The sequence below is a fragment of the Nomascus leucogenys genome, chromosome 8 (genome assembly GCF_006542625.1).
Source record: "Nomascus leucogenys isolate Asia chromosome 8, Asia_NLE_v1, whole genome shotgun sequence".
NCBI classification, from domain to species: domain Eukaryota; kingdom Metazoa; phylum Chordata; class Mammalia; order Primates; family Hylobatidae; genus Nomascus; species Nomascus leucogenys.
The window spans coordinates 75,107,507-75,179,595 of record NC_044388.1 but is presented as its reverse complement, the minus strand read 5'-3'; the positions used below and the strand labels follow the sequence as shown (position 1 = coordinate 75,179,595).

General features: G+C 41.3%; 8 non-coding genes across 8 annotated transcripts; 4 read left to right on the top strand and 4 right to left on the bottom strand.

Moving 5' to 3' along the window:
* Nucleotides 1-14,424: 14,424 nt before the first annotated feature.
* On the bottom strand, nt 14,425-14,498 carry TRNAI-AAU. The gene has a single exon. It is a non-coding gene; the product is annotated as a tRNA-Ile (tRNA).
* Nucleotides 14,499-21,423: 6,925 nt separating this feature from the next.
* TRNAA-AGC lies at nt 21,424-21,496 on the top strand. Its single transcript has one exon. It is a non-coding gene; the product is annotated as a tRNA-Ala (tRNA).
* Nucleotides 21,497-22,143: 647 nt separating this feature from the next.
* TRNAA-AGC lies at nt 22,144-22,216 on the top strand. Its single transcript has one exon. It is a non-coding gene; the product is annotated as a tRNA-Ala (tRNA).
* Nucleotides 22,217-28,049: 5,833 nt separating this feature from the next.
* On the bottom strand, nt 28,050-28,122 carry TRNAM-CAU. The gene has a single exon. It is a non-coding gene; the product is annotated as a tRNA-Met (tRNA).
* A 7,607-nt stretch (nt 28,123-35,729) lies between these two features.
* Nucleotides 35,730-35,802, top strand: TRNAM-CAU. Its single transcript has one exon. It is a non-coding gene; the product is annotated as a tRNA-Met (tRNA).
* Nucleotides 35,803-41,640: 5,838 nt separating this feature from the next.
* Nucleotides 41,641-41,713, bottom strand: TRNAA-AGC. The gene has a single exon. It is a non-coding gene; the product is annotated as a tRNA-Ala (tRNA).
* A 7,652-nt stretch (nt 41,714-49,365) lies between these two features.
* TRNAI-AAU lies at nt 49,366-49,439 on the top strand. Its single transcript has one exon. It is a non-coding gene; the product is annotated as a tRNA-Ile (tRNA).
* A 19,187-nt stretch (nt 49,440-68,626) lies between these two features.
* TRNAM-CAU lies at nt 68,627-68,699 on the bottom strand. The gene has a single exon. It is a non-coding gene; the product is annotated as a tRNA-Met (tRNA).
* Between the last annotated feature and the right edge of the window lie 3,390 nt (nt 68,700-72,089).

Sequence of the window (72,089 nt, the reverse complement as noted above, 5' to 3'; positions counted from 1 at the left end):
TCACATGGCAAAGAGACTCCTCGAATAACAATACTGAGAGGACACCAGATGTCAAATCATCTGACGCATACAGTAGAGCAGTTAGATAACAATGCTCCTAGAATCAGGGGACAACATTCGTTGAAGTGAATTGGAAAGTTGGAAAGTCTCAGAAACATTGGAAAATATAAACACCAATTTAAGCTTAAGAATTAAAAAAAACGTATTAACCAAAACTCTTAGGGGAAATGAAAGCTTAACTGGATGATCTCAATAATAGAATGCAGGATGACTAAGAAAAAGTCAACGAACTTGAAAACAGAACAAGAATACCTACATAATCTGAACTATAGAGAGAAAGGAGTATTTCTGTAAATGAACAGAGGCTCAGGGACAAATAAAAAATAGCAAATCTAACATCCACATTATCGTAATCTGAAAAGAAGAGGACAAGAAGAGGTTCTTTGTGGGATAAAACTTTGAAGAAATTAATGCTGAAAATGTATCAATTTGTCAAAAGATATAAACCAGGTTTTTAAAGTCCAGCAAAGGTCAAGCAGGATAAACCCAAAGAAACCATTTCAGACATTCATAATCAAACTGCTGAAAACGAGGAAAGTAAAAACAATCTTGAAAGAGTCCGAAGGAAATGAAAAAGAAACTACCATATGAATGAGTGTAGATTTCTCATCAGGAACCACAGCGGCCAGAAAAAATGTCATAATATTTCAGTAAGTAACAAAGAAAAAGACTATCAACCCATGAATGCTATGGTTGCAGCAATAAGTATCTTTCAGACATAAAGGCAAATAAATGCATTTTCTCCATTGGAAGGTAAGGTCAATACATTCTCTTCTTAGCAAGAATGCTGGAAAGACTAGCAAGATTTGAGATTAAGAAATGTGATCCAGAAGGAAACTAGAACGTATCAATGAAGGAACAAAGCAGAAATAGAAATGTTGGGTAGACATAACAGACTATTATTTTCTCCTTGAGTTCATTAGTTGTTTGATGATTGAAACAAAACTGTAATTTATCAGAAGCAGTTGTCATTGTATTAGATGTACTACATAGATAAGATAAAAGGGTAAGTGTATGGGCTAACTCTTGTGAGGTTTCTATATTCAACTTGAATGGTTAAATATTGATTCTAAGTATACTGTGAAAAGTTTATATGTATATGGTAATCCTAGACACTTACTAACCAGGATTGAAATAAACCAAAACAAGATAGAAAAGAGGAACGTAGAAGAATTAAACAAAGGGAACAAAGGTTAGATAAATTATTAATAGTAGATTATCTAGAACTTATTATATTAACATTCATGTAAATGATCTAAATTCTTAATTAAAAACTAGAGATATCAGAAATGATTAAAAGTAAATATGCTGACTGTAAGAAAGCCACCCGCAAAACACTTATATATAAGAATAAAGTTATAATATGCAGATTGAAGGAAAAGAGTGGAAAGATATCTTGCAAGCATTAATCAAAGACAGCTGTGGTGTATACATTGAAATCAACAAAGTAGATTTTGAAAGAGAGAACTTTTCAGGAATAATGAAGGCTGCTAAATAATTACGATTGTCCATTCTCCGGGAATACTGTCCAATTGTATATGAGGACACAGATTTTCAAAACTCACAAATAAAATTAGGTAAGGCAGGTAAAAATAGAAGTATCCAATTTTAGCGAAGAACGAAAACTCCTCTCTCAGTCATTGGTAGTTAGTAGACAACAATCAGCCAACATATTGGAGAACTGAACCACACATCACCAATGGATTAATCAACTTCATAATGCAAAATAAAAATTTAGCCAGAAAAGCAAGACAAAAATAAAAGAAAAGTAAGATCGTGTTATAACAGGAAATTAAGAGTGGTCCAGCGTATAGAAGGGGTGCTATTATTGAAAGAGTTTGAAATAGTGACTTAGTTATTTTTGAAACAGTTTTGAAGGCATTATTTAGCTGGAAATGATAGAAAGACTGAAAATGGTGAATCTGGAGGTGGATTTCCCTCATCTATATTTATCTTGTCTTCTTTTGAGGTCTAGGGTGTCTAAACTTCCTCTGAATTACCTGATCTACTACAGTGTCTGGCACGAGCATCTCCCCAGTGAATATGTACTAAAATGAGTGGAAAGTAATGGATAGATTCAAAAGAGTTGTGCAAGAATATGTTTCATTATTTGGCAAATCCTTGAATGTGGTGTTTGATGGAAGACAATGAATCAAAGTTGACTTGAAAGGTAAGCCCAGGCAGACGTGGTGCTCTTTCTGTCATCCCAGCATTTGGAGGCCTGAGGTGGGCAGATCCCTTGACGCCAGGAGTTTGAGACCAGCCTGAGGAACCCAGTGAAATCCTGTTCTACAAAAAATACAAAACTTAGCTGGTGTGGTGGTATGCACCTGTAGTCCAGCTACTCAGGAGGTGAGGTGGGAGGATGTGGAACCCGGGAGGCAGAGGTTGCAGTGAACGAGATCAACCAGTGCCCTGGCAGTAAAGTGATCCCTTGTCTTAAAAAAATAAAATAAAATAAAATATTAAAAGTTAAGCCCAGGCAGGTGCAGTGGTTCGCACCTGTATCAGCATTTGGGAGACCAAGGCAGGCGGATCATCTGAGGTCAGGAGTTTGGGACCAGCTGGCCAACATGGTGGAACCCCATCTCTACTAAAAATTCAAAAATTAGCGGGGCACCTGTAAGTCCTAGCTACTTGGGAGGCTGAGGCAGGAGAATCACTTGAACCAGGGAGACAGAGGTTGCAGTGAGCCAGATTGCACACACACCTGCGCCTGGGCAACAGAGTGAGACTCCAACTCAAAAAAAGTTTAAAAAAATACATAAAAAAAGTTAAGCCCAAAAAGGTAAGTAAAGAGGAGGTCTGGAATCAGATATTTGGTGTATGAATGAATGAGCTAAAGTGCAAAAGAAGGCAGAATAACTGTGAGCTGGAGCAGAGGGAAAAAAATCACATGTAAAATCTAAAAATATCTGCTTCTCAGTTCGGGCTTTCCCACTTAGCAGCTTTGGCACCTTAAAAAAAAAAAAAAAAAACTTGGCCGAGTGCGTGGCTCACGCCTGTATCCAGCACTTTGGGACGAGGCGGGGCGGATCAGGAGGTCAAGAGATAGAGACCATCCTGGTAGCACGGTGAAACCCCATCTCTACTGAAAAAACACACAAAAAATTAGCTGGGGTGGTGGGGTGCCTGTAGACCCAGCTACTCGGGAGGCTGAGGTAGGAAATGGAATGACTTGGAGGCGGAACTTGCAGTGAGCCCAGATGGGCCACTGCGCTCCAGCCTGGCGACAAGCAGACTCCGTCTCACAAAAAAAAAAAAAAAACAACAAACAACAACAAAAACGCAGTTAGCCCTATCTGATTCTCTATTACTTCTAAAAGTGCATACTAAGACATAATTTTGTTGGCAAAAGTCAATCAGACTACTCAGGTAATTCCTAAGTCTCCTAGTATGATTCATGGCACTAAAATATGAGGAAAAACAGGGAGGATATGATTTATAAGTTCAGTTTGTTTTTTTTGTTGAGTGAATGTCTCCAGTCCTATAGATGCAAGTGTAGATACACAGTAAGAGTAGTATAAACGGGAGACACCTTGGAAGCTATTTCTTCTTCATTCATTCAGTTGGTCACTCAATGACTATCATGAATTGAGCACCGTCTCTGTTTCTTATTAACAAAGGAGACTACAGAAAGGAAGAGTGACTAAGATCTCTGAAGAAGGGAAAAGCTAGATGACTGGGCCAGAAGAGGAAAAAAAGCAGCAAGACAGGTACAATTGTTTCTGGTCCTCAAGCAGAAGGTCCTATCATTAGTGATACTGGAAACGGGTGAACTCCACCTTTCCTGAGTGGGGAATTCTTCCAGTGCAGCATGGCGATAAGGAGTGATTTCAAGTAGCATTGATTGTGTTTTTAAAAGCTAGGAATTGAAAAGCAGCAGGCGTGGGAAATGAGATTTACTAATCTGGATGTCGCCTCTTAGGAAGAGTTGTTCTCTAGAGCAGCAGGCCGCCTGTCAATCTCATATTCTGAAGGGTCTGAGTTTGAACATCAGACAAGGCACAGCTTATGCCGCTATTTCCATTAAGGGAAATGATATAGGTGCGATAAATAATGGAACACAAAAGCTATGAGATAATGATTTCAAGACGACCAAATATTAGCTTAAAATTAAAAGTGAAGTTTCTTTGTTTCTTTCTGTCTGTTGTTCTGTCTGTCTTTTTCTTTCTTTCTTCTTTCCTTCTTCCTTCCCTCCTTCCTTCCTTCTTTCCTTCTTCCTTCTTTCCGTCTTCCTTCCTTCTTTCTTTCCTTTCTCTTTCTGTCTTATTTATTTTTTCCTTCTTTTGGCTTCTCAGTCGCTTGAGTCAAGGCGTGGCGAAGGCATATAAATTACACAAGAAACTTCAAGCTATGTCATATGTCTACCTCTCTAGCTGACAGGGGAAGCAGGGGAAATTTCACTTCCAATTGCCTGCTCTGAAGGTCATCCAACCATAATTATGGGGTGGGGTGGGTGAAGTCTTTTATTCTTTTAATCATCCAACAGATAGTTCTCAACACATATCTTGCTAAGAGACTGTTTGGGTATAGCAATTCACAGTGAATAAAATACAGATATTCTCACCTTTGTGATACTATGTTCAATGTTGGGGGAGTGGGGAGAAAACAGACAGGAAGCAAAAAAGAAAATAACAAGAAGTCATGTGATGTTATCTACTGGGAGGGACTCATTAGGCAGTAAAGGACTCGGCAGTGTGGAGGTGACACATTCACTTTTCAGGAGAAGAATCAGGGAAATTGTCACCTTGAAGATATCATTTAGCTTCCCTTTCTTCCAATAGTCTTTCTTTACATGGGAACTGAGGACTCTAGGATTCTCTGGCTGGATCTCAGCACCTAGAGATGGATCTGGGCAATAGGAACTGCTCAGTAAGCATTACCTTACTGCTTTGGTTGCCTTCTCCCTGGCCTCTTGGATTGAGCTTGCATCATACGTATTCAGTAGGAGCTTGCTTAGTGGATTTACAGGTTGAGGTTAGAACCCACCAGGATTCTCTTCCTGGAAAGAACAGGCTTCCCTCTAAGGTTTCATATAGACCCCGGGTGAGGAAAGGGCCCTAAATGGCTTGAAAAATTGAATGCTCTTTGGGCAAAGCAGAAGCGCACTATGGAAGGGGCATCATTTGGGCACATATCAGGGGTCTCAGTACAGATGAGTGCTCACGTGGTCAAGATGGTTAAGCAGAGAATCTGACCAGAATGTTCACGGTGCAAAGAAATAATCTTGTTGGGAGAAGGATCGCAACAATTGGGGAATTAGAATACAGCTAATGAGATTCAAACATAATACACAAGAATCAGGCACAATCCTTTACTACTACATTCTTTGTACAAACCATTTTGCCTAGAAAATCATACCTTACTATGCATCCTATTGTGTTTCTCCACCATCTATTTTACTTTATAAATTTTATTTCACTTTTATCATCACAGAAGCTCGTTGCTACAAAATAATGAGCAAATCAGCCAATGGCAACAAAACTGCACTGATATCTCTCTTAGACCTCGAGAGCATTTTCCTTAAAGGTGAACAATACTCACGTTCAAGAATTTTTCAGCTCTATGTGCTAGAAACTATACTGGACTGTTTATTAATTTTTTATGTAAGTTGGTTGATTACAGTTTTCAGCTTCCCAAGTATTCTTACCCTAGTGTTACAGATGACACTGAAGCTCAGAGCAGTTAAACCATTTTCCTTAGATCAATAACTTTAAAGAGGGAAACCAGATATGAAAAAGCAGATTTCTTTCTCATGAAAAAATCACAAGCTCTTGCTTTATTCTAGACATAGTCTTATCATCTGTTTTCTTCACACCAGCTCACTGATGTAACATCATTCATTTACCAAATACAGATAAATGAGTGGATTTATTCTTGCATCGATCAGATATGAATTCAAAATCTCTTCTGTATCTGCCACACTGGGCTCAAGACTTGCCAGTGCCTTTGTCTCCTCTCCCTCAAATCTCTCCACCCAATGTCTTGACAAATACTGTAGATCCTTCCTGCATAAACTCTCCAGAATCTTTTTCTTCTGTTTTACTCACCTCCCTCTTTATCCATGCTATGGTGTTCTGGAGGATGTTTTCTTCAGCATGAAGTGTGAAGGGGATTGAAGCTGCAGAAAGATTCATGCTGTTCACCTCAGGAACTGACATAGTAAATGTGGATACATCTCAATCCTTTAATATCTTTATGACTTCTTTCTCTTTCTCCCCAGATCCAGTTTTTCCATTTTCAAGTTCTTTGACATTTAAAACTAAAAACCTTTCCCTAAAATGCTGCTTTTCTACCTGGAATTTTTTCAATGAGTCTTTAGCTTTCATAATATTCTCCCAACAGATCTCCAAGCATCCAGGCTTTTCAACCACTACTTCCTCTGTGTATATTTTACACACACACACACACACACATACACACACACACACACACTCCACTTAAATTGAACAGGCATATTTCTTACACAGGAATTCCTACAAACATTCCACCCTATACCTACCCTAGGTTTTCTCCACCTATGTCCACTCTTCTCTGCATTGCTGAATGTATTTTTTTTATTCGTTCACTCTGATGTGATCTTGGTCTCTTATTCTTTATGCCTCTTATCTGCATTTTTTTGGTTATTATTGTTCTGCATGCAGTTGGATATGTAACTTTTACCTGACACACCTTAGCAAGAAGACAACACATGTCTCAGATGTAAGTAGAAAAACACTCTCCAGGGATTTCCTAGTGTAGTGCTCAGCACACTGGCCTCATTCCTGAAGGTCCCTCGGTGTGAAAAAAGCAGGAGCTCTTTGCTTCCAGAAATCTGCACCATCCCACAGCCTCAGTTACAAGAAGCAAGTGACAATGCCATCCCTTTTCTTTAAAAAGATCATTTACGCATCCTGAGATATCTGTGACACATTAGCTGGGCAGGGTCCTTCTGTGGGACATGTCATTTTCCATCTCAGAATATGTGAAACTTGACATTTTGGCAACACCAGAGTTTTCCCTTTGTGACTTTCTCTTTGTTCCCTTTCTCCTCCTTCCTCGCAGAGAATAAGTAGCCACTGCACTCTTGCCCTGGGCCATCAATGAGAAGATCTGCTCTTAGTGGAGCCTGCTTTCGCGGTGAAGGCCTTGAAGTCGCGTGTGATCTAGACTGCCCACGACGGATGAAAAAAGATGCTGTGAGATGAAGAAGTAGCTCAAGTGGTCGAGTGCTCACTTAGCATGTGAGAGGTAGTGGGATTGAAGCCCACATTCTCCAGGTTTTACTAGTCGGACCTCAGGTCTCCAGGTTACAATGGAAAAAAATATGTATTAAACACTGATCTCAGAAAACAATACGTTAGACACTGATCTCAGTAGCAGCCTGGACACTTCTTTGGCTCATTATGTAAAGGCAGCAACAATACGGGGTTGACCAAGATTCTGCTGGTATGTGGTATAGTATACATCTATCGATGTGTAATTAGTTTTCTGTTTCTTTGAGGAGCTGTGATAAAAAGGGTCATATCCAGTTGCGCCTATTCTCCCTGTTCCCTCCTGCAGCTTGGTCTAAATGCAGCATAATTACGGAAAGCGTAGGGCAGAGCCACTCAGGTAAATACAGCCCCAGCTTTCTGATCAGGAGACCGAAACTAGGAGTTGCCAAGTAACCAGGAAAGACACTGTGGAGAGCAAACCCGTCAAGTTGTATGTGAACTCCTGGATGCGCCTGTGAGCTGTGAATAAGTAGCTCTGATCAAAGACAACTTACCTAAAAAGAGTCTGAGAATCGAACTAAGTGGCAGCCTACTTTCCAGTCTTCACTGGCCACTGGTTGCACACACTCCAGAGTCTCTGAATAGCAGTGTTAAGGCTTTGAAAATAGAATTGACTTTGAAACTACAACACACAAGCCTGGCTGGTTATTGAACTTGAACACGAGGCAATCACGTGCCTGCAAAAACAAAAATAGCAATATTATCTTTAAGATTTCAACAAGACACAGTGTCTCATCACATATTGCAAAGTACAACCCCAAAATATTCAGCATATGAAGAACCAGGACAATCTTAATTCACTTGGCAAAGAGAATCCTCAAATAACAATACTGAGAAGACACAGATGTTACAATCATCTGACACATACTTTTAAACAGTTATGATAACAATGCTCCATGAATGAAGGGATAACACTCCTGAAGTGAATGGAAAGTTGGGAAGTCTTAGCAAGTATCTGGAAGCTCTAAACACTGATCTTAAACTTAAAAATTAAAAAATGTATTCATCAAAACTATTAGGAGAAAAAAAGCTTCAGTGGTTATTTCAATAACAAAATTGAGACACTCAGAATAAAATCAATGAACTTGAAAACCGAACAAAAATACCAACGTAACCTGAACAATAGAGAAAAAGGAATGTTTTTGCAAATGAAGAGAGCATCCGGGACAAACAGAAAAATAACAAAAATCTAACACTTACATCGTTGTAATCCTGCAGGAAGAAGAGAGGGAGGTCCTCCAGAAAGAAAACTTTGAAGAATTAATGGCTGAAGATGTATCAAGTTTATCAAAAGACTTTAAAGTTCAATAAACGTCAAGCAGGTTAAACCCAGAGAAATCCATACCCAGACACATCATAATCAAACTGTTGAAAACTAAGGAAAACCATAAAATCTTGAAGGCAGACAAATGAAAATAAAAGGGAAACTGCCACTTGAATGGACTTCTCATCAGAAACCACAGGGGCCCAAGAGAAACATTTACTAAATACCAAAAGAAAGACCTGTCAACCCAGAATGCTATGTGGAGCAAAAATATCTTTCAGACTAAAGGTAAATAAATACATTCTCACAGGAAGGTAAACTGAGAGAATTCATTGCTAGTAGAACTGCTGGACAAGAATTAGCAAAGATTTAAGATGAGAAAAATGATACCAGAAGGAAACGGGACACCATCAGTGAAGGAGCGAAAGCAGAAATAGAAAATGTCTGGGTAGACATAACAGACTATTATTCTTCTCTTGAGTTCCTTAAGGTATGTTTCATGATTGAAAGCAAAAATTGTAACTTTATCTGATGCAGTTGTCATTGTATCTAGACGTACTACATACATAACATAAAAGGGTAAAGGTAAAGGGCCTATCTGCTGATGAAGTTTCTATATTCAACTTGAATGGTAAAATACTGATTCTACGTATACTGCGAAAGGTTATATATGTATATGGTGATCTCTAGACCACTTAGGAACCAGATTTAAATAAACCAAAATAAACTAGGAAGAAGAACATAGAAGAATTAAGACAAGAGGAACAAATGATTAATAAATTATTAAAAAGTAGATCTATCGGCTGGGCATGGGGTCTCACGCCTGTAATCCCAGCACATTGGGAGGCCGAGGCGGGTGGATCACCTGAGGTCAGGAGTTTGAGACAAGCCTGGCCAACATGGTGAAACCCTGTCTCTACCAAAATACAAAAAATTAGCCAGGCATGGGGCCGGGTGCCTGTAATCCCAGCTACTTGGGAGGCTGAGACAGGAGAATCACTTGAACCCGGGAGGCAGAGGTTGCAGTGAGGGGAGATTGCACCATTGCACTCCAGCCTGGGTGACAAGAACAAGACTCCATCTCAAAAAGAGAAACAACAGATCTATCTAAAAACTTATCTATAGGGACATTAAATGTAAATGATCTAAAACAGTGAATTGAAAACCAGAATTGTCAGAATGTATTATAAATGAATATGCTGACTATAGGAAAGTCACTAGTAATATACTTATATGTGAGATTAAAAGTTATACAGCATATTGAAAGTAAAGAATGGGAAAAGATATGTCATTTAGGCTTACTCAAAGAAAGCTGTGGTGGATATATTCAAATCAGACAAACCAGATTTTAAATTGTGGAAACTTCCAGGGATAAAGGGGGCTGTTACACAATTAGAGGTGTCAGCACACCAGAGAAATAATGTCCCAAATGCATATAAGGACACAGGGCTTCAAAACCCGTAAGCAAAAATTGGATAATCCAGATAAAAATAGAAAAATCCGATTACATTTGCAGACATTAACACTCCCCTCTCAGTAACTGATAGATCCAGTAGACAATAAATCAGTAAACACATTTGAGAACTGAACAACATCCATACAGCAATGGATCTAATCAATCAACTTTCTAAAGCAAAATCACAATTTGGGTAGAAAGAAGAGAAAAAAATTAAAAGAAAAACAAGATCATGTTATAACTAGGAAATCAGGAATGTTCAGAGTGCAAAAGAGTGATATATTGAAACTGACATTTTTGGAAGGGTTATTTAGCTGTAAATGACACGACACAGAGACTGAAATCGTAAAACTGGACGTGGATCTTCCCTTCTCCATATTCGTCCTGCCTTCTCTTGAGGTCTGGGCTGCTTGAATCTTTAGAATCTCCTGAACTTACTACAGTGTCTGGCACAGAGCATCTTCCCTGTGAATGTGTACTGAATCAATGGAAAGGAATTGACAGATTCAAAAATGTTGTGCAGGAATAATGTTTACTATTTGACAAATCACTGGATGTGGGGTTTGAAGGAGAAAAATGTGTCAAAAGTTGACTTGGAAACAAAGCCCAAAAGGTAAGTGAAGGGGATTTGGGGAATGAGATATTTGGTGTGTGAATGAATGGGGTGCTGTGGAGAGGAGTAGGGAGTAAGACTGTGAACTGGAGCAGAGAAAGAATCACGTTTTAAAATCTAAAACATCTTCTCAGTTCAAGCTTTGACACTTAGCAGCTCTGGCACCTTGGAAACAAAACTTCTCTGAGGTTCCATTACTTCTAGAAAGTGCAGATTAGGACACATAGTTTTGTTGGCGAAACTCTATTGGACTATATGAAGTAAATTCAATAAATCTCTTAGTATAATTAATGGCATACAAGATTTGCTTTACGCTTTTTGTAGCAGGATTGTCTCCAGTCATGTAGATGCAAGTGGAGGTAGAGAGTAAGTCACAGTAGTATGGACAGGAGACACCCTTAAAGACTATTTTTTCATTCCTTCATTCGTTCAGTTGGTCAGTCAGTGAACTATTATGGACTGAACAAGTCCTGTGTGTCTTTTCAAAAAAGGAGACCATAGGAGGTGTAAGAGAGACTAAGATCTCTGAAGGAGGGAGAAGTCAGATCACTGGGCCACAAGAGGAAAAAAGTCAGCAAAACAGGTACAATTGTTCTTGGCCTCTTGCCTCAAGATGGTCGTCTTGTTAGGTGCATACTAGAAATGGGTAGATTCCACCTGTCCTGAGGATAAAATTCTTTGGGTGCAGGATTGGCTGATAAAGAGTGATTTCCAAGCACCACTGATTGTGTCCTTTGAAAGTTAGGAACTGATAAAGCAGCAGTGCTTGGGAAAATAGCATGTGGGATGTCAACTCTTGGGTGAGAACCGCCCTCTTTCTGCAGCAGGCCACACATGAATCTCATAATCTGAAGGTTTTGAGTTTGAACATCAGAGAGGATACAGTTTTTGCTGCTATTTCAGTTGAGGGAAACAAAATGGGTTCACTAAATAATGAAATGCAAATGCTATGAGATAACAATTTGAAGACTGACTCAACATTAGCTTAGAATGGAAAAGTGATTTAGGTTTTTTGGTGTTTTGTTTGTTTGTTTGTTTGTTTGTTTTGGCTTCTCAGTGGTTTGAGTAAAACGAATGGTAAAGGGATATAGATTACAGAAGAAACCGTAAGCTATATCATATAATTGGTCTTTCTCACTAGCTGATGGAAGAAACGGGAAATTTTTCGTCCAACTTCCTGCTCTCAAGGTTACCCAATTGTAATTATGAGGTGAGTGGGTGAAGTCATTTATTCTTTTATCTTACATGTATTTCTCGAGCACATATCTTGTTAAGAGACTGTTCGGGGTACAGCCGTTCAACAGTGAAAAAACGCATATATTCTTCACCTTTGTGAAACTACTTTCTAGTTGATAGGGGTGAGGAGAAACAGATCAGAAGCGAACAAGAAAAATACCTAAGATGTTATGTGACAATGTCTACTGGGAAGGAATCCATAGGCAGTAAGGGACTTGGGAGTGTGGAGATGGCCCATTCAGAAGCTCTTAGGAGCGGAATCTGAGAAGTTGTCACCTTGAAGACATCCTTAACCCACCCTCCACCCCCTCCCCACTCCCCACTCCCCACTCCTGCTCCTTCCTTCAATCATCTTTCTTCACGTGGGAAATGAGGACTGTGGGATTCTCTGGCTGGATCCCAGCACCTAGAGAGGGATCTGATCAATAAGAACTGCTCGGTAAGCATTACCTCTTGCTTTGGTTGCCTTCCCCCTGCGGACTGCTGGCCTCTTGGATTGAGCTTGCATCATAGGTGTTCAGTAGGAGCTTGCTTAGTGGATTTACAGGTTGAGGTTAGAACCCACCGGGATTCTTTTCCTGGAAAGAACAGGCTTCCCTCTAAGGTTTCACATAGACCCTGGGTGAGGAAAGAGCCCTAAATTGCTTGAAAAATTGATTGCTCTTTGGGCGAAACAAGAAACCTTCCTATGGAAGGGCATCATTTGGGCATATATCGGGGTCTCAGTACAAAGATGAGTGCTCAAGAGGTCAAGATGCTTAAGCAGAGAATCTGACCAGAATGTTCGTGGTACAGAGAAACAGTCTTGTTGGGAGAAGAATGACCATTGAGGCCTTGGAATATAAGCTAAATAAGCTTCAAAGGGAATACAAAAAAGAATCAGGCATAAATCCTTTACTACATTCTTTTGTACAACTCAATTTTTGCCTAGAAAATCATACCTTGCTATGCATCCCTATTGTGTTCCTCCACCATCTATTTTGTGTTTTAAGCGTTATTTCATTTTTATGTTCACAGAAGCTTGTTGCTACGACTACATGAGCAAAACAGCCAGTAGCAACAGAAATGCGTTAATATCTCTCCTCAGACCTTGAAAGCATTTTCCTTAAAGGTGAACAATGTTCCACATACAAGGAGGTTTTCAGCACTATGTGCTAGAAATTATACTGAGTGTTTCTTAATTTTACGTAAGTCGGTCAATATAGTTTTTGAGCTTCCCCAAGTATTATTACCCCAGTGTCATACACGACACTGAAGTAAAGGGCATATCACTCTCTTTATTCTGTGTATGTATGTCTCTGCTTACAGCTAAGGAGTTCCTAAATTATAGTTTTGTAAACATTAGTTCTAAATCATTCTGATCACTTGAATTTTGAAAATGTCAAAACCAATCACATTAATGTAATAGAAAATACAGGTTTGAAGTGCATTGGCTCACTGTTGTATTTACTATCGATCAGCGGAGTAGAAATTCCCATCGCGGAAGAGGGTTCATTCCTGTCTCTCAGCCTCAGCAGAGTTAAACATTTCAGAGCTTTCCTGACTTTGGATCTATTGCGCATGCTCTGTCCTTTACCACTATCTAATCCTAGGGGCATATAGAGCCACTCAGAGCCTTAGAGGTACATTCAGTGAAATGGAACCAACCACCAGATAGTGTAGCCTATTGTTCATCTGACCAAAATGCACTACGTTGGGATAGCATGGATTCTACAGACCCGTGAAGCCCATTTGGACCACAAGACACTCTTTCCATCATGCCTGCACACCTATCCTTCACTCTTCATTGGCTCATGCAGACTTTTAAAAGTATTTAGCAATAAGCATCCTACCCCCAAGAAGCTTATGATCTCATGGAGAAGATGGCCAAGCAACAGACAATCCCAACATGGTGAATGCCGCTGAAACAAACGTGTACCTGGATCTCCGTGAGTGCTGGGAGGAAAGCAACCCAAACTCAGAAAACTAGGAGAGGTGTCAGGGAAGACATTTTCCAGAAGATGGTTTCGTGTCTAACAAAGCCGTGAGACGAGCAAAGAGGAGATGAAAGGCTCAGCGTTCCATGGGGACATTTCCGTAAGTCCAGTATCTCTAGAGTTGAGTGTGGGAAGCTAAAAGAGAGGAAACAGAAATGAAAAATGCGAATTCTTGAGAGGCTTTACTTACCCTGCACAAGCCAAGGACAGGTCTGCGGGAAGTAAGCAGATGCACAGTTAGGAAAGCCCGTATCAGGAGTTAGTCACGACAGGGAAAGATTTGTACACTTTGGAAATCGTAAAAGAATGAAGAGCCCAGGTCCTCGTTTCCGTCTCTGTTTTTCACGTTCCTCCCGGATTTCAATTTCCTTCTGGAATCTCAGCTCTCTTCATCATCCGCTCTGGCAGGAACACTAAACTGCAAACGCAACCCTACGATTCAGCGAACTACGTCCGTCAAGATTTCTGGGTACATATCCATTTACTTTCTTGTTCTCCCGTGACTTTCCATATCACTGCACACAGTTGCTACTGTAAGATAAACAGTAAAAAGCCGCGTGTGGCCGGTACGGGGATCGAACCCGCGACCTTGGCGTTATTAGCACCACGCTCTAACCAACTGAGCTAACCGGCCCCGCCGGAAACAGGGGACCTTACCTCTCTTGAGAAGTTTAACGGCGAACGTTATTCCAATCACCTAAGAAACTTTTCTGAAGTTCTTGGAGCTGGAAAGAACCTACGATCTTTGCTGACCTGTTTAGGATCCTCGGCAAATTTCTTCTAACCCTGAAATTTCCGTTAAAATACAATTCTGCGGAAGGAAAGTTCAAATGTCACCTGCTTCAGTGTTTCATGACAAGGGGTTTTAGCGACGCCATCACCGTCCGCCAGTACTGTGGCCTGTCCGTATCACTCCTTTCTACTTTGCTTCCGTAGCTTCTGAGCGACCCGTGAAGAAATTGACGGAAAACGGAAGGAATTACCGCCAGTTCCTTTCCACGGGACGTCAAGGCCAATATAAGTCTCCACCCAGGCTCCTCTGCTCGTAACTTCTAGCACGATTCCCACTGTATTCGCCCATGTTTCCCAAAAGTGAGTATTTGATCCCTACCCCACCCCATTTTTAGCAAACTCAGGAAAACACTCTCATATTTCTATCTGAAAAGGACACTTTAGAGAAATACTTTCCATTACAGTCTTTGTGTTCGCATTGTATTCCTTCTCGATGAAACAGGTATAAGTCCATTGGTATTTTACGCACGACAAGACAACTTTGAAGCCCGACTCATGACCTTTAGATTAAGAAACACTCTCCGGAAGCCCTGCTGATCGCTGGGTCTTACGAGGTTGATGCCTTCTGTCCCAAAGAGAACTATTTCCCTGCGTGTTTCCGCCTGGCTGCCCACTTCTCCAGTAGAGAAACAGCTGTTCCTCGGGATTCATTTTTGGAAGTTCTTTGGGTCCTGGGTAAATGGGGCCGCATCTTGCAGCGTCGACAAGGTGGTTGAATACGCAGGAACACCCACAGTACCCAGGGACTAATAAATAGCTCAATAGGTAACTTTCGAATAATTGAATAAAGGAAGTCTCAACCAACCCCCTTGCCGTATTACAGATGGTCCACCTCTCTGCTTAGACTATTGTGCTAATGTCCTGTTCCTTCTCCCGGCTTTTGAACTAGCTTCTCACCTCTCTCCAATCCATCTTTCGCGGGGCTGGCCTGTCTTTCCGCCTCATTTCTGAAATTCTATCCATTGCCGCCTCTATGCAAACAGACTCTGGTTAATCCTTCACTCGGTATGGCTCCCCTCTTCCGCACTTTGCATTGCGAGAAATGCCCTTCCTTGAGGCAGCTGGAGGCCTCCTCCTCCTGAAAGCTTAATTGTGGACACAGCCTTGAGTAGAGGCGAAAAGGAAAGAAGGCTGGGAGATAATGGGGGAAAAACACACCTTTGGTCTGGTTTGAAAGCTGGCGCCCGAAAAGGGGAGCGAAAGGACAAGAAAAAAAAACACGCTCCGAAAGTGTCTGAGATTGCCGCGGCCGTAAAGCAGAGCACTAACCGCGGTACTGACACGGGAGGGGAGCAGGGCTCCACCGCCGGGCCTGTGCCCATGGACCTAGGTGAGGACGGGCTCTCCTTCCTCCGCGCCCAAATGTTGCATTTCCCAAGACCACCCTGGCCCGCCACGCCCCATCCTGTGCCTATAAAAACTCCCGAGACCCTAGCGGGCACGGACACAAGCGGCTGGACGTGAAGAGGAACACACCGGCGGGAGAACACAGAACACCCACCCTCTCTTTAGTCACCCTGGAGGCCTCGGAGAAGGCGGTTTCGGTGATCCGTGAAGAGACCCTGAGTCTTTTACATCCCGGAGAATGACAAGAGAGCGAGTACCTGGGCGGCGTTTACTTTCTGGGATTTCGGGAGATGCGGTTTTCTGCACGCCAGGGGCCAAGCCTGAGACGTAGATGGACGGCAGGGATAGGAGCTCTCTCCGCGTCACAAACGCCCCTGCTCATACCTGGGTTCCTTGATTTTCCTGCCTATGTAACCCAACTTCCCGTGGCCGGGCTCTGAGCTCTCATTCTGCGGACTGGGACAAAGGGGTTAACTGTCATGCGCTTTGTATAACCCCAGGATTCTGCACTTGCCCAAGGGCGAGGCGCAAATCCAAAACCACGCACAACTGAACACCGAGATCAGCTGAGTCCTGAGTGTCTCACGACATAAAATCCCTACGATTTTAACAAGAGTTGTATTTGTGCTAGCACTGTTACTGACAAACGCATGTCAGATCCCATCTGTCTTTAGCTCAATGTGTGACGTTAGACACGTCGTTTTGCTCCTCAACTTTCTTATTTGGAAAAAAAAACAAGTGTTCTAGATTTGCAGACGGCCGTTTCAGAGCTAAGTTCCAGTAGCTGTACTGTAAGTTGATCTCTTGGGCAGTCCTGTTGGTGAGGAAAGAGGGCAAATTGAGAAATGAACAAACAGAGAAGTTGCAAAAGCCCTGTGACTTGCAGCACAGGACAAGCCTACAAACCCTGCCATGCCACCCTAAGCTCACTCAGACCCGATGATCCAAGATAAGACCAAAGCCAAACGGATCCAGCAACTCTGCGCAGATCTTCATGTTCCAGCAGCTAAGTTCCACTGAATAAACCTATGATTCGCCTCGTTTAGAAATTCTGGCCGTGCGCGGTGGCTCACGTCTGTAATCCCAGCACTTTCGGAGGCCGCGGCGGGCGGATCACAAGGTCAGGAGATCGAGACCATCCTGGCTAACACGGTGAAACTCCGCCTCTACTAAAAATACAAAAAAAGTTAGCCGGGCGAGGTGGCGGGCGCCTGTTGTCCCAGCTACTCGGGAGGCTGAGCCAGAAGAATGGCTTGAACCCGGGAGGCGGAGCTTGCAGTGAGCCGAGATCGCGCCACTGCACTCCAGCCGGGACGACAGAGCAAGACTCCGTCTCAAAAAAAAAAAAAAAGAAAAGAAAAGAAAAGAAAAGAAATTCTGTCCAGTCCCTCCTGAGAAGGACCTTACTAACTTTCCCCCTAAAACTGTCCTATGAATAGCTCCAGTCCCCAAACCCTTTAAATTCTGGTCTCTGACTCACCCTTGTTTTAGGCGGTACTGGGACTCCATAGAGGCGGGGCTCTTTGCTCAGCAAGTTTAATAAATCCAAGGTAGTAGAATCAATTTGTTTTCTTGGTCGTCTTTTTTTGAGGGAGTGGGTCTTCTAAATGTTGATTCTGATCCCTGTCTATGGATATTTATAAATAAATAGATGTTTGCACTCCATCATTATGTGGAGCTAAAAGTGTTAAATTTAACTATCTAATTACCTCTAAAATAACCACTAAACTCAACGATCTGAAACTTATCTAATTAGTTCCACATCCTGGAACGAAGGGATGTAATAGGTAATAACAGGTCTCAGTCTCTAATGGAGACATAATCACACAGACACCAGATGAAAGCTGAGTAAAGTGGAAAGCAATAGGTGGAACAATAATTTGCTTTATGCTACGATTTTTGGAGTGAAGCAAGAAAATTAATCAAGGAAACAAAGAAGAAATCCAAGAGGTAGTAGTGTTGGATTTGCGTTTTTGTCATATGACACTACTTCTATTCTACAGGATTCACTTGGTCTCCATCTGACCTCCTCAGGGTAGACTGCTCTTTCCCAATCACTCCTGCAATTACCCTAGGAGATTTGTGATCCTAAAGTAAGGGGGAGTTTTAAATTTACTTCTAAGTACACCTGCATGATGCCATTAGTCAGGGAGGTAGCTGAACAAACTCAGCTCTGAATCCTTTAAGCAGACGTAATAATTACTGACACTCTGTTTAATCAGATTCTGAACATGATGTGCCACTTTTCCTTTTGCGTCTGAAGTGACACCAGCCATTTTCACAGTTTGTTCCACCAGGAGGTCCTGGGAGAAAAGTGATAAAGGTAGATTCAAGAATGGTTAGTTTGATAAGAGAAATATAAAGGCAAGTATCTTTTTCACTCAGTTCCCCTTGATTCTAAGAGTGGGTCTATATAAAGAAATGCAACATGCTTCTGCTAATTAATATTCAGGCAGAAAAAGTCATGAATTCCACTACAAACCCACGTCCCTTCTTCCGAAGACATGACAAATTGATGAGGGTATTCTTTCTTCTGTCGCTAAAACGAAGTCTGAGATATAGATTGCAACATTGGCAGTGCCATAGTGCAGAATATATCATAATTAACACTTTTTACTTGAATGCATAAGAAAATAGAATTGGAATGTAAAGTTAATAAATTAATCATCCCTGTTATAAACAATAGAACATAGAAGAAAAATTGCATGGTCTTTGGCATGCAGTCTTTGATTTGGGGAATGCATTTTTTTCTATTGCTATCAGGAAGAAAGAACAGAAACAGTTCATATTCCCATGGTATAGACAAAAGTATGCATTTATGTTCTTACTCCAGAGGTGTATCAAGTCCCCCAATTTTTCATAATCTACTCCAAAGAGAATTGAACTGTCTGGACTATCAGCAAAAAACATTGGTACACTGTATTGATAGTATCATTTAAATCTTCAGTGAGCAAGAAGTGTCAAATAAGTTGCAGATTTTGTTAAGCCCCGCATGCTCCAGAGGGTGGGATAGAAACACAGAAACCATTCATCGACCTGGTTCGTGAATGAAAGTTTTTAGGATCTGTGAAATTCTGAGACATTTCCTCCAAAGTAAAGACTCACTGTTGCATCTCGAAGCTCCCGTCACTTAGAAGGGAGCACTGTGCTCACCATGTTTCTTTGAGCTGTGAAAGCGGCGCGTTCCACACTTGGAGACCCTTCTCTGACACATTTACCAACAGATACTGAATTAAAATATTAACAAATTGAATCCAGCATTATCTATAAAGCATAATGCACCATGAGTTAGGGGAGATTGCCTTGGGAATAAAAAATTAGTTAAGCATTGAAAAGTCAATTAAATGTAATATACCACATTAACAAAACAAAAAACACATGTAATCATCTCACTAGATGCAGAAGAAATATTGGACCAAATTTGCCATCCATTCGTGGTGTTTAAAAAATATCTCAGTAAACCAAGAATAGAAGGAAAATTCCTCAGATGAATAATGGGCATTTAAGAAATTCCTACAACTAGCAACATAGTTAATAGTGGAACAATAAATATGTACCATTTAATATTGGAGAAAAGTGCAAAATATCTGTTCTTACTTCTTCTACATTTTACTGAAAGTCCTAGCTAGTGCCAGAAAGTAAGGAACGCATGAATGAAGAATAAATGGCACACTCACTTTAGAATAAGAAAAATATATTCATTTGCAAACAATATGATCAGATACACAAAAAATCCTAACGCATCTACAAAAACAAGCATTGTAAGTAAATGCAGCTGTGTCACAGATTACAATATACAAAAATTAATTGTATTTCTATGTACTAGCATCAACAAAAATGCAAATCAAATTACCGTTTTCAATAGGTTTAAAACAAATGAAATATTTAGAGATAGACTTGTCAATGTGCACAAGACTTGTACCTAGAAATCTACAAAAGATGGCTGAGAAAAACTCAGGAAAACCTGAATAATTGGTGTTGTTTGCCATATTTACAGATTGAAAAATGTAATATTATTAAGATATCATTTTTTTTCCTCTGAGTTGATCTATAGATTTACTACAATCCCAACAAATATCCCAGCAGGAGATTTTGTTTTGTTTTGTTTTGTTTTGTTTGTTTGTTTGTTTGTTTTTACAGAAATTGACAAGCTTATTCTGAAGGACCTAGAGTAACCTAAATAATTAGGAAAAGAAAAACAAAGTTGGAGGACTTACACCAAGTGATGTCAAGACTTATTATAAAGCTAAGGTCATCAAAATAATGTGGTATTGTCTCAAGGATACTTACACAGATTGATGGAACAGAATAGATAGTCCAGAAATAGACCAACGTATGTGGTCAACTGATTTATGACAGAGGTAAAATGTTATTTAACGAGTTTTTTAAACAAATGGTCCCAGGCAACTGAGTATGGAAAAAATGATTCCCTACCCTTACCTCACATCCTATACAACAATTAAATCAAAATGGTTTATATACGTAAAGCTTAACGTTAAAGATATCAAACTTGTAGAAGAAAAGAAGAAAAGAAGTCTACACATATTTGATGTTGGCAAAGCTTTTTCAGAAGGGACCAGAAAAGCATGAGCCCTTACAAAAAAAGATACACTGGATTTTATAAAATATTAAAATATTTTTCTTTGAAAGACAGTATTAAGAAAATGAAAAGGCAAGACATAGACTTGAAAAGAAATTTAATATATTTTATGTGCACACGTAGTTGTTATACATCATATGTGTTATAGATACACATATATATAACAAAGGACTTTTACGGAGAATATAAAACACATTTGAGAACTCAGTGATACAAACACTCAATAAGAATAAGGGGAAAAAACTTGAGCAGGCATTTCACAAAATAAGATGCTTATATGGCCAATAGGCACTCTAAAAGATGTTCAACAACATTAATCAGTACAAAAATGCAAATTAAATCTATCAAGGATTAATAGGTAACAACAGATCTCAACTCCCCTGAATGGAGAAACAATTAGTAACACAGATATTAGATAAAGATAAGTTAACTTGAAGGATCAGTCGATGAAAAGATACTTGGGTTTATTTCCAGGTTCGTGTTCTTAAGAAGTGATGCATTCAGCAGAGCATTTGAGGTAACTGCTAATTAGGGACGGTACTTCCTTCTCTTTCATCTAATGGGAGAGTGAAATCAGATTAGAACTAGAGCTTTCCTAATGAGATCTTTTCTCTCTTTCTCAGGATCCCGACTCAGATTGAAAAAGCAGAGGACGGTCACTGCATTCCAGGTCTGAGGCTGTGTCCCAGAAGCTTCACTCCTGGCTTCGCCTTGGTAGGGAAGTTTCCGGAGGTGTTTGAAAACCTGGAAACTTAAGTGGGACATGGGACGATATTTGTGTCCCGGTTATAAAAATTGGCAGAAAAGACAAGTGTAGTGTGGGGGATTAGCTCAAGCGGTAGAGCGCTTGCTTAGCATGCAAGAGGTAGCAGGATCGACACCTGCATTCTCCAGCTTCTTTTAATCCCTAGGCTACCGATGGTATCTGGCCTAGACGACAGTTGCACAGTACTATTACTCGTTATTGTTGTGGCAGTTTCTATGTGGATCATTGGCCTCATCCACTGGGCCTGGTGCTGAAGAAGTGCTTCAGGAATGAATCCACAGATTGAGATGAAAATTCTCAAGCTTTCTCTTTCTCACCTCCTCCAAGGTTCTCCATCACTTTCTGAGTCCTACAGGAGGGAAGTGCTATTGAAGATGCGGCTATATGGCGTGAAGCTCTGGGGCTGGGAGAACCTGCCCCACCACTTCCGGGAGGCGGTGCCGGCAAGGAGCAGGTGACGATCACAACTCTAAAGCGGGCTGGAATAGCTGTGCCCGCAAGCCAGGCAATTCCGAGTGGTGCTTCTCCATCCGGAATGTGCTCTCTACTTCCGAGAGATGAAGAAGGCGAAATTGGAAAGTGAGGAGAGAGGTCTCCCTCAAGACCTTCTTTGGAAATCCCTATTCTTCGCACTGTCAGGCTCATAGAACTTTGCTCAAGGCACTATCTGAGAAGCTCCTCCCTCAATCTTGTCCTGCCAGGGGTTTGGCGACCCAAAGTACCGGCAGGCTCCTAATACCCAGGAAAACGGGTGGGGTGCAGTGTTTCCCCAGTGGGGAATTAGCTCAGGCGGTAGAGCGCTCGCTTAGCATGCGAGAAGTAGCGGGATCGACGCCCGCATTCTCCAGTTTCTTGTCTGGTTTATGTCTCTTAGTCTGTGTTCCCCGTTGTTTCTCCTGTTGACGATATCGGTGCTTCTTACCTGGGAGAAGATCAGAGGAACCTGCCGCCTCCCTAGAGCCCGTGTTTTATTGATCCCCGTATAAGAGTCTTGTTGCCCCTGCTTCCAGCCTCCCTTCTTTTCCACTCCTGCCGCAGGTTTGGCTCTTCTAGGTACTCAGGTCTCAGTGCAAATTGCCCGTCTTTAGACAAGTACAGCTAAAAGTGATGCCCACACGATCTCTCAGTTCCTATTACATCTTCACAAATATCGTCTCCTCCGGAAAGTATGTCTTTGAATTATTGGTTTGTTTTTCTCTCCCCTAGAATGGGAGCTTCCTGAGTACCGAAACACTGTCTGTGTAGAATCTGTTTAACTCACTTCATCACCATGTGTAAAGTCCTATAAAATACGGTTACTGCCTTGAACAGATGAGGTGGGTAGTATAAGGAAACAGGGAGATCAAACACAAAGCAATACTTAAAAAAATTATCCTGCCACATTTCTAAAATCTTAATAGTAGCATTCACTAATGTAGTTCGGTTTTTCTTTGTGCTTTCTCCATATCCCCTTATTATTATTATTATTATTTTTGACATTTGACTGATAATTTTCCATTGGTTTTCAAATGACCAAGCAGATTTTGCAATTTTCTAGTTAATTCCTGTGTTTCCTTCACCATTCTATTTTCTGATTTTCTTCTGGGCTGCTGCTGCTGCTGCTGCTTCTGCTGCTGCTGCTGCTTCTTCTTCTTCTTCTTCTTCTTCTTCTTCTTCTTCTTCTTCTTCTTCTTCTTCTTCTTCTTCCTTCTTCTTCTTCTTCTGCTTCTTCTGCTTCTGCTTCTTCTTTTTCTTACTTCTTATATTTGACGCACTGATTTCTTCTAATGCTTTGTAACTTGGTATTAAAAGGTATAATTTAAAATGAGAAAGAAGTTTCTACAGAATCCTTAGAAACATGTCATTATAAGCCCCCGTTTTCATTATATTCTAAGGAGCTGGAAGATATACTTTTGATTCTTTTCTAAACTGTGCATTCGAGAATTAATCTCTTCTTGTTTACTTTTATGTTCATTCTTTCAATGTTATTTTCTAATTTTTGTGTATCATTTTATTTATCAACACATAAATAGATGAGTTATATATACATGTATTTATGAATGGCAGCTGAACCACACATTAGTGCTAATATTGGTGACTAAAATTTGGAGAACCAGACATTATGTACCTCATAAAGCGAAGCAATGGAAAATGCACAAGCCCACCTATCAAATTGTCTTGTTAAAAGATTTGAAGCTGAATCTAAATGAGCCTCTACTTGTAACTACCAGTTTACAAGAAATAGAGTAGATTAAGAAACATGTCAAGGGGCAGGAAATAGATACAATGAAATAAATACAACATAGAGGTGTTTCTAAGGATAAAAGGCCCAGTTCCTTCAACAATTAACTGGTATTAACTCTTTATGATACTATAAGGGTAAATATATGTCATTACACATTTGTTAAAAAAAAAAAAAAAAACCCAGGATGTATAACACAAAGAGCAAACTGTAATGTAAACTGTGGACTTCAGTTAACAACAATGTATTAATAATTATTGGTTTACCAGTTGTAACAAATGCACCACACTGATGCAAGATGTTAATAATAGGGGAATTGTAAGAGAGGGAGAGTGATGGAGTTTGTGGAAATTCTATCTATTCTGATCAATTTTTCTTTAAACCCAGAACTTCTCTAAAAAATAATGTCTATCAATTTTAAAAAATAATATCCACAAAAGAAAGACCAGGGAACTTTTATGGATGAAAAGAGTCTTAAAAAACATAAAAATCTGTAGATTTTAGTTATTATTTATAATCAGCAATTAGGAGAAATTTTTTTGTATGGGTGACAATCAGGAAAAAGGTTAATATTAGATCATATTTATGATCTATTACCAATTTGTTAACAATGGGTACATACACACATACAAACATGGCCCTAAAATTTCCTAGCTCTCTCAAGCTGTTGATTTCATCATTCTCTCTGCTGCTGAGTTCAAGAAAGCGAAATGTGTAATGGGTATCTCTCCTTTCCAACCTTCCTTCCAGTTCACAACCTAGTGCTGTCCACTTGCATGGGATGTTTCTTTTCCATCACAATGCTCTGAGATAACTAAGTCAAGGGAAGTTTGTGCAGCCCTCCAGACCCTCCAGATTTCAAAGGAAAGCCCACCGCTGCTGGTCTGGGGGAGCTGATGGCCTATTCATGGATGAGATGGACTAAGGACAGTGGGAAGCACAATGGACCAACAGTATTGTTGGAGGGGACTGGGTGAGGAAGCAGGGGCCTAAACAGCACTCTCCGGATACTGCGTGAACACTGTCTCCACAGGGGTGTTGTAGCATCAAAAATTAAAGCTAAATGTTGATTTATTTCTGGTAATCATTTTGTTCAGGAACCTGGAAAAACGAAAAAAAAATTATCTCATTCCCTTTCCTATTTAAAGCCTGAAATATTTAATTAAAATGATAAAACTTTAAAAAAGTGCTTATTAGGCCAGGCTGGTGGGAGGCCGAGGCGGGGGCGGGGGGTGGCGGGAGGGGGGAAATCACTTGAGGCCAGGAGTTTGAGACCAGCCTGGCCAACATGGCGAAACCCCGTCTCTACTAAAAATACAAAGTTAGCTGGGCGTGGTAGTGCGCGCCTGTAATCCCAGCTACTCGGGAGGCTGAGGCAGGAGAATCTCTTGAACCTGGAAGGCGGAGGTTACAGTGAAGCGAGATCGCACCACTGCACTCTCAAAAAAAAAAAAAAAAAGGTGCCTATTGAAATTTTTAAACTTACAAGTACTCTGACATATAAATAAATCATTTTCTCTACATACATGGTTTTTGCACTTATACATGTCTAGACACCCTAGGAATGGTGGTGCCGTGGTGTGAACATGGAGCCTGGAATGGCCAGCCCCAAAACCTCCTCCTCATCAACTGTTGACTCATCAACAGTCAGTAATCATAACTTCCTTAAAATACAAGAGCCGCAAAACATTCCGGGATATCTGTGCTAATTAATCTGGCAGTTCCTACTGTGTCTTGCCCCAGGTGTGACGTGCTCTCTTCCATGAAATTAGTAACTACAAACTGTAATGGGAACAAGACAATTGATTGTCTCCGCACTCTTACCCAAAGCGTTCTCTGAGATGTTTGGTAGTTATTTGGGTCCTTACTTGACCTTCGTGACCTTAAAACAAAGGGAACATGGCATTTGTGAATCTGAAAGACTTGTGATAATTTTCTCATTTCCTCCAGGCCGTGTGCATCACTCTGAGTTTGCGGAGGGAACAGCCCTTTTTCAGGGCCCCCTCGTGTCCTGAGTATCATCCTCAGAATGTGAGGCTTGGGCCCAATCTGAAGAGGGTGTGAGGGAGAGCCAAAACGCAGGGATTGTCCCACAGTGCAGTCCTGCTCTGTAAATCCCTTCCTCTGACTAGCTTGATTTTAGGCTCTGAGAATGGATGGGGTGGGATTGTGAAGGGGTGGCCTATCCCTCCACACCTGTGGGCGTTTCTCGTCGGGTGGGACGAGAGCCTGAGAAAAGAGACACAGAGACAAAGTATAGAGAAAGAAAAGTGGGCCCAGGGGACCGGTGCTCAGCACACGGAGGACCCGCGCCGCCCCGGTCTCTGAGTTCCCTCAGTATTTATTGATCATTATCTCTACCATCTCGGAGAGGGGGATGTGGCAGGACAACAGGGTAATGGTGCGGAAAGGGTGAGCAGGAAAACATGTGAACAAATGTCTCTGCATCATAAACAAGGTTAAGAAAAAAGTGCTGTGATTTGATGTGCACATACATAAACATCTCAATGCATTAAAGAGCAGTATTGCCGCCAGCATGTCTCACCTCCAGCCGTAAGGCGGTTTTCTCCTATCTCAGTAGATGGAATATACAATCGGGTTTTACACCGAGACATTCCATTGCTCAGGGACGAGCAGGAGACAGACGACTTCCTCTTATGTCAACTGCAAAGAGGACTTCCTCTTTTACTTCTCCTCCTCAGCACAGACCCTTTTACGGCTGTCGGGCTGGGGGACCGTCAGGTCTTTCCCTTCCCACCAGGCCATATTTCAGAATATCACATGGGGAGAACCTTGGACAATACCTGGCTTTCCTAGGCAGAGGTCCCTGCGGCCTTCCGCAGTGTTTTGTGTCCCTGGGTACTTGAGATTAGGGAGTGATGATGACTTTTAACAAGCGTGCTGCCTTCAAGCATTTGTTTAACAAAGCATATCCTGCATAGCCCTAAATCCGTTAAACCTTGAGTCGACACAGCACATGTTTCTGCGAGCACAGGGTTGAGGGTAAGGTTACAGATTAACAGCATCTCAAGGCAAAAGAATTTTTCTTAGTACAGAACAAAATGGAGTCTCTTACGTCTACTTCTTTCTACATAGACACAGTAACAGTCTGATCTCTCTTTCTTTTCCCCACAGATTGCTTTTCAGTACTTTCTGCTGAGACATTTTTGCATATTCATTTCTCTCTCAAGGAGCCTCTATAACAAAAGAGAAAAAACTGTCTCGGTTTCTGTGTGTGGCACATGAGTTTGAAGGATTTCTGAGACGATCGTTCAGGACTGGCGTTACAGATTAAACGCCAGTTAGATTCAGGACCAGGGACGATGGGATCCCTGGCAGGCGGATATAACACCTCGTTAAGGACAGACTGCCCACCACTCTCCTTCTTTCTCTGTTTCTGGATTTATTTTCTATAAATTCCGCTGGGTATCAGAACCTTCCTTCGGCTGACTGACGCTTTGCAATTTCCTCTCCAAGCCCGGATCTGTTCCCCCAAATTCTCTCGTTCCTGCTTCTAGCTTCCCTTTTTAGCTTCTCTAGTTTCGCGTCATCGGCTTTCCATTTTTCCGAGGTTGAATCCCCAGTTCCAAGCAGCGGGGAGGTCTTCTTGTCATAAAATCAACTTCCCTCGGCTCCTGTAACAGGGAGTGGGAGCCCACCCTCCCACTCGCCGTGTAGCACTCTGCATCTCTGAGAAGAAAGTGACCACCCCAGCTCAGCACAGATTTTCTTCGTCTTTGAGCACCTGCTCAGAGTTCCCGCCCCTCGTCGCTCCTTGGTTTTCCCTCATCGTCTACATACAGTCTGTTGGATGTCGGTCAAGGTATCGCCAGCCCCTGCCATGGGAACCTTTTGGGGAAAAACAGATCTGATTTATTATACTTCAAAGATGCCCAATGATTCCCGGTCGTCTGTGTACCATAAAAATAAAAACAGATAAAAATAAGAAGTCAATGTATTCGACATCTGCACCCAGGCTACAGCTCTGAGGTGATCAACCGGGAAGCGAAGGTAGCCCACCCAGAGGGAAGAAAGGAACAAAGCTGGAGAATGCGGACGCGGACCCTGCAGGCCGCTGCCTCCCAAGTGAGCGGGTTACAAATTCCGCTAACCCAGCCCTCACCCCGCTATTGGCTATTTGAGGCATGTGGGGGTTTTTTCCGGACTACAAGTCTTGTGTTCCACCTGGTTTTTCGGGACCACTCAACATTCCTGAGCTCCACCCCTGCCAAGGTGGAGCCAGCACAGGACTGCAGGCGGAGTCTCCGGACTCATCCAGAAACAGCCACCGCGCGGAGCCGGGAGCGCCTGTCGAAAAGCACCCATAGACAGCTACTGTGGGGAAGCTCTGGGCCCGACACAGTTCCGCTTGCTTGATATTTTAGAAAAGAAGGAATTATACCCCAGCTGTAAAGGGAGCGTGGATTACAGCTGTAACAAGTACTTTCCTTGCAAAAGCTGCCCTCTCTGAGGCTCGAACTCGGGACCTTCAGATTATGAGACTGACGCGCTGCCCACTGCGCTAAGAAGGCGACGAGTGCAACGTCACGCCAGATTGTACAGGAATTTCCTAATTTCTTTCCCCAGGCGGGTTATTTTGGGACTACAGTTTTCTTCGCCCAGGGTCGCTAGTTCTCCAAGATTATTTCCAATAGGCACGCGTAGGCTCCTTTTTAGCCCATCGGAAGACCCTCACAGTCGGAAGCCATAGTATACTGAACAATTATGCCTGATCTCATTTTCTATTGATCTGGATCTTCGTCCCCTCAGATACATTAGGCAATAATTACTGTCCGCAGTTTCCTTAGTTGGAATAGCGGGCTCTCACTAAGTGGTAGTTGAATGAATGAAAAGCTCCCAAACGTGCCTGCAGTTTACACTTACCTGTCTTAATTTAAATTTGCATTTCCACTTACGTCACCTGAGATAGTCCCCTCAGAATATCACCAACTGATTTTATGATGAGTCTTCATGTTTTCTTCACCTCTATGTTGCGAATACCCTATTAAAGATTTTATTCCCATAATTTCATTTAGTCCAATTTATTTCTTTATTTATTTGCCATAAATCTATACATCATTATCCCCATCTTACTGATGAAACTGAGGATCAGCAGAACTAAATCCACAGCTGATAAGGGGCAAAACCAGGCCTTGAAAGCAGATTTTGTTTTCCAAAAAGTGTGCTGCCCTCTTTCTCCCTCTAGACCATGTAATCTCCCCTTTTCCTCTCCACACCACCACACTCATTTGTTAAGCAAATAGCTATAGAATTTTAGATTCGTTGGTCCATTCAACAAACTTTAATTCACCACCTGCCATGTACCCAGCGTTTATGTTCTAGATTTCCAAGGCATCCTTGGCCCTTTATCCCTCACATCCCTACAAACACTTTAAATCATTAGTTCTCAAAGTGCGGTGCCCAGACCCACCACATAATTCTCGAGGACACATTCCATTTCAGGTACTGTGCTACCTGAAGGCTTTGAGGATTCAGAGGAAATTGAGCCATCCCTGAACTCAGGAGCTGACAGGACAAACTGTCCTATCTGGTCCGGTTCCTATACTCTCAAACTTCCGGATTCTTATAAACGCATCTTCCTAAATATTTTATTTTGATGCTGTAACTCTTCCATTCTGTACTAGTTTGCTAGGGCTGCCATAATAAATATCACAGACTGAGTGGCTTAACCAACAGAAAATTTTCTCCGTCCTGGAGGCTAGAAGGGCTGTTAGCTTTGGTTTCTCCTGAGGCCTCTCTCCTTGGCTCGCAGATGGTCACTTACCTTCTTGCTGTGTTCTCGCATGGTCTCTCTCTCTAGACATATTTCCATCTTTTCTTATAAGAACACCTATTGAGAGTTAGGGTTTCGACATGAATTTGGTGACGGGTGGGGCGGGACAAAATTCCACCATAACAGACTCAAAATTGTTTACATTTTCACCTTCAAATTTGCAGTAGACTCTGTTACTGGAAAGCACTACTTGTTTTTTTTTTTTTTTTTTTTTAAACAAGTATTTTAGAGTCCCTTAATTAAACAGACCATATACCTTTCCTTATCTAGGAATTCCCACTCCAGTGCCTGGTCCACACACCCATTATTTCTCCTCATCTCCATTCTTCAAGGCCCATTCTTGATTCTTTCATTCTTATGTGAAAGAATGTAGCCTGGAGGAATGTAGCACATTAGTTTTTCCCTCTGAATTGCATGACTCATTGTCAGTAACTATCTTATGGTTTTTGCTGTTACGACATTTAGTATGGATGTGTGATATCTTTCATTAATATCCTCCATCTAGTAGTCACTGTTTCCATAAGGAAGCGCAGCCAGTGTGCACTACACTCCAAAACCTCACATATGCATAGACTGGTTATGTAGTCTAAAGAAACTCCTGGCTCTGAGTCCTAATTCTGAAGGTAGTGGCAAACTTCAGTCCTTTGCTGTGTTGTTCACTTAGGTTCATGCCAAGCTTATGGGGCCCAATGCAGGCCCCAGGAAAAGGAGGGAGGGATGTAATGCTTAACCTGTTCCTATTTCTACCGGCCAGGTTTGTTGCTGTTATTGTTGTTGTTGTCGTTGTTTGTTTTTCAGGTGGAAGCTCAACAGCATCCATGCCATGGGTGATTGATGTTTCTCTAATGTTAGCAGTATCTTTTTCTAATGAACTCTCTCCTTGATGATCTCTTGTCATTTGTCTTGGCCAGTGTCAGTAAGGGGTCTGCATGTAAAAATGCTCATAGGTACTTGAGATGTTCATCTTTTGCTCCTTGTTTGGGTGAATTGTTTCTTTCTTAATTTAGTGAAGTCTTTTCTCTCCATTTTCATATTCCAAGCCAATATGCTTCTCTTAAAAATACTCTCCTTCATACTACAGCCTCTCCAGACTCTTTTCAGGTCTTGGCTTAGATCTTTGAGGGGAAATTTTTGCAACAACTACTTTCTACTTTGCTGCACACCTCCACTTAAGCTCAAATACAGACCCAAAATGATAAAAAAGAAAATATATACATTTGCATCTCCAGATGTATACCTCAATGCAAACAGAAAACTGTGGACAATAGAGCAGTGATTACCTGCTTTCTGCTCTGGTTTTGTACAGTCTTTATGTGGTAATTTGTTGAAAGCAGATAAGTGGGAGCTATAGGCCAGAACAAGACATTATTCTATGAGAATAATTGGGGCACATGAAATTCATGGTTTATTCATAGAATACATACTTTTTATTTTATTTGCCATTTCTAAATAGAAATTACATCTCATTTGCACTCATACTCAGAAATCGGAAATGTTGGGAGAAAAGCTGAGGCAGGGCTTGCATGTCTGACATAACATAAAAGAGTCTTGGAACATGTCCTGGATCCAGGGTCTAAAACCCCTCATGGCCTTTGGAACACCAAACTCTGTGCTAAAGGGTGGAAGGCTGCCCTGCCACACCACAGTCTAAGCCCAGGGCATACAACCCCTCATGGCTTGGATGGAATCCAGGGCTCAGGGTATAAAACTGCTCGTTGCCCCTGGAATGTGTCTAGACTTGCTGGCTCCTTGCTTCTAGCACTCCCAGGTTCATAAAACGATTGTATCTTAAACTAGAAGAACATGTTCCCCATTATCTCAAGTAGCAGAACATGTTCCATATGCTGCAAAGGAAATGCTAAACTGTCACAGCTATAGCTCATGTGTTTGATTCGCTGCCTCCTTTCAACCCGCACATCCTCACCATCTGCTTCTTTGTTTGATCACCAATAAATAGTGTGGGCTTCCAGAGCTCAGGGCCTTTGCAGCCTCCACACTAGCGTTGGCCCCTTGGACCCACTTTATGCACCTTAAACTTGTCTTGTCTCATTCCTTTGACTCTGCCAGACTTCATAGCCCCCACGGCCTGGTGTTGGGTCTGGCCACCCCAACAGGAAGTGCCAAGCGGCTTCTTTATATTACGCACTGCTATGGTTCGAATACCCCCTTCAAACCTCAAGTTGAAATTTGATCCCTAATGTTAGAGGTGGGACCTAGTAGAAGGCATTTCGGACATGAATAGATGAATGCCCTCCTTCTGAGGTGAGTGTGTTCTCACTCTATTAGCTGTTAGAGCTGGTTGTTTAAAAGAGCTTGGCACCTCTCCCCCAACTTGCCTCCTCTCTTGCCATGTGACCTCTGCACAGACTAGCTCCCTTTCAACTTCTGCCATGAATGGAAGTAATCTCCAGGCCCTCACCAGATGTAGATGCTGGTGCCAAGCTTCATGTATGGTCTGCAGAACTGTGAGCCAAATAAACCATTTTTTCTTTATAAATTACCCAGTCTCAGGTGCTCCTTTTAGCAACACAAAATAGACTAAGGTGTGTACATTTTTGTATTTGTCAAATGTGGTTAGAATACCAAATGAGGTACTGCCTCACAGATCCCTGAGATGTGATTACTTGGCATAACAAAATCATAAAATAGATATCATAATAATGCATCAGCAGACAGGGAAAAATCGTAATAATAACAAAGCTCATTAAGGGATAGCCACATAAGTTTATCAGTTAGTTCTCTCTAAACTCTGTAATATGAATGTGGCCAATCTCTGGGATTTAATAATACAAAAAATATGTTTTGGTCTCCCAGTGTCATTTTAATCTTATTCAGTAGGATACATTCTTTCCCTACCTCCATATGAAGACATACACAGTTTTATGCCTCATCCCTGGCAATACAGTCTCAGTCTCAAAGTTAAGATGCTGAGCTCCACGTAACACTCTAAAATTTAAACTTGACGTAAAGATCAGATCTCTTCCTTTACTTACTGGGGCTGTTGAGTCATGACTATTTGGATAGTTTTCTAGGGAAGATGTTTCATCTCTCTTTTCTTACCCTAACATTCTACCATTTGTTAACCACTGTTCTGAGACTTCTGTGTTTCAATTGTGGTGGAAGATGAGTTAAAGCCAGGGAGGGGTGGTGGGTAGAATAATAAAGTTCTTACTTTTAAATGGTGTTGTCATTAGTCAGTGTCATGCTTTCCATTCAGCTGTTTGAATACGAATAATTTTTTAATACGATCCATGATTGTGGATTCTCATGTGCATTTCCCTTGATGATGATGTACTCTCCTGTACCCCCTTTTTTATGACTGCTTTTCCAGCCACTGCAAAACTCAAAACTTCCTTTTGCTTCTTTTTCCTTAGCTACATTCATCCTTCCACATAGCCCACTGGGACTGGCTCAAAGTTGACCTCATGCCAATGCTCCCTCTCTCCTGATTCCCACACCTGTTTTGTGGGAAAGGCCTACATCTGGTTGTCCCTGAAAAGCCCTGGGACTACAGGCCAATCCCAATATAGAAGGAACTTCAGGCAGTCAATCTGCCCATTTCTCCCCTTTACATTTCTCATGCATCTAACTACCATATCTCCCATATTTTGGTGCCAGTGATTGAACTTGTTGGCACTTGTATTAGTCCATTGTCACACTGCTATAAAGAACTACTGGAGACTGGGTAATTTATGAAGAAAAGAGGTTTCTTGACCCACAGTTCCACAGGCTGTATAGGAAGCATGGCTGGGAGGCCTCAAGAAACTTACAATCATGGTTGAAGGCGAAGGAGAAGCAAGCATGCCTTACCATGGCAGAGTCGGAGAGAAAGAGTGAAGGGGGAAGTGCTACACACTTTTAAACAACCAGATCTCAGGAGAACTCACTCATTGTCATGTGAACAGCATGAGGGAAATCTGTCTGGAACAGGTTGTCTGAACCCACTGAGGTGTTCATCCAGTGCTGTTTCAGAGAAATCTCTATTTCAATCTATTCCTATACATTAGTTATTGAAAAACAACAGACAATCACAAAAACAAGTTGACCTTTTTGTGATCCTTGAGCCCAGTTGCGAAGGGCCCTCGTGACTGGGCCTCATGCCAAACAACTCGTTACAAAAAGAGCTAGGGTTCCAGACTGCCCTGAAGCTTCATGAGACTTCTCCTCGTCTGTGCGCAGACAGGTGGCCAACTCTGGAGCCCAGGCTGTTGCTTCCCGGTCTGTTGGTGAATCCTCCATAGTCTGGTGAGTGTGGGTGTATATATATATATATATATATATATATATATATGATTTGTGTATATATATATATATGATTGGTATATATATATATGATTCGTATATATATATATGATTGGTATATATATATATGATTCATATATATATGTCTTTTTCCTTCCCATTGCAATTTGCTAATTATATCAGTCTGCTTATTATTTCAATTTGCTTACTATATCATTTGCTTATTATATCTGCATTGCCAGGAGTTTCTTTAGACTACATAACCAGTCTATGCATATGTGAGGTTTTGGAGTGTAGTGCACACTGGCTGCGCTTCCTTATGGAAACAGTGACTACTAGATGGAGGATATTAATGAAAGATATCACACATCCATACTAAATGTCGTAACAGCAAAAACCATAAGATAGTTACTGACAATGAGTCATGCAATTCAGAGGGAAAACTAATGTGCTACATTCCTCCAGGCTACATTCTTTCACATAAGAATGAAAGAATCAAGAATGGGCCTTGAAGAATGGAGATGAGGAGAAATAATGGGTGTGTGGACCAGGCACTGGAGTGGGAATTCCTAGATAAGGAAAGGTATATGGTCTGTTTAATTAAGGGACTCTAAAATACTTGTTTAAAAAAAAAAAAAAAAAAAAAACAAGTAGTGCTTTCCAGTAACAGAGTCTACTGCAAATTTGAAGGTGAAAATGTAAACAATTTTGAGTCTGTTATGGTGGAATTTTGTCCCGCCCCACCCGTCACCAAATTCATGTCGAAACCCTAACTCTCAATAGGTGTTCTTATAAGAAAAGATGGAAATATGTCTAGAGAGAGAGACCATGCGAGAACACAGCAAGAAGGTAAGTGACCATCTGCGAGCCAAGGAGAGAGGCCTCAGGAGAAACCAAAGCTAACAGCCCTTCTAGCCTCCAGGACGGAGAAAATTTTCTGTTGGTTAAGCCACTCAGTCTGTGATATTTATTATGGCAGCCCTAGCAAACTAGTACAGAATGGAAGAGTTACAGTATCAAAATAAAATATTTAGGAAGATGCGTTTATAAGAATCCGGAAGTTTGAGAGTATAGGAACCGGACCAGATAGGACAGTTTGTCCTGTCAGCTCCTGAGGTCAGGGATGGCTCAATATCCTCTGAATCCTCAAAGCCTTCAGGTAGCACAGTACCTGAAATGGAATGTGTCCTCGAGAATTATGTGGTGGGTCTGGGCACCGCACTTTGAGAACTAATGATTTAAAGTGTTTGTAGGGATGTGAGGGATAAAGGGCCAAGGATGCCTTGGAAATCTAGAACATAAACGCTGGGTACATGGCAGGTGGTGAATTAAAGTTTGTTGAATGGACCAACGAATCTAAAATTCTATAGCTATTTGCTTAACAAATGAGTGTGGTGGTGTGGAGAGGAAAAGGGGAGATTACATGGTCTAGAGGGAGAAAGAGGGCAGCACACTTTTTGGAAAACAAAATCTGCTTTCAAGGCCTGGTTTTGCCCCTTATCAGCTGTGGATTTAGTTCTGCTGATCCTCAGTTTCATCAGTAAGATGGGGATAATGATGTATAGATTTATGGCAAATAAATAAAGAAATAAATTGGACTAAATGAAATTATGGGAATAAAATCTTTAATAGGGTATTCGCAACATAGAGGTGAAGAAAACATGAAGACTCATCATAAAATCAGTTGGTGATATTCTGAGGGGACTATCTCAGGTGACGTAAGTGGAAATGCAAATTTAAATTAAGACAGGTAAGTGTAAACTGCAGGCACGTTTGGGAGCTTTTCATTCATTCAACTACCACTTAGTGAGAGCCCGCTATTCCAACTAAGGAAACTGCGGACAGTAATTATTGCCTAATGTATCTGAGGGGACGAAGATCCAGATCAATAGAAAATGAGATCAGGCATAATTGTTCAGTATACTATGGCTTCCGACTGTGAGGGTCTTCCGATGGGCTAAAAAGGAGCCTACGCGTGCCTATTGGAAATAATCTTGGAGAACTAGCGACCCTGGGCGAAGAAAACTGTAGTCCCAAAATAACCCGCCTGGGGAAAGAAATTAGGAAATTCCTGTACAATCTGGCGTGACGTTGCACCTCGTCGCCTTCTTAGCGCAGTGGGCAGCGCGTCAGTCTCATAATCTGAAGGTCCTGAGTTCGAGCCTCAGAGAGGGCAGCTTTTGCAAGGAAAGTACTTGTTACAGCTGTAATCCACGCTCCCTTTACAGCTGGGGTATAATAATTCCTTCTTTTCTAAAATATCAAGCAAGCGGAACTGTGTCGGGCCCAGAGCTTCCCCACAGTAGCTGTCTATGGGTGCTGTTTCGACAGGCGCTCCCGGCTCCGCGCGGTGGCTGTTTCTGGATGAGTCCGGAGACTCCGCCTGCAGTCCTGTGCTGGCTCCACCTTGGCAGGGGTGGAGCTCAGGAATGTTGAGTGGTCCCGAAAAACCAGGTGGAACACAAGACTTGTAGTCCGGAAAAAACCCCCACATGCCTCAAATAGCCAATAGCGGGGTGAGGGCTGAGGTTAGCGGAATTTGTAACCCGCTCACTTGGGAGGCAGCGGCCTGCAGGGTCCGCGTCCGCATTCTCCAGCTTTGTTCCTTTCTTCCCTCTGGGTGGGCTACCTTCGCTTCCCGGTTGATCACCTCAGAGCTGTATGCCTGGGTGCAGATGTCGAATACATTGAACTTCTTATTTTTATCTGTTTTTATTTTTATGGTACACAGACGACCGGGAATCATTGGGCATCTTTGAAGTATAATAAATCAGATCTGTTTTTCCCCAAAAGGTTCCCATGGCAGGGGCTGGCGATACCTTGACCGACATCCAACAGACTGTATGTAGACGATGAGGGAAAACCAAGGAGCGACGAGGGGCGGGAACTCTGAGCAGGTGCTCAAAGACGAAGAAAATCTGTGCTGAGCTGGGGTGGTCACTTTCTTCTCAGAGATGCAGAGTGCTACACGGCGAGTGGGAGGGTGGGCTCCCACTCCCTGTTACAGGAGCCGAGGGAAGTTGATTTTATGACAAGAAGACCTCCCCGCTGCTTGGAACTGGGGATTCAACCTCGGAAAAATGGAAAGCCGATGACGCGAAACTAGAGAAGCTAAAAAGGGAAGCTAGAAGCAGGAACGAGAGAATTTGGGGGAACAGATCCGGGCTTGGAGAGGAAATTGCAAAGCGTCAGTCAGCCGAAGGAAGGTTCTGATACCCAGCGGAATTTATAGAAAATAAATCCAGAAACAGAGAAAGAAGGAGAGTGGTGGGCAGTCTGTCCTTAACGAGGTGTTATATCCGCCTGCCAGGGATCCCATCGTCCCTGGTCCTGAATCTAACTGGCGTTTAATCTGTAACGCCAGTCCTGAACGATCGTCTCAGAAATCCTTCAAACTCATGTGCCACACACAGAAACCGAGACAGTTTTTTCTCTTTTGTTATAGAGGCTCCTTGAGAGAGAAATGAATATGCAAAAATGTCTCAGCAGAAAGTACTGAAAAGCAATCTGTGGGGAAAAGAAAGAGAGATCAGACTGTTACTGTGTCTATGTAGAAAGAAGTAGACGTAAGAGACTCCATTTTGTTCTGTACTAAGAAAAATTCTTTTGCCTTGAGATGCTGTTAATCTGTAACCTTACCCTCAACCCTGTGCTCGCAGAAACATGTGCTGTGTCGACTCAAGGTTTAACGGATTTAGGGCTATGCAGGATATGCTTTGTTAAACAAATGCTTGAAGGCAGCACGCTTGTTAAAAGTCATCATCACTCCCTAATCTCAAGTACCCAGGGACACAAAACACTGCGGAAGGCCGCAGGGACCTCTGCCTAGGAAAGCCAGGTATTGTCCAAGGTTTCTCCCCATGTGATATTCTGAAATATGGCCTGGTGGGAAGGGAAAGACCTGACGGTCCCCCAGCCCGACAGCCGTAAAAGGGTCTGTGCTGAGGAGGAGAAGTAAAAGAGGAAGTCCTCTTTGCAGTTGACATAAGAGGAAGTCGTCTGTCTCCTGCTCGTCCCTGAGCAATGGAATGTCTCGGTGTAAAACCCGATTGTATATTCCATCTACTGAGATAGGAGAAAACCGCCTTACGGCTGGAGGTGAGACATGCTGGCGGCAATACTGCTCTTTAATGCATTGAGATGTTTATGTATGTGCACATCAAATCACAGCACTTTTTTCTTAACCTTGTTTATGATGCAGAGACATTTGTTCACATGTTTTCCTGCTCACCCTTTCCGCACCATTACCCTGTTGTCCTGCCACATCCCCCTCTCCGAGATGGTAGAGATAATGATCAATAAATACTGAGGGAACTCAGAGACCGGGGCGGCGCGGGTCCTCCGTGTGCTGAGCACCGGTCCCCTGGGCCCACTTTTCTTTCTCTATACTTTGTCTCTGTGTCTCTTTTCTCAGGCTCTCGTCCCACCCGACGAGAAACGCCCACAGGTGTGGAGGGATAGGCCACCCCTACACAATCCCACCCCATCCATTCTCAGAGCCTAAAATCAAGCTAGTCAGAGGAAGGGATTTACAGAGCAGGACTGCACTGTGGGACAATCCCTGCGTTTTGGCTCTCCCTCACACCCTCTTCAGATTGGGCCCAAGCCTCACATTCTGAGGATGATACTCAGGACACGAGGGGGCCCTGAAAAAGGGCTGTTCCCTCCGCAAACTCAGAGTGATGCACACGGCCTGGAGGAAATGAGAAAATTATCACAAGTCTTTCAGATTCACAAATGCCATGTTCCCTTTGTTTTAAGGTCACGAAGGTCAAGTAAGGACCCAAATAACTACCAAACATCTCAGAGAACGCTTTGGGTAAGAGTGCGGAGACAATCAATTGTCTTGTTCCCATTACAGTTTGTAGTTACTAATTTCATGGAAGAGAGCACGTCACACCTGGGGCAAGACACAGTAGGAACTGCCAGATTAATTAGCACAGATATCCCGGAATGTTTTGCGGCTCTTGTATTTTAAGGAAGTTATGATTACTGACTGTTGATGAGTCAACAGTTGATGAGGAGGAGGTTTTGGGGCTGGCCATTCCAGGCTCCATGTTCACACCACGGCACCACCATTCCTAGGGTGTCTAGACATGTATAAGTGCAAAAACCATGTATGTAGAGAAAATGATTTATTTATATGTCAGAGTACTTGTAAGTTTAAAAATTTCAATAGGCACCTTTTTTTTTTTTTTTTTTGAGAGTGCAGTGGTGCGATCTCGCTTCACTGTAACCTCCGCCTTCCAGGTTCAAGAGATTCTCCTGCCTCAGCCTCCCGAGTAGCTGGGATTACAGGCGCGCACTACCACACCCAGCTAACTTTGTATTTTTAGTAGAGACGGGGTTTCGCCATGTTGGCCAGGCTGGTCTCAAACTCCTGGCCTCAAGTGATTTCCCCCCTCCCGCCACCTCCCCGCCCCCGCCTCGGCCTCCCACCAGCCTGGCCTAATAAGCACTTTTTTAAAGTTTTATCATTTTAATTAAATATTTCAGGCTTTAAATAGGAAAGGGAATGAGATAATTTTTTTTTCGTTTTTCCAGGTTCCTGAACAAAATGATTACCAGAAATAAATCAACATTTAGCTTTAATTTTTGATGCTACAACACCCCTGTGGAGACAGTGTTCACGCAGTATCCGGAGAGTGCTGTTTAGGCCCCTGCTTCCTCACCCAGTCCCCTCCAACAATACTGTTGGTCCATTGTGCTTCCCACTGTCCTTAGTCCATCTCATCCATGAATAGGCCATCAGCTCCCCCAGACCAGCAGCGGTGGGCTTTCCTTTGAAATCTGGAGGGTCTGGAGGGCTGCACAAACTTCCCTTGACTTAGTTATCTCAGAGCATTGTGATGGAAAAGAAACATCCCATGCAAGTGGACAGCACTAGGTTGTGAACTGGAAGGAAGGTTGGAAAGGAGAGATACCCATTACACATTTCGCTTTCTTGAACTCAGCAGCAGAGAGAATGATGAAATCAACAGCTTGAGAGAGCTAGGAAATTTTAGGGCCATGTTTGTATGTGTGTATGTACCCATTGTTAACAAATTGGTAATAGATCATAAATATGATCTAATATTAACCTTTTTCCTGATTGTCACCCATACAAAAAAAATTTCTCCTAATTGCTGATTATAAATAATAAACTAAAATCTACAGATTTTTATGTTTTTTAAGACTCTTTTCATCCATAAAAGTTCCCTGGTCTTTCTTTTGTGGATATTATTTTTTAAAATTGATAGACATTATTTTTTAGAGAAGTTCTGGGTTTAAAGAAAAATTGATCAGAATAGATAGAATTTCCACAAACTCCATCACTCTCCCTCTCTTACAATTCCCCTATTATTAACATCTTGCATCAGTGTGGTGCATTTGTTACAACTGGTAAACCAATAATTATTAATACATTGTTGTTAACTGAAGTCCACAGTTTACATTACAGTTTGCTCTTTGTGTTATACATCCTGGGTTTTTTTTTTTTTTTTTAACAAATGTGTAATGACATATATTTACCCTTATAGTATCATAAAGAGTTAATACCAGTTAATTGTTGAAGGAACTGGGCCTTTTATCCTTAGAAACACCTCTATGTTGTATTTATTTCATTGTATCTATTTCCTGCCCCTTGACATGTTTCTTAATCTACTCTATTTCTTGTAAACTGGTAGTTACAAGTAGAGGCTCATTTAGATTCAGCTTCAAATCTTTTAACAAGACAATTTGATAGGTGGGCTTGTGCATTTTCCATTGCTTCGCTTTATGAGGTACATAATGTCTGGTTCTCCAAATTTTAGTCACCAATATTAGCACTAATGTGTGGTTCAGCTGCCATTCATAAATACATGTATATATAACTCATCTATTTATGTGTTGATAAATAAAATGATACACAAAAATTAGAAAATAACATTGAAAGAATGAACATAAAAGTAAACAAGAAGAGATTAATTCTCGAATGCACAGTTTAGAAAAGAATCAAAAGTATATCTTCCAGCTCCTTAGAATATAATGAAAATGGGGGCTTATAATGACATGTTTCTAAGGATTCTGTAGAAACTTCTTTCTCATTTTAAATTATACCTTTTAATACCAAGTTACAAAGCATTAGAAGAAATCAGTGCGTCAAATATAAGAAGTAAGAAAAAGAAGAAGCAGAAGCAGAAGAAGCAGAAGAAGAAGAAGGAAGAAGAAGAAGAAGAAGAAGAAGAATAAGAAGAAGAAGAAGAAGAAGAAGAAGAAGAAGAAGAAGAAGCAGCAGCAGCAGCAGCAGCAGCAGCAGCCCAGAAGAAAATCAGAAAATAGAATGGTGAAGGAAACACAGGAATTAACTAGAAAATTGCAAAATCTGCTTGGTCATTTGAAAACCAATGGAAAATTATCAGTCAAATGTCAAAAATAATAATAATAATAATAAGGGGATATGGAGAAAGCACAAAGAAAAACCGAACTACATTAGTGAATGCTACTATTAAGATTTTAGAAATGTGGCAGGATAATTTTTTTAAGTATTGCTTTGTGTTTGATCTCCCTGTTTCCTTATACTACCCACCTCATCTGTTCAAGGCAGTAACCGTATTTTATAGGACTTTACACATGGTGATGAAGTGAGTTAAACAGATTCTACACAGACAGTGTTTCGGTACTCAGGAAGCTCCCATTCTAGGGGAGAGAAAAACAAACCAATAATTCAAAGACATACTTTCCGGAGGAGACGATATTTGTGAAGATGTAATAGGAACTGAGAGATCGTGTGGGCATCACTTTTAGCTGTACTTGTCTAAAGACGGGCAATTTGCACTGAGACCTGAGTACCTAGAAGAGCCAAACCTGCGGCAGGAGTGGAAAAGAAGGGAGGCTGGAAGCAGGGGCAACAAGACTCTTATACGGGGATCAATAAAACACGGGCTCTAGGGAGGCGGCAGGTTCCTCTGATCTTCTCCCAGGTAAGAAGCACCGATATCGTCAACAGGAGAAACAACGGGGAACCAGACTAAGAGACATAAACCAGACAAGAAACTGGAGAATGCGGGCGTCGATCCCGCTACTTCTCGCATGCTAAGCGAGCGCTCTACCGCCTGAGCTAATTCCCCACTGGGGAAACACTGCACCCCACCCGTTTTCCTGGGTATTAGGAGCCTGCCGGTACTTTGGGTCGCCAAACCCCTGGCAGGACAAGATTGAGGGAGGAGCTTCTCAGATAGTGCCTTGAGCAAAGTTCTATGAGCCTGACAGTGCGAAGAATAGGGATTTCCAAAGAAGGTCTTGAGGGAGACCTCTCTCCTCACTTTCCAATTTCGCCTTCTTCATCTCTCGGAAGTAGAGAGCACATTCCGGATGGAGAAGCACCACTCGGAATTGCCTGGCTTGCGGGCACAGCTATTCCAGCCCGCTTTAGAGTTGTGATCGTCACCTGCTCCTTGCCGGCACCGCCTCCCGGAAGTGGTGGGGCAGGTTCTCCCAGCCCCAGAGCTTCACGCCATATAGCCGCATCTTCAATAGCACTTCCCTCCTGTAGGACTCAGAAAGTGATGGAGAACCTTGGAGGAGGTGAGAAAGAGAAAGCTTGAGAATTTTCATCTCAATCTGTGGATTCATTCCTGAAGCACTTCTTCAGCACCAGGCCCAGTGGATGAGGCCAATGATCCACATAGAAACTGCCACAACAATAACGAGTAATAGTACTGTGCAACTGTCGTCTAGGCCAGATACCATCGGTAGCCTAGGGATTAAAAGAAGCTGGAGAATGCAGGTGTCGATCCTGCTACCTCTTGCATGCTAAGCAAGCGCTCTACCGCTTGAGCTAATCCCCACACTACACTTGTCTTTTCTGCCAATTTTTATAACCGGGACACAAATATCGTCCCATGTCCCACTTAAGTTTCCAGGTTTTCAAACACCTCCGGAAACTTCCCTACCAAGGCGAAGCCAGGAGTGAAGCTTCTGGGACACAGCCTCAGACCTGGAATGCAGTGACCGTCCTCTGCTTTTTCAATCTGAGTCGGGATCCTGAGAAAGAGAGAAAAGATCTCATTAGGAAAGCTCTAGTTCTAATCTGATTTCACTCTCCCATTAGATGAAAGAGAAGGAAGTACCGTCCCTAATTAGCAGTTACCTCAAATGCTCTGCTGAATGCATCACTTCTTAAGAACACGAACCTGGAAATAAACCCAAGTATCTTTTCATCGACTGATCCTTCAAGTTAACTTATCTTTATCTAATATCTGTGTTACTAATTGTTTCTCCATTCAGGGGAGTTGAGATCTGTTGTTACCTATTAATCCTTGATAGATTTAATTTGCATTTTTGTACTGATTAATGTTGTTGAACATCTTTTAGAGTGCCTATTGGCCATATAAGCATCTTATTTTGTGAAATGCCTGCTCAAGTTTTTTCCCCTTATTCTTATTGAGTGTTTGTATCACTGAGTTCTCAAATGTGTTTTATATTCTCCGTAAAAGTCCTTTGTTATATATATGTGTATCTATAACACATATGATGTATAACAACTACGTGTGCACATAAAATATATTAAATTTCTTTTCAAGTCTATGTCTTGCCTTTTCATTTTCTTAATACTGTCTTTCAAAGAAAAATATTTTAATATTTTATAAAATCCAGTGTATCTTTTTTTGTAAGGGCTCATGCTTTTCTGGTCCCTTCTGAAAAAGCTTTGCCAACATCAAATATGTGTAGACTTCTTTTCTTCTTTTCTTCTACAAGTTTGATATCTTTAACGTTAAGCTTTACGTATATAAACCATTTTGATTTAATTGTTGTATAGGATGTGAGGTAAGGGTAGGGAATCATTTTTTCCATACTCAGTTGCCTGGGACCATTTGTTTAAAAAACTCGTTAAATAACATTTTACCTCTGTCATAAATCAGTTGACCACATACGTTGGTCTATTTCTGGACTATCTATTCTGTTCCATCAATCTGTGTAAGTATCCTTGAGACAATACCACATTATTTTGATGACCTTAGCTTTATAATAAGTCTTGACATCACTTGGTGTAAGTCCTCCAACTTTGTTTTTCTTTTCCTAATTATTTAGGTTACTCTAGGTCCTTCAGAATAAGCTTGTCAATTTCTGTAAAAACAAACAAACAAACAAACAAAACAAAACAAAACAAAACAAAATCTCCTGCTGGGATATTTGTTGGGATTGTAGTAAATCTATAGATCAACTCAGAGGAAAAAAATGATATCTTAATAATATTACATTTTTCAATCTGTAAATATGGCAAACAACACCAATTATTCAGGTTTTCCTGAGTTTTTCTCAGCCATCTTTTGTAGATTTCTAGGTACAAGTCTTGTGCACATTGACAAGTCTATCTCTAAATATTTCATTTGTTTTAAACCTATTGAAAACGGTAATTTGATTTTGCATTTTTGTTGATGCTAGTACATAGAAATACAATTAATTTTTGTATATTGTAATCTGTGACACAGCTGCATTTACTTACAATGCTTGTTTTTGTAGATGCGTTAGGATTTTTTGTGTATCTGATCATATTGTTTGCAAATGAATATATTTTTCTTATTCTAAAGTGAGTGTGCCATTTATTCTTCATTCATGCGTTCCTTACTTTCTGGCACTAGCTAGGACTTTCAGTAAAATGTAGAAGAAGTAAGAACAGATATTTTGCACTTTTCTCCAATATTAAATGGTACATATTTATTGTTCCACTATTAACTATGTTGCTAGTTGTAGGAATTTCTTAAATGCCCATTATTCATCTGAGGAATTTTCCTTCTATTCTTGGTTTACTGAGATATTTTTTAAACACCACGAATGGATGGCAAATTTGGTCCAATATTTCTTCTGCATCTAGTGAGATGATTACATGTGTTTTTTGTTTTGTTAATGTGGTATATTACATTTAATTGACTTTTCAATGCTTAACTAATTTTTTATTCCCAAGGCAATCTCCCCTAACTCATGGTGCATTATGCTTTATAGATAATGCTGGATTCAATTTGTTAATATTTTAATTCAGTATCTGTTGGTAAATGTGTCAGAGAAGGGTCTCCAAGTGTGGAACGCGCCGCTTTCACAGCTCAAAGAAACATGGTGAGCACAGTGCTCCCTTCTAAGTGACGGGAGCTTCGAGATGCAACAGTGAGTCTTTACTTTGGAGGAAATGTCTCAGAATTTCACAGATCCTAAAAACTTTCATTCACGAACCAGGTCGATGAATGGTTTCTGTGTTTCTATCCCACCCTCTGGAGCATGCGGGGCTTAACAAAATCTGCAACTTATTTGACACTTCTTGCTCACTGAAGATTTAAATGATACTATCAATACAGTGTACCAATGTTTTTTGCTGATAGTCCAGACAGTTCAATTCTCTTTGGAGTAGATTATGAAAAATTGGGGGACTTGATACACCTCTGGAGTAAGAACATAAATGCATACTTTTGTCTATACCATGGGAATATGAACTGTTTCTGTTCTTTCTTCCTGATAGCAATAGAAAAAAATGCATTCCCCAAATCAAAGACTGCATGCCAAAGACCATGCAATTTTTCTTCTATGTTCTATTGTTTATAACAGGGATGATTAATTTATTAACTTTACATTCCAATTCTATTTTCTTATGCATTCAAGTAAAAAGTGTTAATTATGATATATTCTGCACTATGGCACTGCCAATGTTGCAATCTATATCTCAGACTTCGTTTTAGCGACAGAAGAAAGAATACCCTCATCAATTTGTCATGTCTTCGGAAGAAGGGACGTGGGTTTGTAGTGGAATTCATGACTTTTTCTGCCTGAATATTAATTAGCAGAAGCATGTTGCATTTCTTTATATAGACCCACTCTTAGAATCAAGGGGAACTGAGTGAAAAAGATACTTGCCTTTATATTTCTCTTATCAAACTAACCATTCTTGAATCTACCTTTATCACTTTTCTCCCAGGACCTCCTGGTGGAACAAACTGTGAAAATGGCTGGTGTCACTTCAGACGCAAAAGGAAAAGTGGCACATCATGTTCAGAATCTGATTAAACAGAGTGTCAGTAATTATTACGTCTGCTTAAAGGATTCAGAGCTGAGTTTGTTCAGCTACCTCCCTGACTAATGGCATCATGCAGGTGTACTTAGAAGTAAATTTAAAACTCCCCTTACTTTAGGATCACAAATCTCCTAGGGTAATTGCAGGAGTGATTGGGAAAGAGCAGTCTACCCTGAGGAGGTCAGATGGAGACCAAGTGAATCCTGTAGAATAGAAGTAGTGTCATATGACAAAAACGCAAATCCAACACTACTACCTCTTGGATTTCTTCTTTGTTTCCTTGATTAATTTTCTTGCTTCACTCCAAAAATCGTAGCATAAAGCAAATTATTGTTCCACCTATTGCTTTCCACTTTACTCAGCTTTCATCTGGTGTCTGTGTGATTATGTCTCCATTAGAGACTGAGACCTGTTATTACCTATTACATCCCTTCGTTCCAGGATGTGGAACTAATTAGATAAGTTTCAGATCGTTGAGTTTAGTGGTTATTTTAGAGGTAATTAGATAGTTAAATTTAACACTTTTAGCTCCACATAATGATGGAGTGCAAACATCTATTTATTTATAAATATCCATAGACAGGGATCAGAATCAACATTTAGAAGACCCACTCCCTCAAAAAAAGACGACCAAGAAAACAAATTGATTCTACTACCTTGGATTTATTAAACTTGCTGAGCAAAGAGCCCCGCCTCTATGGAGTCCCAGTACCGCCTAAAACAAGGGTGAGTCAGAGACCAGAATTTAAAGGGTTTGGGGACTGGAGCTATTCATAGGACAGTTTTAGGGGGAAAGTTAGTAAGGTCCTTCTCAGGAGGGACTGGACAGAATTTCTTTTCTTTTCTTTTCTTTTCTTTTTTGTTTTTTTTTTTTTTTTGAGACGGAGTCTTGCTCTGTCGTCCCGGCTGGAGTGCAGTGGCGCGATCTCGGCTCACTGCAAGCTCCGCCTCCCGGGTTCAAGCCATTCTTCTGGCTCAGCCTCCCGAGTAGCTGGGACAACAGGCGCCCGCCACCTCGCCCGGCTAACTTTTTTTGTATTTTTAGTAGAGGCGGAGTTTCACCGTGTTAGCCAGGATGGTCTCGATCTCCTGACCTTGTGATCCGCCCGCCGCGGCCTCCGAAAGTGCTGGGATTACAGACGTGAGCCACCGCGCACGGCCAGAATTTCTAAACGAGGCGAATCATAGGTTTATTCAGTGGAACTTAGCTGCTGGAACATGAAGATCTGCGCAGAGTTGCTGGATCCGTTTGGCTTTGGTCTTATCTTGGATCATCGGGTCTGAGTGAGCTTAGGGTGGCATGGCAGGGTTTGTAGGCTTGTCCTGTGCTGCAAGTCACAGGGCTTTTGCAACTTCTCTGTTTGTTCATTTCTCAATTTGCCCTCTTTCCTCACCAACAGGACTGCCCAAGAGATCAACTTACAGTACAGCTACTGGAACTTAGCTCTGAAACGGCCGTCTGCAAATCTAGAACACTTGTTTTTTTTTCCAAATAAGAAAGTTGAGGAGCAAAACGACGTGTCTAACGTCACACATTGAGCTAAAGACAGATGGGATCTGACATGCGTTTGTCAGTAACAGTGCTAGCACAAATACAACTCTTGTTAAAATCGTAGGGATTTTATGTCGTGAGACACTCAGGACTCAGCTGATCTCGGTGTTCAGTTGTGCGTGGTTTTGGATTTGCGCCTCGCCCTTGGGCAAGTGCAGAATCCTGGGGTTATACAAAGCGCATGACAGTTAACCCCTTTGTCCCAGTCCGCAGAATGAGAGCTCAGAGCCCGGCCACGGGAAGTTGGGTTACATAGGCAGGAAAATCAAGGAACCCAGGTATGAGCAGGGGCGTTTGTGACGCGGAGAGAGCTCCTATCCCTGCCGTCCATCTACGTCTCAGGCTTGGCCCCTGGCGTGCAGAAAACCGCATCTCCCGAAATCCCAGAAAGTAAACGCCGCCCAGGTACTCGCTCTCTTGTCATTCTCCGGGATGTAAAAGACTCAGGGTCTCTTCACGGATCACCGAAACCGCCTTCTCCGAGGCCTCCAGGGTGACTAAAGAGAGGGTGGGTGTTCTGTGTTCTCCCGCCGGTGTGTTCCTCTTCACGTCCAGCCGCTTGTGTCCGTGCCCGCTAGGGTCTCGGGAGTTTTTATAGGCACAGGATGGGGGCGTGGCGGGCCAGGGTGGTCTTGGGAAATGCAACATTTGGGCGCGGAGGAAGGAGAGCCCGTCCTCACCTAGGTCCATGGGCACAGGCCCGGCGGTGGAGCCCTGCTCCCCTCCCGTGTCAGTACCGCGGTTAGTGCTCTGCTTTACGGCCGCGGCAATCTCAGACACTTTCGGAGCGTGTTTTTTTTTCTTGTCCTTTCGCTCCCCTTTTCGGGCGCCAGCTTTCAAACCAGACCAAAGGTGTGTTTTTCCCCCATTATCTCCCAGCCTTCTTTCCTTTTCGCCTCTACTCAAGGCTGTGTCCACAATTAAGCTTTCAGGAGGAGGAGGCCTCCAGCTGCCTCAAGGAAGGGCATTTCTCGCAATGCAAAGTGCGGAAGAGGGGAGCCATACCGAGTGAAGGATTAACCAGAGTCTGTTTGCATAGAGGCGGCAATGGATAGAATTTCAGAAATGAGGCGGAAAGACAGGCCAGCCCCGCGAAAGATGGATTGGAGAGAGGTGAGAAGCTAGTTCAAAAGCCGGGAGAAGGAACAGGACATTAGCACAATAGTCTAAGCAGAGAGGTGGACCATCTGTAATACGGCAAGGGGGTTGGTTGAGACTTCCTTTATTCAATTATTCGAAAGTTACCTATTGAGCTATTTATTAGTCCCTGGGTACTGTGGGTGTTCCTGCGTATTCAACCACCTTGTCGACGCTGCAAGATGCGGCCCCATTTACCCAGGACCCAAAGAACTTCCAAAAATGAATCCCGAGGAACAGCTGTTTCTCTACTGGAGAAGTGGGCAGCCAGGCGGAAACACGCAGGGAAATAGTTCTCTTTGGGACAGAAGGCATCAACCTCGTAAGACCCAGCGATCAGCAGGGCTTCCGGAGAGTGTTTCTTAATCTAAAGGTCATGAGTCGGGCTTCAAAGTTGTCTTGTCGTGCGTAAAATACCAATGGACTTATACCTGTTTCATCGAGAAGGAATACAATGCGAACACAAAGACTGTAATGGAAAGTATTTCTCTAAAGTGTCCTTTTCAGATAGAAATATGAGAGTGTTTTCCTGAGTTTGCTAAAAATGGGGTGGGGTAGGGATCAAATACTCACTTTTGGGAAACATGGGCGAATACAGTGGGAATCGTGCTAGAAGTTACGAGCAGAGGAGCCTGGGTGGAGACTTATATTGGCCTTGACGTCCCGTGGAAAGGAACTGGCGGTAATTCCTTCCGTTTTCCGTCAATTTCTTCACGGGTCGCTCAGAAGCTACGGAAGCAAAGTAGAAAGGAGTGATACGGACAGGCCACAGTACTGGCGGACGGTGATGGCGTCGCTAAAACCCCTTGTCATGAAACACTGAAGCAGGTGACATTTGAACTTTCCTTCCGCAGAATTGTATTTTAACGGAAATTTCAGGGTTAGAAGAAATTTGCCGAGGATCCTAAACAGGTCAGCAAAGATCGTAGGTTCTTTCCAGCTCCAAGAACTTCAGAAAAGTTTCTTAGGTGATTGGAATAACGTTCGCCGTTAAACTTCTCAAGAGAGGTAAGGTCCCCTGTTTCCGGCGGGGCCGGTTAGCTCAGTTGGTTAGAGCGTGGTGCTAATAACGCCAAGGTCGCGGGTTCGATCCCCGTACCGGCCACACGCGGCTTTTTACTGTTTATCTTACAGTAGCAACTGTGTGCAGTGATATGGAAAGTCACGGGAGAACAAGAAAGTAAATGGATATGTACCCAGAAATCTTGACGGGACGTAGTTCGCTGAATCGTAGGGTTGCGTTTGCAGTTTAGTGTTCCTGCCAGAGCGGATGATGAAGAGAGCTGAGATTCCAGAAGGAAATTGAAATCCGGGAGGAACGTGAAAAACAGAGACGGAAACGAGGACCTGGGCTCTTCATTCTTTTACGATTTCCAAAGTGTACAAATCTTTCCCTGTCGTGACTAACTCCTGATACGGGCTTTCCTAACTGTGCATCTGCTTACTTCCCGCAGACCTGTCCTTGGCTTGTGCAGGGTAAGTAAAGCCTCTCAAGAATTCGCATTTTTCATTTCTGTTTCCTCTCTTTTAGCTTCCCACACTCAACTCTAGAGATACTGGACTTACGGAAATGTCCCCATGGAACGCTGAGCCTTTCATCTCCTCTTTGCTCGTCTCACGGCTTTGTTAGACACGAAACCATCTTCTGGAAAATGTCTTCCCTGACACCTCTCCTAGTTTTCTGAGTTTGGGTTGCTTTCCTCCCAGCACTCACGGAGATCCAGGTACACGTTTGTTTCAGCGGCATTCACCATGTTGGGATTGTCTGTTGCTTGGCCATCTTCTCCATGAGATCATAAGCTTCTTGGGGGTAGGATGCTTATTGCTAAATACTTTTAAAAGTCTGCATGAGCCAATGAAGAGTGAAGGATAGGTGTGCAGGCATGATGGAAAGAGTGTCTTGTGGTCCAAATGGGCTTCACGGGTCTGTAGAATCCATGCTATCCCAACGTAGTGCATTTTGGTCAGATGAACAATAGGCTACACTATCTGGTGGTTGGTTCCATTTCACTGAATGTACCTCTAAGGCTCTGAGTGGCTCTATATGCCCCTAGGATTAGATAGTGGTAAAGGACAGAGCATGCGCAATAGATCCAAAGTCAGGAAAGCTCTGAAATGTTTAACTCTGCTGAGGCTGAGAGACAGGAATGAACCCTCTTCCGCGATGGGAATTTCTACTCCGCTGATCGATAGTAAATACAACAGTGAGCCAATGCACTTCAAACCTGTATTTTCTATTACATTAATGTGATTGGTTTTGACATTTTCAAAATTCAAGTGATCAGAATGATTTAGAACTAATGTTTACAAAACTATAATTTAGGAACTCCTTAGCTGTAAGCAGAGACATACATACACAGAATAAAGAGAGTGATATGCCCTTTACTTCAGTGTCGTGTATGACACTGGGGTAATAATACTTGGGGAAGCTCAAAAACTATATTGACCGACTTACGTAAAATTAAGAAACACTCAGTATAATTTCTAGCACATAGTGCTGAAAACCTCCTTGTATGTGGAACATTGTTCACCTTTAAGGAAAATGCTTTCAAGGTCTGAGGAGAGATATTAACGCATTTCTGTTGCTACTGGCTGTTTTGCTCATGTAGTCGTAGCAACAAGCTTCTGTGAACATAAAAATGAAATAACGCTTAAAACACAAAATAGATGGTGGAGGAACACAATAGGGATGCATAGCAAGGTATGATTTTCTAGGCAAAAATTGAGTTGTACAAAAGAATGTAGTAAAGGATTTATGCCTGATTCTTTTTTGTATTCCCTTTGAAGCTTATTTAGCTTATATTCCAAGGCCTCAATGGTCATTCTTCTCCCAACAAGACTGTTTCTCTGTACCACGAACATTCTGGTCAGATTCTCTGCTTAAGCATCTTGACCTCTTGAGCACTCATCTTTGTACTGAGACCCCGATATATGCCCAAATGATGCCCTTCCATAGGAAGGTTTCTTGTTTCGCCCAAAGAGCAATCAATTTTTCAAGCAATTTAGGGCTCTTTCCTCACCCAGGGTCTATGTGAAACCTTAGAGGGAAGCCTGTTCTTTCCAGGAAAAGAATCCCGGTGGGTTCTAACCTCAACCTGTAAATCCACTAAGCAAGCTCCTACTGAACACCTATGATGCAAGCTCAATCCAAGAGGCCAGCAGTCCGCAGGGGAAGGCAACCAAAGCAAGAGGTAATGCTTACCGAGCAGTTCTTATTGATCAGATCCCTCTCTAGGTGCTGGATCCAGCCAGAGAATCCACAGTCCTCATTTCCCACGTGAAGAAAGATGATTGAAGGAAGGAGCAGGAGTGGGAGTGGGGAGTGGGGAGGGGTGGAGGGTGGGTTAAGGATGTCTTCAAGGTGACAACTTCTCATATTCCGCTCCTAAGAGCTTCTGAATGGGCCATCTCCACACTCCCAAGTCCCTTACTGCCTATGGATTCCTTCCCAGTAGACATTGTCACATAACATCTTAGGTATTTTTCTTGTTCGCTTCTGATCTGTTTCTCCTCACCCCTATCAACTAGAAAGTAGTTTCACAAAGGTGAAGAATATATGCGTTTTTTCACTGTTGAACGGCTGTACCCCGAACAGTCTCTTAACAAGATATGTGCTCGAGAAATACATGTAAGATAAAAGAATAAATGACTTCACCCACTCACCTCATAATTACAATTGGGTAACCTTGAGAGCAGGAAGTTGGACGAAAAATTTCCCGTTTCTTCCATCAGCTAGTGAGAAAGACCAATTATATGATATAGCTTACGGTTTCTTCTGTAATCTATATCCCTTTACCATTCGTTTTACTCAAACCACTGAGAAGCCAAAACAAACAAACAAACAAACAAACAAAACACCAAAAAACCTAAATCACTTTCCATTCTAAGCTAATGTTGAGTCAGTCTTCAAATTGTTATCTCATAGCATTTGCATTTCATTATTTAGTGAACCCATTTTGTTTCCCTCAACTGAAATAGCAGCAAAAACTGTATCCTCTCTGATGTTCAAACTCAAAACCTTCAGATTATGAGATTCATGTGTGGCCTGCTGCAGAAAGAGGGCGTTCTCACCCAAGAGTTGACATCCCACATGCTATTTCCCAAGCACTGCTGCTTTATCAGTTCCTAACTTTCAAAGGACACAATCAGTGGTGCTTGGAAATCACTCTTTATCAGCCAATCCTGCACCCAAAGAATTTTATCCTCAGGACAGGTGGAATCTACCCATTTCTAGTATGCACCTAACAAGACGACCATCTTGAGGCAAGAGGCCAAGAACAATTGTACCTGTTTTGCTGACTTTTTTCCTCTTGTGGCCCAGTGATCTGACTTCTCCCTCCTTCAGAGATCTTAGTCTCTCTTACACCTCCTATGGTCTCCTTTTTTGAAAAGACACACAGGACTTGTTCAGTCCATAATAGTTCACTGACTGACCAACTGAACGAATGAAGGAATGAAAAAATAGTCTTTAAGGGTGTCTCCTGTCCATACTACTGTGACTTACTCTCTACCTCCACTTGCATCTACATGACTGGAGACAATCCTGCTACAAAAAGCGTAAAGCAAATCTTGTATGCCATTAATTATACTAAGAGATTTATTGAATTTACTTCATATAGTCCAATAGAGTTTCGCCAACAAAACTATGTGTCCTAATCTGCACTTTCTAGAAGTAATGGAACCTCAGAGAAGTTTTGTTTCCAAGGTGCCAGAGCTGCTAAGTGTCAAAGCTTGAACTGAGAAGATGTTTTAGATTTTAAAACGTGATTCTTTCTCTGCTCCAGTTCACAGTCTTACTCCCTACTCCTCTCCACAGCACCCCATTCATTCACACACCAAATATCTCATTCCCCAAATCCCCTTCACTTACCTTTTGGGCTTTGTTTCCAAGTCAACTTTTGACACATTTTTCTCCTTCAAACCCCACATCCAGTGATTTGTCAAATAGTAAACATTATTCCTGCACAACATTTTTGAATCTGTCAATTCCTTTCCATTGATTCAGTACACATTCACAGGGAAGATGCTCTGTGCCAGACACTGTAGTAAGTTCAGGAGATTCTAAAGATTCAAGCAGCCCAGACCTCAAGAGAAGGCAGGACGAATATGGAGAAGGGAAGATCCACGTCCAGTTTTACGATTTCAGTCTCTGTGTCGTGTCATTTACAGCTAAATAACCCTTCCAAAAATGTCAGTTTCAATATATCACTCTTTTGCACTCTGAACATTCCTGATTTCCTAGTTATAACATGATCTTGTTTTTCTTTTAATTTTTTTCTCTTCTTTCTACCCAAATTGTGATTTTGCTTTAGAAAGTTGATTGATTAGATCCATTGCTGTATGGATGTTGTTCAGTTCTCAAATGTGTTTACTGATTTATTGTCTACTGGATCTATCAGTTACTGAGAGGGGAGTGTTAATGTCTGCAAATGTAATCGGATTTTTCTATTTTTATCTGGATTATCCAATTTTGCTTACGGGTTTTGAAGCCCTGTGTCCTTATATGCATTTGGGACATTATTTCTCTGGTGTGCTGACACCTCTAATTGTGTAACAGCCCCCTTTATCCCTGGAAGTTTTCCACAATTTAAAATCTGGTTTGTCTGATTTGAATATATCCACCACAGCTTTCTTTGAGTAAGCCTAAATGACATATCTTTTCCCATTCTTTACTTTCAATATGCTGTATAACTTTTAATCTCACATATAAGTATATTACTAGTGACTTTCCTATAGTCAGCATATTCATTTATAATACATTCTGACAATTTCTGGTTTTCAATTCACTGTTTTAGATCATTTACATTTAATGTCCCTATAGATAAGTTTTTAGATAGATCTGTTGTTTCTCTTTTTGAGATGGAGTCTTGTTCTTGTCACCCAGGCTGGAGTGCAATGGTGCAATCTCCCCTCACTGCAACCTCTGCCTCCCGGGTTCAAGTGATTCTCCTGTCTCAGCCTCCCAAGTAGCTGGGATTACAGGCACCCGGCCCCATGCCTGGCTAATTTTTTGTATTTTTGGTAGAGACAGGGTTTCACCATGTTGGCCAGGCTTGTCTCAAACTCCTGACCTCAGGTGATCCACCCGCCTCGGCCTCCCAATGTGCTGGGATTACAGGCGTGAGACCCCATGCCCAGCCGATAGATCTACTTTTTAATAATTTATTAATCATTTGTTCCTCTTGTCTTAATTCTTCTATGTTCTTCTTCCTAGTTTATTTTGGTTTATTTAAATCTGGTTCCTAAGTGGTCTAGAGATCACCATATACATATATAACCTTTCGCAGTATACGTAGAATCAGTATTTTACCATTCAAGTTGAATATAGAAACTTCATCAGCAGATAGGCCCTTTACCTTTACCCTTTTATGTTATGTATGTAGTACGTCTAGATACAATGACAACTGCATCAGATAAAGTTACAATTTTTGCTTTCAATCATGAAACATACCTTAAGGAACTCAAGAGAAGAATAATAGTCTGTTATGTCTACCCAGACATTTTCTATTTCTGCTTTCGCTCCTTCACTGATGGTGTCCCGTTTCCTTCTGGTATCATTTTTCTCATCTTAAATCTTTGCTAATTCTTGTCCAGCAGTTCTACTAGCAATGAATTCTCTCAGTTTACCTTCCTGTGAGAATGTATTTATTTACCTTTAGTCTGAAAGATATTTTTGCTCCACATAGCATTCTGGGTTGACAGGTCTTTTCTTTTGGTATTTAGTAAATGTTTCTCTTGGGCCCTGTGGTTTCTGATGAGAAGTCCATTCAAGTGGCAGTTTCCCTTTTATTTTCATTTGTCTGCCTTCAAGATTTTTATGGTTTTCCTTAGTTTTCAACAGTTTGATTATGATGTGTCTGGTATGGATTTCTCTGGGTTTAACCTGCTTGACGTTTATTGAACTTTAAAGTCTTTTGATAAACTTGATACATCTTCAGCCATTAATTCTTCAAAGTTTTCTTTCTGGAGGACCTCCCTCTCTTCTTCCTGCAGGATTACAACGATGTAAGTGTTAGATTTTTGTTATTTTTCTGTTTGTCCCGGATGCTCTCTTCATTTGCAAAAACATTCCTTTTTCTCTATTGTTCAGGTTACGTTGGTATTTTTGTTCGGTTTCAAGTTCATTGATTTATTCTGAGTGTCTCAATTTTGTTATTGAAATAACCCACTGAAGCTTTTTTTCTCCTAATAGTTTTTGATGAATACATTTTTTAATTTTTAAGTTTAAGATCAGTGTTTAGAGCTTCCAGATACTTGCTAAGACTTCCCAACTTTCCATTCACTTCAGGAGTGTTATCCCTTCATTCATGGAGCATTGTTATCATAACTGTTTAAAAGTATGTGTCAGATGATTGTAACATCTGTGTCTTCTCAGTATTGTTATTTGAGGATTCTCTTTGCCAAGTGAATTAAGATTGTCCTGGTTCTTCATATGCTGAATATTTTGGGGTTGTACTTTGCAATATGTGATGAGACACTGTGTCTTGTTGAAATCTTAAAGATAATATTGCTATTTTTGTTTTTGCAGGCACGTGATTGCCTCGTGTTCAAGTTCCAATAACCAGCCAGGCTTGTGTGTTGTAGTTTCAAAGTCAATTCTATTTTCAAAGCCTTAACACTGCTATTCAGAGACTCTGGAGTGTGTGCAACCCAGTGGCCAGTGAAGACTGGAAAGTAGGCTGCCACTTAGTTCGATTCTCAGACTCTTTTTAGGTAAGTTGTCTTTGATCAGAGCTACTTATTCACAGCTCACAGGCGCATCCAGGAGTTCACATACAACTTGACGGGTTTGCTCTCCACAGTGTCTTTCCTGGTTACTTGGCAACTCCTAGTTTCGGTCTCCTGATCAGAAAGCTGGGGCTGTATTTACCTGAGTGGCTCTGCCCTACGCTTTCCGTAATTATGCTGCATTTAGGACCAAGCTGCAGGAGGGAACAGGGAGAATAGGCGCAACTGGATATGACCCTTTTTATCACAGCTCCTCAAAGAAACAGAAAACTAATTACACATCGATAGATGTATACTATACCACATACCAGCAGAATCTTGGTCAACCCCGTATTGTTGCTGCCTTTACATAATGAGCCAAAGAAGTGTCCAGGCTGCTACTGAGATCAGTGTCTAACGTATTGTTTTCTGAGATCAGTGTTTAATACATATTTTTTTCCATTGTAACCTGGAGACCTGAGGTCCGACTAGTAAAACCTGGAGAATGTGGGCTTCAATCCCACTACCTCTCACATGCTAAGTGAGCACTCGACCACTTGAGCTACTTCTTCATCTCACAGCATCTTTTTTCATCCGTCGTGGGCAGTCTAGATCACACGCGACTTCAAGGCCTTCACCGCGAAAGCAGGGCTCCACTAAGAGCAGATCTTCTCATTGATGGCCCAGGCAAGAGTGCAGTGGCTACTTATTCTCTGCGAGGAAGGAGGAGAAAAGGGAACAAAGAGAAAGTCACAAAGGGAAAACTCTGGTGTTGCCAAAATGTCAAGTTTCACATATTCTGAGATGGAAAATGACATGTCCCACAGAAGGACCCTGCCCAGCTAATGTGTCACAGATATCTCAGGATGCGTAAATGATCTTTTTAAAAGAAAAGGGATGGCATTGTCACTTGCTTCTTGTAACTGAGGCTGTGGGATGGTGCAGATTTCTGGAAGGCAAAGAGCTCCTGCTTTTTTCACACCGAGGGACCTTCAGGAATGAGGCCAGTGTGCTGAGCACTACACTAGGAAATCCCTGGAGAGTGTTTTTCTTACTTACATCTGAGACATGTGTTGTCTTCTTGCTAAGGTGTGTCAGGTAAAAGTTACATATCCAACTGCATGGCAGAACAATAATAACCAAAAAAATGCAGATAAGAGGCATAAAGAATAAGAGACCAAGATCACATCAGAGTGAACGAATAAAAAAAAATACATTCAGCAATGCAGAGAAAGAGTGGACATAGGGTGGAGAAAACCTAGGGTAGGTATAGGGTGGAATGTTTGTAGGAATTCCTGTGTAAAGAAATATGCCTGTTCAATTTAAGTGGAGTGTGTGTGTGTGTGTGTATGTGTGTGTGTGTGTGTGTGTAAAATATACACAGAGGGAAGTAGTGGTTGAAAAGCCTGGATGCTTGGAGATCTGTTGGGAGAATATTATGAAAGCTAAAGACTCATTGAAAAAATTCCAGGTAGAAAAGCAGCATTTTAGGGAAAGGTTTTTAGTTTTAAATGTCAAAGAACTTGAAAATGGAAAAACTGGATCTGGGGAGAAAGAGAAAGAAGTCATAAAGATATTAAAGGATTGAGATGTATCCACATTTACTATGTCAGTTCCTGAGGTGAACAGCATGAATCTTTCTGCAGCTTCAATCCCCTTCACACTTCATGCTGAAGAAAACATCCTCCATGAACACCATAGCATGGATAAAGAGGGAGGTGAGTAAAACAGAAGAAAAAGATTCTGGAGAGTTTATGCAGGAAGGATCTACAGTATTTGTCAAGACATTGGGTGGAGAGATTTGAGGGAGAGGAGACAAAGGCACTGGCAAGTCTTGAGCCCAGTGTGGCAGATACAGAAGAGATTTTGAATTCATATCTGATCGATGCAAGAATAAATCCACTCATTTATCTGTATTTGGTAAATGAATGAATGTTACATCAGTGAGCTGGTGTGAAGAAAACAGATGATAAGACTATGTGCTAGAATAAAGCAAGAGCTTGTGATTTTTTCATTGAGAAAGAAATCTGCTTTTCATATCTGGTTTCCTCTTTAAAGTTATGTGATCTAAGGAAAATGGTTTAACTGCTCTGAGCTTCAGTGTCATCTGTAACACTAGGGTAAGAATACTTGGGGAAGCTGAAAAACTGTATCAACCAACTTACATAAAAATTAATAAACAGTCAGTATAGTTTCTAGCACATAGAGCTGAAAATTCTTGAACGTGGAGTATTGTTCACCTTTAAGGAAAATGCTCTCGAGGTCTAAGGAGAGATATCAGTGCAGTTTTGTTGCCATTGGCTGATTTGCTCATTTATTTTGTAGCAACGAGCTTCTGTGATGATAAAAGTGAAATAAAATTTATAAAGTAAAATAGATGGTGGAGAAACACAATAGGGATGCATAGTAAGGTATGATTTCTAGGCAAAATGGGTTTGTACAAAAGAATGTAGTAGTAAAGGATTTGTGCCTGATTCTTGTTGTATTATGTTTGAATCTCATTTAGGCTGTATTCTAATTCCCCAATTGTTGCGATCCTTCTCCCAACAAGATTATTTCTTTGCACCGTGAACATTCTGGTCAGATTCTCTGCTTAACCATCTTGACCACGTGAGCACTCATCTTTGTACTGAGACCCTGATATGTGCCCAAATGATGCCCTTCCATAGTGGCTTCTTGCTTTGCCCAAAGAGCATTCAATTTTCAAGCCATTTAGGGCCTTTCCTCACCCGGGTCTATATGAAACCTTAGAGGGAAGCCTGTTCTTTCCAGAAGAGAATCCTGGTGGGTTCTAACCTCAACCTGTAAATCCACTAAGCAAGCTCCTACTGAATACGTATGATGCAAGCTCAATCCAAGAGGCCAGGGAGAAGGCAACCAAAGCAGTAGGTAATGCTTACTGAGCAGTTCCTATTGCCCAGATCCATCTCTAGGTGCTGAGATCCAGCCAGAGAATCCTAGAGTCCTCAGTTCCCATGTAAAGAAAGACTATTGGAAGAAAGGGAAGCTAAATGATATCTTCAAGGTGACAATTTCCCTGATTCTTCTCCTGAAAAGTGAATGTGTCACCTCCACACTGCCGAGTCCTTTACTGCCTAATGAGTCCCTCCCAGTAGATAACATCACATGACTTCTTGTTTATTTTTCTTTTTTGCTTCCTGTCTGTTTCTCCCCACTCCCCCCAACATTGACATAGTATCACAAAGGTGAGAATATCTGTATTTTATTCACTGTGAATTGCTATACCCAAAACAGTCTCTTAGCAAGATATGTGTTGAGAACTATCTGTTGGATGATTAAAAGAATAAAAGACTTCACCCACCCCACCCCATAATTATGGTTGGATGACCTTCAGAGCAGGCAATTGGAAGTGAAATTTCCCCTGCTTCCCCTGTCAGCTAGAGAGGTAGACATATGACATAGCTTGAAGTTTCTTGTGTAATTTATATGCCTTCGCCACGCCTTGACTCAAGCGACTGAGAAGCCAAAAGAAGGAAAAAATAAATAAAGACAGAAAGAGAAAGGAAAGGAAAGAAGGAAGGAAGGACGGAAAGAAGGAAAGAAGGAAAGAAGGAAGGAAGGAGGGAAGGAAGGAAGGAAGAAAGAAGAAAGAAAGAAAGACAGACAGACAGACAGACAGACAGAAAGAAAACAAAGAAAGCTCACTTTTAAATTTTAAGCTAATATTTGGTCTGTCTTGAAATCATTATCTCATAGCATTTTGTGTTCCATTATTTATCGCACCTATATCATTTCCCTTAATGGAAATAGCGGCATAAGCTGTGCCTTGTCTGATGTTCAAACTCAGGACCTTCAGAATATGAGATTGACAGGTGGCCTGCTGCTCTAAGAGAACAACTCTTCCTAAGAGGCGACATCCAGATTAGTAAATCTCATTTCCCACGCACTGCTGCTTTATCAATTCCTAGCTTTTAAAGAACACAATCAATGCTACTTGGAAATCACTCCTTATCAGCCAATGCTGCACTGGAAGAATTCCCCACTCAGGAAAGGTGGAGTTCACCCGTTTCCAGTAGTCACATAATGATAGGACCTTCTGGCTTGAGGGACCAGAAACAATTGTACCTGTCTTGCTGCTTTTTTTCCTCTTCTGGCCCAGTCATCTAGCTTTTCCCTTCTTCAGAGATCTTAGTCACTCTTCCTTTCTGTAGTCTCCTTTGTTAATAAGAACAGAGACGGTGCTCAATTCATGATAGTTCATTGAGTGACCAACTGAATGAATGAAGGAAGAAATAGCCTTCCAAGGTGTCTCCCGTTTATACTACTCTTACTGTGTATCTACACTTGCATCTATAGGACTGGAGACATTCACTCAACAAAAAACACAAACTGAACTTATAATCATATCCTCCCTGTTTTTTCCTCATATTTTAGTGCCATGAATTATACTAGGAGACTTAGGGAATTTACCTGATGTAGTCTGATTGACTTTTGCCAACAAAATTATGTCTTAGTATGCACTTTTTAGAAGTAATAGAGAATCAGATAGGCTAACTGCGTTTTTGTTGTTGTTTGTTGTTTTTTTTTTTTTTTTTGTGAGACGGAGTCTGGCTCTGTCGCCCAGGCTGGAGCGCAGTGGCCCGATCTGGGCTCACTGCAAGTTCCGCCTCCCAAGTTCATGCCATTCTCCTACCTCAGCCTCCCGAGTAGCTGGGACTACAGGCACCCGCCACCACGCCAGCTAATTTTTTGTGTGTTTTTTCAGTAGAGATGGGGTTTCACCGTGCTAGCCAGGATGGTCTCTATCTCTTGACCTCCTGATCGCCCGCCTCGGCCTCCCAAAGTGCTGGGATTACAGGCGTGAGCCACGGCACTCGGCCAAGTGTTTTTTTTGTTTTTTTTTTAAGGTGCCAAAGCTGCTAAGTGGGAAAGCCCGAACTGAGAAGCAGATATTTTTAGATTTTACATGTGATTTTTTTCCCTCTGCTCCAGCTCACAGTTATTCTGCCCATTCTTTTGCACTTTAGCTCATTCATTCATACACCAAATATCTGATTCCAGACCTCCTCTTTACTTACCTTTTGGGCTTAACTTTTTTTATGTATTTTTTTAAACTTTTTTTGAGTTGGAGTCTCACTCTGTTGCCCAGGCTGCAGTGTAGTGGTGCAATCTTGGCTCACTGCAACCTCTGTCTCCCTGGTTCAAGTGATTCTCCTGCCTCAGCCTCCCAAGTAGCTAGGACTACAGGTGCCCCGCTAATTTTTGAATTTTTAGTAGAGATGGGGTTCCACCATGTTGGCCAGGCTGGTCCCAAACTCCTGACCTCAGATGATCCGCCTGCCTTGGTCTCCCAAAGTGCTGGGATTACAGGTGCGAACCACTGCACCTGGCCTGGGCTTAACTTTTATATTTTATTTTATTTTATTTTATTTTAAGACAAGGTATCACTTTACTGCCAGGGCACTGGTGTGATCTCTGTTCACTGCAACCTCTGCCTCCCGGGTTCCAGCGATCCTCCCACCTCAGCCTCCTGAGTAGCTGGAACTACAGGTGCATACCACCACACCGGCTAAGTTTTGTATTTTTTGTAGAGACAGGATTTCACTGGGTTCCTCAGGCTGGTCTCAAACTCCTGGCGTCAAGGGATCTGCCCACCTCAGCCTCCCAAAGTGCTGGGATGACAGAAATGAGCCACCACGTCTGGCCTTGGGCTTACCTTTCAAGTCAACTTTGATTCATTGTCTTCCATCAAACACCACATTCAAGGATTTGCCAAATAATGAACATTATTCTTGCACAACTCTTTTGAATCTATCCATTACTTTCCACTCATTTAGTACATATTCACTGGGGAGATGCTCGGTGCCAGACACTGTAGTACGATCAGGTAATTCAGAGGAAGTTTAGACACCCTAGACCTCAAAAGAAGACAAGATAAATATAGATGAGGGAAGATCCACCTCCAGATTCACCATTTTCAGTCTTTCTATCATTTCCAGCTAAATAATGCCTTCAAAACTGTTTCAAAATAACTAAGTCACTATTTCAAACTCTTTCAATAATAGCACCCTTCTATACGCTGGACCACTCTTAATTTCCTGGTTATAACACGATCTTACTTTTCTTTTAATTTTTGTCTTGCTTTCTGGCTAAATTTTTATTTTGCATTATGAAGTTGATTAGATCCATTGGTGGATGGTGTGGTTCAGTTCTCCAATATGTTGGCTGATTGGTTGTCTACTAAGCCTACCAATGACTGAGAGAGGAGTTTTCGTGTCTTCAGCTAAAATTGGATACTTCTATTTTTACCTGGCTTACCTAATTTTATTTGTGAGTTTTGAAAATCTGTGTCCTCATATACATTTGGAACAGTATTCCCTGGAGAATGGACAATCGTAATTATTTAGCAGCCTTCATTATTCCTGAAAAGTTTCTCTGCTTTCAAATCTACTTTGTCTGATTTCAATGTATACACCACAGCTGTCTTTGATTAATGCTTGCATGAGATATCTTTTCCACTCTTTTCCTTCAATCTGCTATATAACTTTTATTCTTATATATAAGTGTTTTGCGGGTGGCTTTCTTACAGTCAGCATATTTACTTTTAATACATTCTGATGATCTCTAGTTTTTAATTAAGAATTTAGATCATTTACATGTAATGTTAATATAGATAAGTTTCTAGATAGATCTACTATTTAATAATTTATTAACCTTTGTTCCCTTTGTTTTAATTCTTCTACGTTCCTCTTTCTATCTTGTTTTGGTTTATTTCAATCTGGTTAGTAAGTGGTCTAGGGATTACCATATACATATATAACTTTTCACAGTATACTTAGAATCAATATTTTACCATTCAAGTTGAATATAGGAACCTCATCAAGAGTTAGGCCCATTACACTTACCCTTTTATCTTATCTATGTAGTACATCTAGATACAATGACAACTGCTTCTGATAAAGTTACAGTTTTGGTTTTCAATCATCAAACATACCTTAAGGAACTCAAGAGAAGAATAATAGTCTGTTATGTCTACCCAGACATTTTCTATTTCTGCTTTTGTTCCTTCATTGATGACGTTCTAAGTTTCCTTCTGGGATCACTTTTCTTAATCTCAAATCTTCGCTAGTTCTTTTCCAGCATTCTTGCTAAGAAGGAGAATGTATTGACTTACCTTCCAATGAGAATGCATTTATTTGCCTTTATGTCTGAAAGATACTTTTGCTGCACATAGCATTCTGGGTTGATAGGTCTTTTTCTTTTGTTACTTACTGAATATTATGACATTTTTTTCTGGCCGCTGTGGTTCCTGATGAGAAATCTACACTCATTCATATGGTAGTTTCTTTTTCATTTTCCTTCGACTGCTTTCAAGATTGTTTTGTACTTTCCTCGTTTTCAGCAGTTTGATTATGATATGTCTTGAAATGGGTTTCTTTGGGTTTATCCTGCTTGACCTTTGCTGGACTTTAAAAACCTGGTTTATATCTTTTGACAAATTTGATACATTTTCAGCCATTAATTCTTCAAAGTTTTATCCCACAAAGACCTCTTTGTCCTCTTCTTTTCAGATTACGATAATGTGGATGTTAGATTTGCTATTTTTTATTTGTCCCTGAGCCTCTGTTCATTTACAGAAATACTCCTTTCTCTCTATAGTTCAGATTATGTAGGTATTCTTGTTCTGTTTTCAAGTTCGTTGACTTTTTCTTAGTCATCTGCATTCTATTATTGAGATCATCCAGTTAAGCTTTTCATTTCCCCTAAGAGTTTTGGTTAATACGTTTTTTTTAATTCTTAAGCTTAAAATTGGTGTTTATATTTTCCAGATGTTTGCTGAGACTTTCCAACTTTCCATTCACTTCACGAATGTTGTCCCCTAATTCTAGGAGCATTGTTATCGTAACTGCTCTACTGTATGCGTCAGATGATTTTGACATCTGTGTCCTCTCAGTATTGTTATTCGAGGAGTCTCTTTGCCATGTGAATTAAGATCGCCCTGTTTTTTTCATAATGCTGAATATTTTGGGGCTTGTAACCTGGACTTCTTTGGATTATGTGATGAGACACTGTGTTTTGTTGAAATCTTAAGAATAATGTTGCTATTTTTGTTTTTGCAGGCACAAAACTGCCTTGTATTCAAGTTCCAAGTACCAATCAGCCTTCCATGTGTTGTTGTTTCAAAGATAACTCTAATTTGCAAAGCCTTTACACTACTGTTCAGTGATTTCCGGAGTGCGTGCGACTTCAGTGAGGACTGGAAAGTGGGCCATTGTGCAGTTCAGCTCTCAGGCTCTTTGTAGGTAAGTCGTTTGGGATTAGAGCCACTTATTCACAGCTGGCAGGTGTGTCCACAAGCTCATGAGCAACTTTATGGATTTGCTTTCTACAGTGTCTGTCCAGGCACATTCTAGTTACCTGACACATCCTGGTTTCAGTCCCCTGAGCAGAAAGCCGAGGCTGTATTTACCCAGGTGGCTCTGCCCTGCACTTTTCACGATTGTCTGACGTTTAGGACCAAGCTGCAGGCAGAAACAGGGAGAAAAGAGCAGTTTTATATGTCCCTTGGTTTCACAGCTCCTTGAAGAAACAGCAAATGAGTTACACAGTAGATCTACACTATACTAAATGCCAGGAGGGAGCCATGGCCAGCCCGGTATTGTTGCTGCTCCTATGTCTTGAACCAAAGCAGCATCCTGCTCTCAGACACTAACTTGGGTTTGGATACTTGAGTGTTTGGAGACCCAAGGTCCAAATAATAAAGCTTGGAGAATGTAGGCATCGATCCCACTACCTCTTGCATGCTAAGCAAGCGCTCTACCACTTGAGCTAATTCCCCACATCAGGGGAGCTTTACTGATCCTTAGTAGGTGTCCCGGAACACAGCGGATTTCAGGGCCTTCAGCGGGAAAGCAGGGCTCTACTAAGAGCAGATCTTCTCATTGATGGCCCAGGGCCAGGCGCAATGGCTACTCATTCTCTGCAAAGAAGGAGGAGAAAGGGAACAAAGAGAAAGTCACAAAGGGAAAACTCGTGCTGCCAAAATGTGAAGTTTAGGGTATTCCGGGACAGAAAAAGGCACATCCCAGCAAAGGAGGCCCTGCTTAGACCTGCGCAGCTAAAGTGTCACACATTTTAAAAAAATGATTAAATGATTAAAAATGATTAAATGATTTTATGTGTGTGCGTGTGTGTGTGTTGTGTGTGTATGTTTATAAAAGTGGGATGAAATTATCACTTTTTCCTTGTAGCTGAGACTGTCTGGGGGTTGTGAGATGGTCCAGATTTCAGGAAGGCAAATAGCTCCTGCTGTTTTCGTATCTAGGCCATTTCACCAATGAGGCCAGCGTGCTGACCACTTCCCTAGGAAACCCCTGGAGAGTGCTTCTTTCACTTACATCTGAGATATGGGTTGCCTCCTTGCTAAGGTGTGTCATGTACAAGTTACATGTCCAACTATATCTCAGAACAACAACAACAAAATTACAGAGCAGAGTCATAAAGAGTAAGAGACAAGATCATATCAGAGTGTAAGAATATGTAAAATATCAGAGTGTAAGAATCAAAATTGAGCTATGCAGAGAAGGAGTGGAAGTATGGTGGAGAAAACCGGGCTGTTTGTAGGAATTCCTGTGTGAAGAAATAAACCTTTTCAATTTAAGTACAGTGTGTTTGTGTGTGTGTGTGAAATACACATGGAGGGAAGCAGTGATTGAAAATCCTGGCCACTTGGAGATATGTTGGGAGAGTTTTATGAAAACTCCCAAGAGTAATTGAAAAAATCCCAGGCAGAATGCTTAAATAATTAAAGCAACATGTTAGAGAAAGGTGTTTAGTTTTGAATGTCAGAGCTTGGACATGAGAAAACAGGAACTGGGGAGAAAGGGAAAGAAGTCATAAAGATATTAAAGGATTGAGGTTTATCCACATTTATCGTGCCAGCTCCTGAGGTGGACAGCAGGAGTCTTTCTGCAGCCCCAGTGCCCATCACAATTCATGCCACAGAATGCATCCTCCATAAACACCATAGCATGGATGATGACAGAGGTGAATGAAAAGGAAGAAAAAGATTCTGGGGATGTTGTGCAGGAAGGATCTACAGTATTTGTCAAGACATTGGGTGGAGAGATTTGAGGGGGAGGAGACAAAGACATTGGGAAGTCTTGAGCCTAGTGTGGTAGACACAAAAGAGATTCTGAATTAATAGCTGATGAATGACTCCACTCATTTATTTGTATTTGTTATGTGAATGAATGTTACACAAATGACCTGGTGTGGAGAAAACAGATGGCGAGACTATGTGCTAGGGTAAAGCAAGAGCTCAAGTTTTTTGTTTTTGTTTTTTAATTTAGAAAGAAATCTGCTTTTCATATCTGGTTTTCCTGTTAAAGCTACATGATTTGAGGAAAATGGTTTAACTCCTCTGAGCTTTACTGTCATCTACAAAATTTGAATAATGTTACTGAGGGAAGCTGAAAAGTCATATCAACCAACACATATAAAGAATAATAAACATTCACTTCCATTTCTAATGCATGGTGCTGAAAAGTCCTTGTATGTGGAATATTGTTCACCTTTAAGGGATCTGCTCTCAAGAGCTGATGAGGGACTATTTTAGTGCAGTTCTGTTGTCACTGGCTGTGGCGCTCATTCAGTTAGCACCAACAAGTCTCTGTGAACATACAAATAAAATAAAGATTGTGGAGGAATAGAATATAAACACATAGTAAGGTGAGATTTGCACAACAGAATATAGTAAAGATTTGTGCCTGATTCTTTTTGCATTCTCTTTGAATCATTTTTAGCCTTTATTCTAAGTCCCCAATTATGGTTACCCTTCTCCCAATAACATTGTTTCTCTTCACCACGGATATTCTGGTCAGGCCCTCTGCTTAACCGTCTTGACCTCCTGAGCAATCTGTTTGTAGTGAGACACTGATTTATGTTCAAATGATGCTCTTCCATAGCAGGGCTTCTTGCTTTACTCAAAGAGCATTCAATTTTTGAGGCCATTTAGGGCTCTTTCCTCACCCACTATCTATGTGAAAACTTAGAGGGAAGCCTATTCTTTCCACAAAGAGAACCCTGCTGGGTTCTAACCTCAACCTGGAAATCCACTGGGGTAACTGGGGTTAGCTCAGATTAGCAACTGGGGTTAGCTCACCTACTCCAGAGCTTGCTCTTTGAGAACGGATGGTGCTGCTACTTCCCATGAAGGCTGAATAAAAAGAGGCATCTGCAGGCAGGAGAAAGCCCGATGGTAGTTGCTGGAAGATTCCTTCTGACCATTGGCTATCTCTCTGACCTGATGGGAGAAGGGTGACAAAAATTGGAGACTTGAAAGACAGGCAAAAAAAAAAAAAAAAAAAAAAAAAATTCAAAGGAATTTTAAAAGAACCATGGACAAATTCTTAATTAGATTCTTTTATCCAAATCCATTTTGTCTGGAAAATAATACCTTACTATGTATCTGTATTCTATTCCTCCATAATCGATTTTATATTATTTTATTTTAATGTTCACAAGAAGCTGGATGCTAGCTACCAAATGAGCAAATGAGCCATGACAACAGAACTGCACTAAAGTCTCTCATCAGATATTGATACAGTCAAGGCCCTCATGAGTGCCTGTGATACAAATTCAGTGTGAGAGGCCAGCTTTCCACAGGGAGAAGGCAACCAAAGCAGTAGCTAATACTGAGCAGTTCCTATTGCCCAGAGCCATCTTTAGGTGCTGAGAACCAGCCAGGGAATCCCACAGTCCTCATTTTTCATATGAAGAAACATGTGAGGGATTGACAACCCCAGTCCTCATGTATCATCAGTTTTCCAACGAAGCCAACTAGCCTTCTGTGCAAAAAGCTCTCCTAACCCCCAGTTGCCTTAATAGGTAAAAGTACTCTTATGACAGTGTTAGAAAAACACGGGCACAAGTGTTCTGGCAAGAAGACTAGAAGGCCACGCTAAAGTTGTCAAGGTGACAGAGTCCCTGATTGTCCTCCTGAAAACTGAATGTGCCACCTGCACATTCCCAAACCCTTTACTGCCTAGCGATTCCCTCACAGTAGACATCGTCAAATCACTTCTTACATATTTTTGATTGTTTCCTGTCTGTTTCTCCCCACTCCTCCCAAGTAGGATGTAGTTTCGCAATGGTAGGAATATTTGTGCTCTATACACTTTCTCCCCACTCCTCCCGACTAGGATGTAGTTTCACAGAGGTAGGAATGTTTGCGTTGTATTCACTCTTGACCCCAAACAGTCTCTTAACAAGATATGTGTTCAAGAAATATTTGTTGGATGATTAAAAGAATAAATGACTTCACCCATCCACCCAATAATTAGTGTTAGGTGACCCTGAGAACGGGAAGTTGGAAGAGAAATTTCCCCTGCTTCCTGTGTCAGCTAGAAAGACCAATTATATGACATAGCTTGTAGTTTCTGGTGTAATCTGCTCTTCTGTTTTCACCACTCATTTTACTCAAACCACTGGAAAGTGGAAAAAACAAGAAAACTTAAATTATGTTTCCATTTTTTACAAATATTGGGTCAGTCTTGAAATCCTTATGTGCTATAACATTTGCGTTCCGATATTTAGCGTATCCAACTTCTATGGCAAAAGCGTTGCCCTCTCTGAGGCTTGAACTCAGGACCTTCAGATTATGAGACTGACGCGCTGCCAGCTGCGCTAAGAGGGCTTACAGTGAAGCCTGGGCAACATCCACTTTGTCGAAGTGTATTTCCCACCGCTTTACGGTTTCAGCTTTCAAAAACCACAATCAATCCTACCTGAAAATTACTGTATCAATCAATGCTGCACTAGGAAGATTTCATACCCACGACCAAAGGAGTCTACGCCTTTCCAGTATTTCATAGGACCGTCTGGGTTCTGCGTTACCAGGATCAACTGTACCTGCCTTTTGCTGCTCTTTTTCCCTTTTCCTTCCCGCAGAAACCTTAGTCACTCTGACACTTTCCATGGTCTCCTCTGTTGAAAAGAGACAGGAGGTTCTCAGTTCATGATAGTTCACTGACCACCTGGATAAATGAATGAAGAAATAGTCATCAAACCTGTCTCTTGATCATACTACTGTCTTCCTTCATATCTCCACTTGCACCTACATGACTGAAGACATCGACGCTACAAAAAACCACAAAATACTTATAATGGTACCCTCTTTGGTTTTTACCCCTGTTTTTTCTTGTGTGCTATTAAGTATACTATGAGATTTCTTGCGTTTACATAGTCCAATTGAATTTTGCTAACAAAACGATGTATCCTAATGTGCACTTTCTAGATGTAATGGAGGCTCATATAATTATTGTTTCTAAGATGCCAGAGATGCTAGGTGGCAAAGCCTGAACTGAGAAGCAGATTTATTTTAGATTCCAAAAGGTGAGTCTTTTCTCTGCTCCTGCTCATTATCTCTCTGCCTGTTTTTCTCCACAGTAGTCCATTCATTCATATACCAAATATCTAATTCTCAACCTCCTCCTGGGCCTAGATTTCCAAGTCAACTTTAACTCATTGTCCTCCTTCAAACACCACATTCAGTGATTTGCCAAATACTGAACATTATTCTTGCAGGTCTGTTTTGAATCCGTCAGTCCTCTCTACTCATTCAGTACATATTTGCCGGAGAGATGCTCTGTGCCAGACACTGTAATAGGCCCAGGAATTTCAGGACAAATTTGGCCAGCCCAGACCTCGAGAAAAGGTAGGATAAATGTGGACAAGGAAAGATTCACTTACAGATTCGCCGTTATCAGTCTTCCTGCTATTTAAGTAACTGTTTCAGAAATGTCAGTTTCAATAATGTCACTTTTCTGCACTCGGACCATTCATGATCTCCTAGTTAAAATATGATCTTGCTTTTCTTTGATTTTTTTGGCTCATCTTTCTACATAAGTTGTGATTTTGCTTTATAAAGTCTATTAGATCCATTGGTGGATGGTGTTGTTCTATTCTCTAATATGTTTGCTGATTTGTTTTCTCCTGAATCTATCAATTACTGAGAGAGGAGTGTTAATGTCTGCAACAGTAATTGGATTTTTCTATTTTCTTTCTGGTTTATCCATTTTGTTCACAAGTTTTGAAGCTCTGTGGCCAGAAACAGACATATTTAGGACAGTTGCATCCCTTCGGTGAATAGATGCTTTATAATTATGTAACATCTGTCTTTCTATCTGAGGGCCTCATCTTGTGTTAGGCAAGTGAGTGAGATAACTTCTACACTATGGAAACCCTCAGACTTCCTAAATCTAAGATAAATGTATCTAAGATATTTAAGATATGTATATATCTTAGATTTATAAGATATATAAAATATATTTGTTAGATTTATATATATACACATACATATATTCAAGTCTTTTTAAGTTACATCATATAGAACTCACATATTCACATCATATGAGAAAACAGCAAAAATCACAAAAGTATTACAGACAAGAACCATGGGGATTAAAAGATCAGCTTGTAGTAAAGGGATAAATACGAACCTTGAAGGATGCAGATGAGGAAGAATGCATGTAAGTTTGAAGGAACATGCATAGATGTAGGAATTCCTGTGTGAGGAAACATGCCTGCTCACTTGGGATGCATAGTGCACAAGTGCACGTGTGACTGCTTGTGTGTGTGCCTGTTTATAAAATGAAAGGAAGTAGTAATCGAAATGCCTGTGCACATGGAGATAATGATTGGGAAAACATTGAGACTTAAGAACCCTTGGAAAAATTCCAGACAGCTTACATAATCAAATTAACATTTAAGAAATAGGTGTTTAGTGTTGGATGTCAAAGAGCTTGGGAATAGGAGGACTGTAATTGAAGAGAAATGGAAAGAATTTATAAATAGATTAAAGAATTGAGGTTTATTCACATTTATTCCGTCAGCTTCTGAAGTGAACAGCATGAGTCTTTCCGTGGCTCCAGTGCCCATTACGCTTTGTGGTGCAGACTACATCCTCCATAAATGTGGTAGAATGGGCAAGAGATACATGAGTGAAAGGTAAGAAAAAGATTCTGGAGAGGTTGTGCAGGAAAGATCTATGGTGTTTGTCAAGACATTGGTGTACACATTTGAGGGAGAAGTCTTGAAACTGTGTGGCACAGAAGAGATCCTGAATTAATGTCTGATGAATGGAACAATAAATCTAGACATTTCTAAGTATTTGTCAAATGAATAGAAGGATGAGATGAGCTGGTGTGGAGAAAAACAGATGATGAGACTATGTGCTAAATTAAAGAAAGAACAAGAGTTTGTGTTTTCTTATTGCGGTAAAATATACATAACCCATTTGACATTCAAAATTCTAAGTGTTCAATTTAGTGGCATTAAGTACATTTACAGTGTGAACAACTATCACCACTACCCATTTCCAGAAGTTTCTCATCATCCCAAACAGCAACTCTGTACCCATTAAACAATAACTCCACATTTCCCTCTCCCCAACAACTTCTATTCTTTCTGTCTGCATGAATTTGCCTATTCAAGATATCTAAAGTAGAATCACAAAACAAGTTTTTAAACTGGGAAAAAATAAGCTTTCCGTATTTGGTTTTGCTCCTTACAGCTACATATTCGCAACTCAGGGGTGCACTCGGTGAGTTGACAAACCACTTGTGTCTTTGCTTTCCACACTATCAGCAGGACTTTCCGGTTACTTGGAACTACACTTTACAGCGCCCTGACCAGAAAGCAAGCTGGGGTTTTACTTATCCTGCTCTGCCCTACGCTTTCCAGAGCTGTGCTGCATTTTGGGTCAAGCTGCAGAAAGGAGAGAAAAGGAACAATTGGGTATGTCCCACCCTCTTGGGCTCTCTTCTTTCCTCTGAATAAAGAGAAAACAACTTAGAAAATGGGTACTGTGCGCTGAACGTTTAGGGGCTATTATTAGCACTGTTTCTTTATGCCCATAGGTCTTTTACCAGTGAAGCATTCAAGATGGTTGGTGCTTCCTCGTTTTCTTCGACAGGTGACTAATGAAGCCATTCTCCATGTAGTACTGTATGGACATGGGGCCCCAAGTGACAACATCGATCCCACTACCTCTCACATGCTAAGCGAGTACTCTACCACTTGAGCT